The sequence below is a fragment of the Neoarius graeffei genome, chromosome 2, assembly GCF_027579695.1.
Source record: "Neoarius graeffei isolate fNeoGra1 chromosome 2, fNeoGra1.pri, whole genome shotgun sequence".
NCBI lineage: Eukaryota > Metazoa > Chordata > Actinopteri > Siluriformes > Ariidae > Neoarius > Neoarius graeffei.
In genome coordinates, this window is record NC_083570.1 from 7,808,365 (window position 1) to 7,880,453 (window position 72,089).

Below are 72,089 nucleotides of genomic sequence, written 5' to 3' on the forward strand. Positions count from 1 at the left end.
ACTACTTTCATCACTCCCTTTGGGAGGTACGCCTTCCGCCGCCTCCCTTTCGGAATTACAAGCGCTCCTGAAATTTTCCAGAGAAAAATGGCGGAGACTTTGGCAGGCTTGGAGGGAGTGGAGATATTCATGGATGATGTCCTGATCCATGGAGAGACAGAGGAGATCCATGACCAACGCCTAGCAGAGGTGCTGAGGGTCATAGAGGCAGCAGGTCTCAAGCTGAATAAGGCAAAGTGCAAGTTCAAGCAGCGACAGGTCCGTTTCCTGGGCCATGTGATCGACGAGGCAGGCGTCAGGGCTGACCCGGCCAAAGTGACCGGGATTGAGAACTTTCCACAACCACAAAATGTGACTGAACTAAAAAGGTTCTTAGGAATGGTTAATTACTTAGCCAAGTTTGTTCCAGAGCTGTCAACAGTGGCACATCCACTGTATGAGCTGCTGAAGGGAGACATGGAGTGGGCGTGGGGACCTGCCCAGTGTGAGGCGTTCAGGAGCGTAAAGACTGCGCTAGCCACAGCTCCAGTTCTCACCTTCTACGACGCCAGCAAGCCCACCATGGTGTCAGCAGATGCCAGCAGCTACGGGTTGGGGGGTGTGCTGTTGCAGCAACACCAGGACCAATGGAAGCCCGTGGCCTACTGTTCCAGGCGACTGAGCGACGCAGAAAAAAGGTACGCACAAATCGAGAAGGAATGTCTGGCCAGTGTGTGGGCGTGCGAGCGCTTTGACAAATACCTATACGGACTTGATAGCTTTAGGCTAGTGACTGATCATAAACCCCTGGTACCTCTGATGAACAATAAGGACTTGGACTGTGTGCCAATCAGGTGCCAGAGGTTACTGATGAGGTTCATGCGTTTCAACGCAATAGCAGAGCATGCACCAGGCAAGACTTTAGTAGTAGCTGATGCACTCTCAAGGAGCCCTGAGCAGTGTTACGGGGATGGGGTCTGTCATGAGGAAGTGGCAGCGCACATTGACACCGTCATGAGCCAGGTTCCAGCTACACCACATAGGATGACTGAGTTAAAGCAATACACTAACAATGACAGACAGCTCCAGATGGTCATAAGCTTCATCAGGAATGGGTGGCCTGAGTATTTGGAGAGGGTACCTGAGGCAGTCAGGGACTTCTATCAAGTTAGAGGAGAGCTGTCAGAGATAGATGGGTTGGTCGTTAGGGGCAGCCGCATCGTAGTTCCCATAGAGATGCGAAAAATCATCTTAGAGAGAATACATGAGGGACACCAGGGTCTAGTTAAGTGTAGAGAAAGAGCAAACCAGTCTGTATGGTGGCCTAGAATGTCAGACGAAATAGGAACAATAGTACAGCAGTGTATGTTCTGTAGGGAACACAAAAACACACAGAGAAAGGAGCCATTAAAGCCCAGCGAGCTCCCATCTAGGCCTTGGCAGAAAATTGCTATAGATCTATGCGAGTTCAAGAAACAGAACTACTTAGTAGTATCAGACTACTACTCTAGATACCTGGAGATTTTGAATCTACCCACAACTACCAGTAAGCAGGTGGTAGATAGGCTGAAGGCCACATTCGCACGTTATGGTATTCCAGAAGTGCTGGTTAGTGATAATGGGCCCCAGCTAGCTTCGGCAGAGATGAGGGAGTTTAGTAGGGAATATGACTTCACTCACGTCACATCTAGTCCACATTACCCTCAGAGTAATGGACAGGCAGAGAGGGCAGTCCAGATAGCTAAGTCCATACTAGAACAGGACGACCCACTTTTAGCACTGATGACATACAGAGCCACACCCACCTCTTGCACAGGAGTTAGTCCAGCAGAATTGTTAATGGGCAGGAAGATTAGGACCACGTTACCCACCCTGCAGGACAATCTGAGACCAAACTGGCCTGATGAGGACGAGGTCAGACGGGCTGATGCTGCAGCCAAGCAGAAACAAGCCTTCTACTATAACCGCAGGAATGGAGTGAGGATGCTACCAACGCTGAACCCGGGGGACACCGTTCTCACAAAGTTGGATGGACAGAAACAGTGGACAATGCCTGCTGTTGTTCAGAGCTCCTGCTCTACTCCGAGGTCCTACATAGTGGAGACAGCCCAAGGTGTGCGCTATAGAAGAAACAGGCGCCATCTGCAATCCACGCCTGAGTTGCTCACACCTGGTGGTGAAAGCCATGACCAGGGCGTTCCTGAGACTGGGAACACTCAGAGTGCACAAGTGATAGAGACACAACACACTCACACACACACACCCGACACGGTGACTATCACTCGCTCTGGAAGGGTGAGCCGAGCCCCAGACAAACTGGATTGGTGATTAAGGGTTAATCAGGGGTGGCAGAGAGGAAAAAAAAAAAAAAAAAAGGGGGAAGGGTGAAGGAAACAGCAGGGATATGGAAAAAAAAGAAAAGAAAAAATGTTGAAACCAATGTTACTTGAGACATGTTGAATGTTGATTTATTGTTTTGTTAAGAAAAGTACACAGGGCAATGAAAAGTAAAGAAATGTTTAAGTTGTGTTAAAGAAGGAACAGAAAAGAAAAAGAATGTATTCTGAGTTAAGAAAATTGAGGTCTGAAGACAAGTAAGACAATTGTTATAAAAAGAAATAAGTTAATGTGTGTGAAGTTTACACTGAAGTTTAGGTTAACAGTGAAGTGCAACATCTTTGTGGGGGAGATGTAATGACGGGTGATAACCTGTCAGGGTCATTATTGGTTTTACCTATAGGGGGTACTATAGATAAGCCTGGTAGGTAGAACACCAGAAGAAGAAGAAGTCAGAGTTACGAAAATGTCATGTATGTTGGAGCTGCTGTCGTTAATAAACCGAGCACAGTGAACTCACGTGGAATTGTCAATACTTAATGTCTGTAAGAGACAGTAACAGACATTACAGTTACATCTTTTTTAAAAGTATTTGGTCTCTTAATATTATTCTGGTCGTTCTAGTGACTCCATAGTTAATGTGATGCTCCACCATGTGGGTACTCTGCTCGAGACACCTGTATGAACCTGAAGGGAATCGACTACATACACATCCGCTTTAAATGAATAAAGAAGGCCACTCTTTAGTCATAACATGGCTGCAGAAAGAAGCCGCTCCAGTCACCTGATCAGCAAAACTTGATAAAAGAAGAAGGATTTGTGAATGAAAACGGACAACGTACAGGCAGCCCCAGAAATACCACCAGCTGATTTGGGCAGCAAAATTGTGATTAAAATCAAGAAAAGCAGCCGAGAAACAGCAGCAAGTCTTGATCTCAATGAGGATTAGCAGATACAACTAGATGAGATACAATTAAAATCAGGACCATGGAGCATGGGGACAGAGGAAGACTAACGCAGCAGAAACCATTCAGCAGCCTCAAGAAGAAGAAAATAAAGGTGACATCTGCAAAAGAAACACAGCAGCTTCTGGAGAAACATCTTATTTTCAGATGAATCCAAACTGAACTTGGATGGATGTAGTGGTCGAGTGTTTGTGTGGAGAAAGCCAGGAGAAGAATTCCAATCAAACTGCACTAAGGTACTATAAAGCACGGAGGAGGCTGGGGCTGTTTCTCCTACAGCGCTGTTGGTGAGCTTGTGTTCAATAACGGCGTCATGAACTTTCAGAAATCTGCAGAGAAATGATTCAACCAACAGAAGTGGATTTTTCAGAAGGATAATGAACCAAAGCAGATGGCTGACAGCGATAAACATGTCTCTGCCAACTGTACTGAACACAGTTGTATACAATTATACACAAAATATACAGATAAAAAAGGAAAACAAGTTTCCTGTAACTTGTTTAAATGATCAATAAAACATCATCTTTTTATCATGTAAACCTTTATCTTTCTGGCTGCTGAGTCATTAATATTGCGATGTTCTCTTCTGCATTTCCTGGACAGAAAGTTTCTTCCTGAATTCGACAAGAAAGAGGAGGGAATGTGTGAATTAGTGAAGGTCGGAAGTGTGTTGTGATGGAGAAAACAAAAGAGATGGATTGTGTTTGTGTTCAAACCCTTTAGATGAAGAGAGTTGGACTTCCAGATTTTTCTGAATCAGGGGCGATTTCTCAGAGACAACAAGGGAAGCCAAGCTTCCCCTAAAATTCTCTCCGCAAACTGCGGCATCTATGACGTTGAATTCTCATTAAAACAATAACTTGCATAACATAATGTATGCCCAAGATTGTATTTACGTTCATAACTATCCTGTAACTTATTTGAGTGATGTCTGACGAACTTGCAGTTCGCTACGAGAATCACCTTTACTGCCAGGCTGTAACCAGGGTTGCCAGATACTGCTGATGTTTTCCAGCCAAAATATGTTCAAAACCCTCCAAAATGCACTTAAAACCGCCCAATCTGGCAACACTGTCTGTAACCTTTCTTATTTCAATGGGCTCTATGGCTGGCAGCCGGGTATCCGTTGCAGTCTACGAGACGGCTCTGAACAGCCAATTTCGGTTAGTTGTTATTGGTTAAAATCGACAAAATCGTCACTTCCAGGGAAGCCGGGCTTCTCTGGGACTAACGAGACAGTGGGAGGGGCAAGAAGCCAGGCTGATGAAGGATTATTGGAGGTAGTGTTTGAAAGACATGAGGAGGGTGGGCTCTGTACTTCGGCGTCGGCGAGGAACACGGAAGCATGATCAGTCCCTAGCGGATGTCGAGAAAGTGTAGTCGTGTGCCAAAGTGCTGTCCGAATTTCTTTTCATATAAACGTTTCTTCTCATTGATGTCTCTGTACATTACTCTGTAAATAAATGTAAATATTACTCATTGTGCTCTGTTAACTTTCATCCATTCTATCAGTTTGATCATTCGTGAATTCACTCGTTTATTTCATTTGTAGTTCAATCTGGTTGTAGGCTCGCTTGAGCCTTATTGGGATCTGCAGTGCTAGCTGCTAACAGAAATTGAAGTCTCTGGAAAGCACAACCAGCTGGTATGACAGGGTCACAGACCATTTTCTGGAAAAGGAGCGGAGGGCAGAATTTGTGTATCAATAGTGTGCATCATATAATGTTCATGAATCTGAAGTGTGTTTATTCAGTAATGTTAAGAGAATGGTGGGCTCTGTGTTATAGGTTATACCTGGGTATAATATTCAAGGTTCTGTGTGTTGCATAGCCTACCTGGTTATGAACTTCCAGACTGTGTTGCAGAAGATGTTCAAGGATGTGTTGCACAGCTGGGTGTTGTGTTAAAGACTCTGTGTTGCATATCAGGGTATGATGTTCAAGGCTCTTTGTTGAATAGCCAGTGATTTTTGGATGTTTGATATTTTTGATTAAGGATATGAGGCACTAGCCTGGCAAGCCAGACTATAACATGAAATGTACAAGCAAAAATACTTTCTGCCACTGGGTAGGGTTGTCTAGTTCACTGTGCTAATGAGGCACACGTTTCTAGGCTTTGACATCCAGCCTACAGGTTTTACGATGAATGCGTAAAATGGGCTTCCCCTGTTTTAAAAACCAGCAGCCGCCACTGTTCTGAATGTGTGTTGTTTTTTTTTTTTGTTTGTTTTTTTAAATGGTTTTTTTTGGACATTTTAGTGGAGTCCACTGAATCAACTTTCATAAAATGTCATGAAATTAATCCTAATCAGTGCGGCTACATGGGTTATATTTCTGCACTGAAAGGAGATGAAATGGTTAATAGAGGAGCGTTCATGACCTCTCTGTGCTCCCCCTCTTCCGAGCTCTCTCTCTTTCTCACACAGGACCAGGAAGTGACTCGTCATTTCAGAGAAAACAAAACTGATCTCTCTCTCTCTCTTTTGGTGTGAGTTCAGGAAAATGGCCGAGGCCAGTATTTCAGTAGATCAGCTTTCTGTGGACCAGTTCATGTGTCCAGTGTGTCTGGATCTCCTGAAGGATCCGGTGGCTATCTCCTGTGGTCACAGTTTCTGTAAGGCGTGTATTAATGGCTGCTGGGATCAGGAGGATCAGAAGGGCGTCTACAGCTGTCCTCAGTGCAGAGACACTTTCACTACAAGGCCTGTTCTACGCAGAAACAACATGCTGGCTGAAGTGGTGGAGAAACTGAAGAAGACTGAAGATCTGAAAAAGAGACTCGAGGAATTCTGTGAGGAGGAATTCAACAAAATCCCTCCACATGGTAAGAGGAGCTGTTCCTGCTGGAGAAACACAGTGATGTGTTATTTCTTAGCGATGCTCCTGCTTTCTTTTCTGCAGACACTTTATTCACCCGACACTTTGAACTAAAACACTGATTTAAAATGAATAAACTGACTGGATCACTTTAAACTCTTTCCATCTTTTACACAAACTCATGTTTCTGTTTTTCTCTCCACAGCTGCAGCAGTTCAGATCATTTCAGAACCAGAACCACAGAGCAGAGAAGAGTTTCTGAAATGTACAGCTAACACACACACACTTCTAGTCCTGTTACGATGATAAATTTTATTGGATGATATATTGTCTCAGAAATTATTGTGATAAACGATATTATTGTTGATTGTCTTTTCAAGACCATTTTATGCCACTAGTAAAATAATAATGATCATGCAAATACACCCTTTCATAGAACAGTAAACTTTTTAATTAAGTCAACTTATTCAATTCAACAGTGGAACGTAAACAATAAATATAAATAAATAAGCTAAAGAAATAAAACAATCAAACAAAACCACTCACAACAAAAACAATAAATAAAATACAATTTATGGCTCTTAAAAATTGCACTGAAGTGAATATTAACTTGGCACAGGGTAATAAAAAGACATTCTTTTCTTCACAGGCAACATTCTGCCAATCCAGTTTCTCAAAGATTAGTACCCAGATCAACAAAAAGTGCAAAGTAACAACGTATTGCCACTGCGTTCCATGAGGCTGGCAGGGGGAGTCGCTCTCTTTTGTGGGATATTTAACTAGTTTTAGAATGCTAGTTTAAGCTGATATGTGATTGATCTAATGGTAAAACAGCACGAGGGCTCGAGAACTTTGACAGGTTACAATTTTACTTGGAAACAGGATGTATCTGAATTCTGATTGGTTGTTATATTATTGCCCTTTTGTTGTGTTCTTGAGCCCAGAGTGGGGGGAGGGGGGAGTGACAGGGTTCTACAGAGAAAAGTTTTCACTGCAACCGAACTGCTGTTTTCGTGACCACGCCCCCAGCGCGGATATTCATGTTCACATTGTTCAGTTTGTTTTTCTCTTTTATTTTAGATTTCTGTTATCTGACTCTGGATCCCAACACGGCACATCGTCTCCTCATTCTGTCTAAGAAGAACAGAGCGGTGAGATGGAGTGAGAGAGAGCAGCGTTACTCTGATCATCCAGAGAGATTTGATTCCTGGTGGCAGGTGTTGTGTAAGGAGAGTGTGTGTGGACGCTGTTACTGGGAGGTGGAGTGGAGCGGTAATGGTGGTGTGTCCATATCAGTCTCATATAAAGACATCAGCAGGAAAGGACGGGGTAATGAGTGTCGTTTTGGATTCAACAATCAGTCCTGGAGACTGGGTTGTTTTTCTTCTTCTCTCTCTTTCTGTCACAACAGCATTGAGACTGATCTCAGAGTTCCATCAGCCTCCAGAATAGGAGTGTATGTGGATTACAGTGCAGGAACTCTGTCCTTCTACAGCGTCTCTGACACGATGAAGCTCCTCCACAGAGTCCACACCACATTCACTCAGCCTCTATACGCTGGGTTTGGGGTCTACTGGAGTTCTACAGTGAGATTGTGTGATCCAGAATAAAAGTGTGTGTAGTGTTTTCTGTAAAATTCCTGCACGTTGCCACGCTGTTGCTCAGTCGTCTGTTTCACTAGAACACAATCCAGCTGCACAAAAACACTCATTTTAATATTTAAATTAAAACAGATGAATAATTTAAAATAATTAAAAAGGAAATGTTAAAAATTAACTGGCAGACAAGAAACTTGTCAAGTTTAAAAAGAAAATGATCTCATGACCTTCGCATTATAAAGTTCTGTTTGTTTCATATTAAGCAGTGTCTCATTAAATAACTAATAAACAGTAATAAAGCCAGAACAGAACAACATTTTAAACCTGTTCAGGTCACACTATATAAAAATAAAACATCACTTTTGGAATGAATTTGATTTTTCTGCTTGTGTTCTAAGATGTAAAATCCACATTCACTTTTTCCAAGTCTGAAGTTGTTTCTAAACCCTGAGATTTGATTGTAAAACATTGAACAATATTTAAACTCCATTAGAACATACAGTACATGATCGGTTCACGCTGCCGATGTCGTGTTCATCCCATATTCAGCCTGGATGATGATTGGCCCGCAGATAGAACCTTATAAATCCAGGTTTATCTGTGAGTTTGGGATTTTTATTCAAATATTACAATCAAAGCTTTGCAGAATAAAAGATAAGAGCACAAGAGAATAATGTTTCCCCCAGTGATGGAGTTTCTGTGCTGAACTCATTTTCAGACAGAAGCAAATTCAACCTTTTCCTGAGAGTTTCAGCAGCTGGATAAATATTGTTCAGTATTTTAAACTGAATTTCTTTCACTGTCGGTGAAATTGGCCATCTAAGATAACTAGTGTGTATTTGTTAGCGTTCCTCCATTCAATTATTCTTTTATTTTTTTAAATCAAGGAATAGCTTCCATTTTAAAACATTTCTAATTCCTTTGTTATAAGATTTTTCACCAATTTCCACTTCACCTATTTTCAGTTCAGGTAGTTTGACCGACACCTTTGAATATTCAAGGGTATTTTTTATCATGAATCTTAAGGGAGCTGGAATAGCTCTACAAATTTGATTAAATTCTCTATAGACACATTTTAAATGAAACTCTTCTACAAATGAAGTAAATTGCATTAAATGTCCATTTTCATCCATTAGATCAGTAATATCTAAAACTTTATCATTCCATTCTTGTTTAAATAAAGTCTTCCTATTAATAGTAATGGTTCTGTTATTCCACAAGGTTAAGTATGCTCGAATTTGTGTACATTAAATAAAGAATTTTGGTGAAATTGGGCAGCCTTGTCTGATTCCATGTAAAATCTTAAATTGAATAATTGATTGGTAATCAATCATATCTAGAATCAGTCGGACGTGGTTTTGAATATATCTTCCCTTCATGAAGGCTGATTGATATTCGTCTACAAGTTTTACAAGTCCATGCTTTAGACGATTAGCAGATACTAAGACAATTAATTTATAATCATTGCACAGTAAGGTTATAGGTCTCCAATTGTCTAGCAACATGTCATCTCATCTCATTATCTCTAGCTGCTTTATCCTGTTCTACAGGGTCGCAGGCAAGCTGGAGCCTATCCCAGCTGACTATGGGCGAAAGGCGGGGTACACCCTGGACAAGTCGCCAGGTCATCACAGGGCTGACACATAGACACAGACAACCATTCACACTCACATTCACACCTACGGTCAATTTAGAGTCACCAGTTAACCTAACCTGCATGTCTTTGGACTGTGGGGGAAACCGGAGCACCCAGAGGAAACCCACGCGGACACGGGGAGAACATGCAAACTCCACACAGAAAGGCCCCCACCGGCCACGGGGCTTGAACCCGGACCTTCTTGCTGTGAGGTGACAGCGCTAACCACTACACCACCATGGTGCCCTGTCTCGCAACAAGAAGTCTTTTTTGGGTTTTGGTAGCAAGGTTATTAAGCCTGTCTTCATCGTCAGGGATAAACATCCTTTGTGAATGCATTCTAAAAATGCTGCATATAATAATTTTTTTAATATCCACCCAAAAGTATTTTAAAAATTCAGATGTTAAGCCATCGATTCCTGGTCTCGTCTCGTCTCGTCTTCTTCCGCTTATCCAGGACCGGGTCGCGGAGGCAGCAGTCTAAGCATGGAAGCCCCAACTTCCCTTTCCCCAGACACCTCGGCCAGCTCCTCGGGAAGAACACCGAGGCGTTCCCAGGCCAGCCGAGAGACATAGTCCCTCCAGCGTGTCCTGGGTCTTCCCCGGGGCCTCCTCCCGGGGGGACATGCCTGGAACACCTCCCCAGGGAGGCGTCCAGGAGGCATCCGAAAAAGATGCCCGAGCCACCTCAGCTGGTTCCTCTTGATGTGGAGGAGCAGCGGCTCTACTCCGAGCTCCTCCCGAGTGACTGTGCTTCTCACCCTATCTCTAAGGGAGCGCCCAGCCACCCTGCGAAGGAAACTCATTTCAGCCGCTTGTATCCGCGATCTTGTTCTTTCTGTCATTACCCAAAGCTCATGACCCTAGGTGAGAGTCGGAACGTAGATCGACCGGTAAATTGAGAGCTTCGCCTTTTGGCTCAGCTCCTTCTTCACCACGACGGACCGGTAAAGCGACCGCATCACTGCGGAGGCTGCACCGATCCGCCTGTCGATCTCACGCTCCATCCTTCCCTCACTCGTGAACAATATCCCGAGATACTTAAACTCCTCCACTTGAGGCAGGACTTCTCCACCAACCTGGAGAGGGCAAGCCACCCTTTTCCGGTCGAGAACCATGGCCTCGGACTTGGAGGTGCTGATTCTCATCCCAGCCGCTTCACACTCGACTGCAAACCGCCCCAGTGCATGCTGAAGGTCCTGGTTTGAAGAAGCCAACAGGACAACATCATCCGCAAAAAGCAGAGATGAAATCCTGTGGTTCCCAAACAGGATTCCTTCCGGCCCCTGGCTGCGCCTAGAAATTCTGTCCATAAAAATTATGAACAGAACCGGTGACAAAGGGCAGCCCTGCCGGAGTCCAACATGCACTGGGAACAGGTCTGACTTACTGCCGGCAATGCGAACCAGACTCCTGCTCCGTTTGTACAGGGACCGGACAGCCCTTAACAAAGAGCCCCGAACCCCATACTCCCGAAGCACCCCCCACAGAATACCACAGGGGACACGGTCGAATGCCTTCTCCAGATCCACAAAGCACATGTGGACTGGTTGGGCAAACTCCCATGAACCCTCGAGCACCCTATGAAGGGTATAGAGCTGGTCCAGTGTTCCGCGACCAGGACAAAAACCGCATTGTTCCTCCTGGATCCGAGGTTCGACTATTGGTCGAATTCTCCTCTCCAGTACCCTGGAGTAAACTTTCCCTGGGAGGCTGAGAAGTGTGATTCCCCTATAATTGGAGCACACTCTCCGGTCCCCTTTCTTAAAAAGAGGGACCACCACCCCAGTCTGCCACTCCAGAGGCACTGTCCCCGACCGCCACGCGATGTTGCAGAGGCGTGTCAACCAAGACAGCCCCACAACATCCAGAGACTTGAGATACTCATGGCGGATCTCATCCACCCCCGGTGCCTTGCCACCGAGGAGCTTGCAAACCACCTCAGTGACTTCAGCTTGGGTAATGGACGAGTCCACCTCTGAGTCATCAGCCTCAGTCTCCTCAGTGGAAGACATGACGGTGGGATTGAGGAGATCCTCAAAGTATTCCTTCCACCACCCGACAATGTCCCCAGTCGAGGTCAACAGCTCCCCACCCACACTGTAAACAGTGTTGGCAGAGTACTGCTTCCCCCTCCTGAGGCGCCGGACGGTTTGCCAGAATTTCTTCGAGGCCGACCGATAGTCCTTCTCCATGGCCTCCCCGAACTCCTCCCAGTTCCGAGTTTTTGCCTCTGCAACTGCCCGAGCTGCAGCACGCCTGGCCTGCCGATACCCGTCGGCTGCCTCAGGAGTCCCGGAGGTCCCTCCTAGAACTGCCACCTTATTGTGGTGGAGGGGTTTGTGTGCTTGAATGATCCTAGGAGCTATGTTGTCGGGGGCATTATGCCCCTGTTAGGGTTTCCCAAGGCAGACAGGTCCTAGGTGACAGTCCAGACCAAGAGCAGTTCACCAAAAAAACCCCTATGGAGAAAAAATCCAGGACCGTGACGTCGCCTGGTAGGATGCAGCCGGGGCCCCACCCTGGAGCCAGGCCCGGGGTTGGGGCTCGTATGCGAGCACTTGGTGGCCGGGCCTTTGCCCATGGGGCCCGGTCGGGCTCAACCCGAAGAGGTGACGTGGGCCCGACCTCCTGTGGGTTCACCACCCACAGAGGTAGCGGTAGGGGTTTGGTGCAGTGTGGATTGCGTGGCAGTCGAAGGCAGGGGCCTCGACGACCTGATCCCCGGACACAGTGGCTAGCTGTTGGGACATGGAATGTCGATTCCTGGTGATTTACCATTTTTCGTTTGGTTTAATGCAATTTCAATTTCTGTTATAGTTCATTCCTCATCAAGTGTATGTTTGTCTTCATCCATTTCTTTGATGTCATCATTGATGGGATAAAATAAGACCTCACATTCTGATTTATTAAATTCAAGTTACAATAAAAGAGCCAAATTTCATCCTGTACTCATTTCTGATCCCCTCCTAGAACTGCCACCTTATTGTGGTGGAGGGGTTTGTGTGCTTGAATGATCCTTTGAGCTATGTTGTCGGGGGCATTATGCCCCTGTCAGGGTTTCCCAAGGCAGACAGGTCCTAGGTGACAGGCCAGACCAAGAGCAGTTCACCAAAACCCCTAATGGAGCAACAACCAAGGACCAAGACGTCGCCCGGTATGGCGCAGCCAGGGCCCCACCCTGGAGCCAAGCCCGGGGTTGGGGCTCGCATGCGAGTGCTTGGTGGCCGGGCCTTTGCCCATGGGGCCCGGCCGGGCTCAGCCTGAAGAGTTGATGTGGGCCCGACCTCCTGTGGGTTCACCACCCACAGAGGTAGCGGTAAGGGGCTGGTGCAGTGTGGATTGGGTGGCAGTCGAAGGCAGGGGCCTCGACGACCTGATCCCTGGACACAGCGGCTAGCTGTTGGGACATGGAATGTCACTTCGCTGGGGGGGAAAGAGCCTGAGCTTGTGCGCGAGGTTGAGAGGTACTGGCTAGAGATAGTCAGGCTCACCTCCACGCACAGCTTGGGCTCTGGAACCCAGCTCCTTGAGAGGGGCTGGACTCTCCACTTCTCTGGAGTCACCCATGCTGAGCAGCGGAGGGCTGGTGTGGGCTTGCTTATAGCTCCCCTGCTCAGCCGCCATGTGTTGGAGTTTACCCCAGTGAACGAGAGGGTCGCCTCTCTGCGCCTTCGGATTGGGGAGAGGGCTCTTGCTGTTGTTTGTGCCTACGGGCCGAATAGCAGTGTAGAGTATCTGGCCTTCTTGGAGTCCCTGGGAGAGGTACTGAGGGGTGCTCAGACTGGGGACTCCATTGTGCTACTGGGGGACTTCAATGCTCACGTGGGTGACGACAGTGACACCTGGAAGGGCATGGTTGGGAGGAACGGCCTCCCCGATCTGAACCCGAGTGGTGTTTTGTTATTGGACTTCTGTGCTAGTCACAGTTTGTCCGTAACAAACACCATGTTCAAGCATAGGGGTGTCCATAAGTGCACGTGGCACCAGGACACCTTAGGTTGGAGGTCGATGATAGACTTCGTTGTCGTTTCATCTGATCTCCGGCCCTATGTCTTGGACACTCGGGTGAAGAGAGGGGCTGAGGTGTCAACTGATCACCACCTGGTGGTGAGTTGGATCCGCTGGCGGTGGAGGAAGCTGGACAGACCTGGCAGGCCCAAATGTATGGTGAGGGTCTGCTGGGAACGTCTGGCCGAGCACTCTTTTGGGGAGGTCTTTAACTCCCACCTCCGGGAGAGCTTTTCCCAGCTTCCGGGGGAGAGGGGGGGACATTGAGTCTGAGTGGACCATGTTCTTTACCTCCATTGTGGACGTGGCTGTTCAGAGCTGTGGCCGCAAGGTCTCCGGTGCCTGTCGTGGCGGCAATCCCCGAACCCGGTGGTGGACACCGGAAGTAAGGGATGCCGTCAAGCTGAAGAAGGAGTCCTATCGGGCCATGTTGACCTCCAGGACTCCTGAGGCAGCTGATGGGTATCGGCAGGCCAGGCGTGCTGCAGCTCGGGCAGTTGCGGAGGCAAAAACTCGGAACTGGGAGGAGTTCGGGGAGGCCATGGAGAAGGACTATCGGTCGGCCTCGAAGAATTTCTGGCAAACCGTCTGGCACCTCAGGAGGGGGAAGCAGTACTCTACCAACACTGTTTACAGTGCGGGAGGGGGAGCTGTTGACCTCGACTGGGGACATTGTCGGGCGGTGGAAGGAATACTTTGAGGATCTCCTCAATCCCACCGTCATGTCTTCCACTGAGGAGACTGAGGCTGATGACTCAGAGGTGGACTCATCCATTACCCAAGCCGAAGTCACTGAGGTGGTTTGCAAGCTCCTCGGTGGCAAGGCACCGGGGGTGGATGAGATCCGCCCTGAGTATCTCAAGTTTCTGGATGTTGTGGGGCTGTCTTGGTTGACACGCCTCTGCAACATCGCGTGGCGGTCGGGGACAGTGCCTATGGAGTGGCAGACTGGGGTGGTGGTCCCTCTTTTTAAGAAAGGGGACCGGAGAGTGTGCTCCAATTACAGGGGAATCACACTTCTCAGCCTCCCAGGGAAGGTTTACTCCAGGATACTGGAGAGGAGAATTCGACTCATAGTTGAACCTCGGATCCAGGAGGAACAATGCGGTTTTTGTCCTGGTCGCCGAACACTGGACCAGCTCTATACCCTTCATAGGGTGCTCAAGGGTTCATGGGAGTTTGCCCAACCAGTCCACATGTGCTTTGTGGATCTGGAGAAGGCATTCGACTGTGTCCCCCATGGTATTCTGTGGGGGGTGCTTCGGGAGTATGGGGTTCGGGGCCCTTTGCTAAGGGCTGTCCGGTCCCTGTACGAACGGAGCAAGAGTCTGGTTTGCATTGCCGGCAGTAAGTCAGACCTCCAACATGCACTGGGGCGGTTTTCAGTCGAGTGTGAAGCGGCTGGGATGAGAATCAGCACCTCCAAGTCCGAGGCCATTGTTCTTGACCGGAAAAGGGTGGCTTGCCCTCTCCAGGTTGGTGGAGAAGTTCTGCCTCAAGTGGAGGAGTTTAAGTATCTCGGGATCTTGTTTACGAGTGAGGGAAGGATGGAGCGTGAGATCGACAGGCAGATTGGTGCAGCCTCCGCAGTGATGCGGTCGCTTTACCGGTCCGTCATGGTGAAGAAGGAGCTGAGCCAAAAGGCGAAGCTCTCAATTTACCGGTCGATCTACGTTCCGACTCTCACCTATGGTCATGAGCTTTGGGTAACGACCGAAAGAACAAGATCGCGGATACAAGCGGCCGAAATGACTTTTCTTCGCAGGGTGGCTGGGCGCTCCTTTAGAGATAGGGTGAGATGCACAGTCACTCAGGAGGAGCTCGGAGTAGAGCTGCTGCTCCTCCACATCAAGAGGAATCAGCTGAGGTGGCTCGGGCATCTTTTTTGGATGCCTCCTGGACGCCTCCCTGGGGAGGTGTTCCAGGCATGTCCCCCTGGGAGGAGGCCCCAGGGAAGACCCAGGACACGCTGGAGGGACTATGTCTCTCGGCTGGCCTGGGAACGCCTTGGTGTTCTTCCCGAGGAGCTGGCCGAGGTGTCTGGGGAAAGGGAAGTTTGGGCTTCCACGCTTAGAGTGCTGCCTCCGCGACCCGGTCCCAGATAAAGTGGAAGAAGACGAGACAAGAAGAGACTCATTTCTGATCTTCTATGATATTATCATTGGTCATAAGCTTACTCATTTTTTTCTTAGTTTGTCTTTGTTTTTCAAGTCCGAAGAAATACGATTAATTTTTTTCACCCTGTTCGTTCCATCCAGCTCTTGATTGAGTGGAAACTCCATTTGCCTTTATTGTGTACCTTTCGTCTAGTTGAGACTGCAGCGACTGTAATTCTGAAATGTTTTCGAAGGATAGTCAAGTTTATTTGTATAGCGCTTTTAACAATAAACATTGTCGCAAAGCAGCTTTACAGAATTTGAACGACTTAAAACATGAGCTAATTTGATCCCTAATCTATCCCCAGTGAGCAAGCCTGTGGCGACGGTGGCAAGGAAAAACTCCCTCAGACGACATGAGGAAGAAACCTCGAGAGGAACCAGACTCAAAAGGGAACCCATCCTCACTTGGGCAACAACAGACAGCCTGACTATAATATTAACAGTTTTAACATGAGGACAGTTTCGTTGATGTTATAACTCTTCATTGATGGAAACTTCAGTGAAAAACTGTTCATGATAACTGCAGTCCTAAAGTTAGCAAGACAACTGTAGTCCTCAGCCATAAAAGCATTACTGTAAGAGTCCAGAGCATCCTCCAGGTATAACCCTCAATTATCCTCATGGGGCCGTCCTTCACAGGAGGATAAATCTCCGACCAGACACAGGGCACCAGGATGGATCAAGCAGGTCCGAGGGGCAGAAGAGGTCAGCATCTCAATCCCAGGACCAACATGTAACTCAGAGGGACAGATGGGGGGGGAGAGAAAGAAAACACATGTTGTTAGGTATGCCCTAAAAATGACAAGTATTAAATCTGTGTGGTAGGCTCGGATAGTTGTGTGTTATTTACTAATGTATTAATTTTATCAATCAGATCCTTTTGTTCTTGTCTCCTTATACGTGAAAGTTTTTTACCCATGCCAATTGCTATTTGTTTGACATTAAACTTAAATCATTCCCATTTACTCCTATCAGACATGTCTAACTCTTCAACCTCCAAAGTAAGAGACTTCACCTGATCACAAAATTCACCGTTCTAATAAGTCGTGATTAAATGTCCAGATATTAGGAAGGATCTTATGTTGCTTAGACGTGAATAGGTTTAGACTAATCGTACAATGGTCTGTGAGCGGAGAGGCTGAAATTTCACAATCTAAAATATCATTATACAGCTCACAAGAGATAAGCCAGTAATCTAGTCTCGAACACTGACCGTTTCCTGCAGCATTAAACCTTGTATATTGAATACAAGTTGGGTTTGATGACCTCCAAAAATCAATTACATTCGTTGTTGTTCATAAATTCAGTATAATGTGGCTGTAAATAGGTTGTGGATTCTTGTGAGGTATTCGATCTCACCATGAATCAGGGGCTATGTTAAAGTCTCTGCCCATTATCACTTTTTCTGAAGTACATGATGTTTTCCATTCGTTAACAAGTTTACTTCATTCCTCTGTTATGATTTTGGGTACAAATAAGGCCCTGTCCACACGGCAACGGATTCAGGTGACTCCGATACAATTGCTTATCGTTTAGGCCTGGCGTCCACACGGCACCGGCGTTTTGGGTGCCCAAAACGCAATCTTTTTGAGAACGGGTTCCAGAGTGGAAACATCTGGCAACGTTGCCGTTGTGAAGTCGTCTGGATGAGTAGAACGGATTTGTTTACGATGATGTCACAACCACATGACTGTGAGTGCTTCACGCCGGGTAGAAGTGTAACGAATATCACCAGGAAAAAGCCTTACAGAGCACTAGTGAGAGTGAAACACGAGCTTGGATATTATTATTATTATTATTATGTTCAGTGTTAGTTCACAGTAGTAATGCAAGAAGCAGAATAGTGACAGTAATAGTGAAGCAAAAACATGTAATTGTACAAACACTGCAGCTCTACAGCAAAATATTCATTTATGAAATGGTCTGATTCTTAACACCAGTAGTGCAAATGGTCTTCTCATTGCGATGCGATGCGAGTTGTCAACAAATCCTATAACTTGGTTCATGAAACGCGCTTACAAAATATTTTCACTGTGAATATTTATTGTGTAATGGTGCAATCCCACCAGCAAAAATAGGGAAAAAAAAGGAGCGATCTCACCTCTTCAGATGTTGATTTAAGTCCGACAATACATTCCTCAAAAAGGGCGTAGAGGAGCAAATTAATCCAATTTATTCCGGACCATTAAAGACGCCGCCTTCCACGTAGAATCATACGTCATCCTTGCCGCCATATTGGATAGGTCAAAGCGGAGAATAAAGATTCATGTGCTGCCTTTAACTGTACCAACAGGTTTACCGTCCAAACGCGATCACATGGGATTACCTTTCACAGGTGAGAAACAAATTAATCCATCAACGTGTAGTATTCAATTTATTCCGGACCATTAAAGACGCCGCCTTCCGCGTAGAATCATACGTCATCCTCGCCGCCATATTGGATAGGTCAAAGCGGAGAATAAAGATTAGCTGAGTTTAACTGTACCAACAGGTTTGCCGTCCAAACGAGATCACATGGGATTACCTTTCACAGGTGAGACTGGAAAAATACTTTTCATTGTATCTGATCATTATAATGTAATTTTACAAACAGATTTTCCTGACTTTGTGGCTAATATGAAGTGTCGCACATTATGCGCATGCGTCCTTACTTCTTCTATTGTTATGGTGTCTCCGAAGGGACCGTCTTACAGCGCCCCTAGAGGTGTGGCATGTGTATTGCATCGTTTTCAGCAAGCGTTGCATTGCCATATGGACCTGATATTTTACTGACTGTTGCCCATTTGGACGCGATATATTTTTAAATAACATCTCGTTGCCGTTGTCGTGTGGATGTAGCCTAAGGTTCATTTGGTTGTGCTAAGAACTGTCATATTGGTGAATTGCTCCTAGAGGGAACAAAAGAGTTAACCTGTTGTAATAATAGGATTAAATAGGTGCAGTTCAATAACCACTTAACGTTAAAGATAATCGTTTACAGACCGGTCTAAAACATAGAAATCAGATTAAAATTCAAAAGGAGAGAGAGAAAGAACTTTATAAATTCATCCATCTTAGATAGATTATCTAACTGAATTATACTTCATTTCAGTGAGACAACACAGGAAATTTGCCTGAGTAAAATTTACTCAAATTGAAGAAAATTTTACTCTGCGTCAGATAACATTTGGTCCCTCTCTAAAAAGAGTAAAAGTTACTCTTTTGGTAGAGCTGTTTTTCTAGAGTCAATTCTGCTCAATTTAGTGTTAATATTTTACTCTTTGTGGTGCTATTTGACTCAGAGTGTCTTAAAATTAACTCTTGTGCCATTTTACTCAGTTCAGAGTTATAATCAACTCTATTGTGAGAAACAGTAAATTTACTCTGCCAAAATTTTCCTCACCCTTGGAGAGGTTTCTGATCAGTTAAGAGTCAAAACTAACTAACCAGAGTAACTCTTCAGAATTGCTGTTACATTGAATTTACTGACATTTTGCCACCTAATAAAATAATGTATAATAACTAACAGACTTTACTAAATAAAAATCAACAAACTGTATACCCATGACTCAGTTTATTTCCCAGGCACTTGTTTTCTTTTTTACAAATCATCCATGATGACATGGAGAAAAAAAAAAACATTAAAATAGTAAAAGTATTATAAAACACCACAATACAACAAAATTGAATACAAGGAAAAGAGTTTAAGAAAATTGGAGAAAAGCAAGAGAGTTACAAAAAGATGAAGAGAAGTGCACAGAAGGACTGAAAGAAATTCACCGCTTGCTGGCGTGGGGTGAATTTGTGCAACCTACGGCCTTTGTGTCGGGCCCCCCCGGACGGTTACTACCGTGGATCCGCCGATTTCTGCCAAGTTTGGGCTCGTCAATGCTAGGTTGCTAGTGAACAAAACTTTCATCCTGAAGGATTTCCTTACTTCCCGGGGACTGGATTTTCTCTGTGTGACTGAGACGTGGCTAGCTGTTGGTGAGTCCAGCGCCCTCACAGAACTTTTATCTGGGGATTGCTGCTATTTTAACTCCCCACGGACCTTGGGCCGAGGAGGAGGAATAGCGACCATTTATAAAAGTCATTATAAATGTAAGCAACTGTCTCTGTCATCTTCTTTTACCAGCTTTGAGATGAGTTTATTTGAACTGGCTCGCCCTCACACAGTGTTGTGTGCAGTGGTCTACAGACCTCCCAAATACAATAAGGACTTTATAAGTGACTTTTCTGATTTCCTGGCTGAAAATATTCCCAAGTATGACCGTGTCCTTATTGTTGGGGATTTTAATGTTCATGTGTGTTGTCCTGATAAGCCAATGGTGAAGGACTTTCTTAACCTTATTGACTCTTTTAATCTAGTACAGTCTGTTTCTGGTCCCACACAAGAATGTGGACACACACTCGATCTTGTTTTATCATATGGTTTGCCTGTTTTTAACTTGGAGATCTGTGACGCAGTGTTTTCGGACCATATGCAACGACACGGACGAGCTTAGTTCATGGTTTCACTTCTCCTACCAAATTGTTTTAGACACTGTGGCTCCATTAAAAATTAGGCAGCCTAAAACTAAATGTGAACCCTGGCTAAATGACACTACTCGTGCTGTCAGACGCCAGTGCCGTTGTTAGGTTTATATAAGTATTATTCTTGACCAAGAAGGCATTATTAAAATGGTGACAAAATTAAGCATTAACTTAAGGTTCAGTTAAAAATGACCTTCTGTCTCGGCTGGACATTGTTTGGGAACATTTGGTTTATTTTTTGATATGAATGTGTATTTTCATTCAGAGAAGTGTCTGAAGGATTCACCAAGGTCTGTTTTGGTGTTAGATCGACCCACACACACTCTGAAATGGTAGAATTAAGGTTCATGTTTATGTTAATTCATTTAGTTGAAACTTAGGTTTATAGCTTCTTAAAAGCTTGAAATATACTATGGTAGTGATTTGGATCCCGTAATTAATGAATGCATTCCGTGATTAATGTTAGTTTTATAGTTTTAGATTAGTTTCATAATGACATTATAATTATAGTTAAGATCTTATGATTCTAAGGGTTTTTAGTTTAAAAGCATTAACCTAATATTAGTTATGAGTTTAATCATGTTAGTTGTTTAATTGTTCTCTCTCTTTCAGACATATTCTCATTGTTCTTATGTTTAAGTTGTTCTTATTTTTTTATGTTTATTTTCTTATAACATTCTTTGTTTTAGCATTGTTTTAGACATATTGTTATTTGTTATTTTGCTTATGTTGATGAAATCAAGATGTAATTTACTGACTTAACACACATTCATGTGTTAAGAAATTATTAGATCCTTTCTGTGCAAACTAGTGTCTTTGACCTTCTCTGAATAGACTCCGTAGACTAGACATTCTGTGTTTAGACATTCCATGCTCTAACCATAATATTGATCATAAGCCGAAACTCTGATATCTATCTGTACCTTACTGTCATCAGAAATATGTTTTTATATTATGATTGATTCAAGATCATTACACACTTCCACACACACCCATCACACACACACACACACACACACACACACACACACACACACACATGAAGACAAAACATAAACACAGAGACACTATAAGACGTTTTTAAGAATGTTTTCATTTCGACGAAGTGACTGTGCGAATAAACTGGCATGTGAAGCCTCTCGGTTTTCCCCTGTCTGTTTGTATCGTTCTATCATTCGTCCCGGATCCGAGGGTGGCCCACGAAGGAATCGGGGTCTCTGACTGGGGTGAACCCCAACAATTTGGTGTCAGAAGTGGGATACTGCCAACCAGGTGAGTAAATTATTTTAATTTTAATTTATAATTGATTGGTTAGACTTCCGCCTGGTTGGTAGTAATTTCAAAAAAAGAAAAGAGACCCAGTTGTTTATAATTCAGGTTGGTAAACCTCGTGTAGAGGCACGGGACGTTTTGGGGAACCTCTTAGACTTTTTAGACTCTTGTTTATGGGACGTAACGGGGCTTGGTAGAGCCACGGGAAGACTGGTAAACCTCATAATTTGTTTACGGGACGGTGACCCTCGTGAAGTGACGGAAGAGGAAAGCATTCCTGCTGTCACGGGAAGAGCGCACTTTTAATCTTTGATTCCTTCGTGCAGCCACCATGGGGGGGGGGGGGGGGAATTGTATTATATTAATTGTATTATATTAATTGTATTATTGTATTAAGGTACCCGGACCCCGAGAAAAAACCCACGGGATTGGATGTGGTTTAGCATTCTACACAAATTCTAGACAATTTGGCCGGCTCAGTTTTGATTTATCCTCATTCAGGTATTTGCAATCTCTGGGAGCTGTGTAATGCATCTTTAATTGTTTTAGCATTTATATAAGGCATTACTGGATATGCACAAAATAATGAAACAACAAATCAGTAGGGGAGAGCGGGGTAAGATGAGCCAGGGGGTAAGATGAGCCACCCCCTGTTTCTAAGAAACAGTAAACAAATGTGACCATGTGACCACATTCAAAGGGGGCCAGGACCATTTACTTACACTTGTGGAGAGGAGCACCACATGTCAAACTAGGTGAGGGACATATTTATAAAAATGTGTTTTTGTGCTTTCTAAGTCAATTCCATGTTTGTCCACAGTGAAGATGATTTAGAGAAGACAAAAGTAGAATAATATTTAGACACATTAGGGTTAAGTTAGTGGCTTTCTAAGCTATGATATGAATGCTAATAAAAATAATTTTGATTAGCCTAATCCCCTTTATTAGCATTTTTCTACAAAATGGTGGCCATGGGGTAAGATGAGCCATTAGATGTGGGGCAAGTTGAGCCACTGGCTCAACTTACCCCATTGGTGACTGAGCTTACCCAATATGGATGACACTTAAGTTTTCACATTTACTGGTCATATATGACAACAACATATATATATGACATCAGATGAGGAAGACCAGTTGTTAGATGTGGGGGATGATGTTGTGGCAAAATACACGGGGAAGAAGAAAGTGCATTTCTTCATTGGCCAGATAACCAAATTGGATGTCTTCGAAATAGAGGCAAGATTTCTCAAAAGAAGCCGGTCATGCCATGGCTCTGCAAGAAAGCCAACCTTTGTCTTCAAAGAGAAAGATGAGGCTGTCCTGTCAAGACAGGATATTGTGAAAAAATTGCCCCGCCCCTTTACTGTTGGGGGGACAGCACGGAGGGAGAGGCAAATGGTGTTCCCTTGCCATTTGAACGCTTGGAACATTGAATAATGATGAAATGATTGAATGATTGATGGAATGATTGCTGCATGTTTTAGCAATGTTTTAACCTACTGAAAGAAATAAGATTCTTTTGGCACTGTTCTACTGTTTTAGTAATTTCTATAATATAGTATATCTCTCATTCCCTCTCTAACCATCCCTCTTTCTATCTATCTACGCATATCTCTCTCTCTATCCATCTATCTATCCCTCCCTATCCCATCTCGTTCTATCACCTCTCTCTTCATCTCCCCTTCTCTATGCAACGGCCCTATCCCCCACTTGATTGACTTGACTTGATTCATTGATTGCATTTCTAATAATAAAAGTTGTTTACTTTGTTAACCTAACATGTTTTGTGTTGGCTCAATTTACCCCACACAGTGGCTCATCTTACCCCGTGCATGGGGTAAGTTGAGCCACTTGACATTTTTTTTTCAAGAGGTAATATCACTCTAACCATAAGAGCTTATCAATTATGTTTTGCTCAGATAGTAACAGTACACTTTGAAATTTGGTATGGTGTGTAGACTGGAAGCAAAAATGGCTTTAACATGTAGTTATGATGAAAAATGTAAAAAGTGGCTCATCTTACCCCACTCTCCCCTACTCTGGACATAAACAGTTAGAACTGTGTTCCTGGTGTGCATAAATGTCAAACCTTTGGTGAATCAAACCTGTATAACCAACTTCCAAATCCGTATTTCCCTTATAAAATCCTTATAAGATGCAAATTAAAATGATTTACCTAAAATTTGAATGATTATTAACAATGACATATCCCAGGTACTTTTTATTCAATAAACTTTAAGAATGAATACAAGCTTCAATGTTTGACAAAAAAACACAAGGTGTAAATGTTATGTGCTCTTTTATCATTGTGGGAATTGATTAGCTATAGCTCTAAATAAATATTGAAGGTTTTTTTTGTTGTTGTTAAAAAGAATCCGTATAACTTTATTTGTACGCCCGTATACTATGTTTATTGAATCAAATCCGTATAAAATACGGGCATTTTGTATATTGTGCATTTTAATCTCAACGAAAGCTTCACTGAATCGATTCTTTAGAACAAACTCGCATGCGTGTGAATCAATTTACTTGATTCACTCTTGATTCTTGACTCAGAAACTACGGAAACCTTATTTGTATTCCTGTTTTCAAATTGTAAACAACAATAATCACACTTTCATGCTGCATGAAATTAAAGTATGAACTTTCCTCAACCCATTACGTGTGCATGAACTCAACAAATGCTGTTGATGCGTCTGTATCGATTCGCTCGATCGAGTCATTTATGTTTCGCCCCGAAGAAGATCCGAATCGTTTGTGAATCTCATCACTGTTAGAAACCCAAGAGAAGAGATCCTCTTCCCTTAACATCATCAGAGGAAAAATCTGCTTCTTAATCAATTAGTTTCAGCGTTTGGTGAGTAGATCATCTGCATTTTATTTGGTGTGTTGATAGTCCGAAACTTATAACTGGAAGGTTATCAGGAAAGTCACGAGTGGTCCGCGAGCACTCTACAAGACTATTAATGTGTTTTAATAATTAATAGTGCAGCTATTAATAAAGTTTCATGTCTAGATCTTATAAATGATGAATACGAAGTATGTGACGGCAAAATAACATGAGAACTCCAGTTCCCATGATGCTTGTGAACTGGGCATGCGCACTGGATAAAAGAAAAAGCAGCTCTTTAGGGCAAAACTCTCGTCTCATCAGATTTGGGCCGTAATTCTATGCGTTCAGACCTTAAATAATGAAATAACTGTACAAGCAAATACAACACAAAAACCATTTTAAAACATTCACTTAAATTAAACAGACATGGTAAAAACAGAAGAAATATATTTAAGGCTTAGAGTTTGATTAATTCAGCCAAATCAAATATCACTTTCAGATTTGAAGATATTTATCAGGAATCACTTTTAAAATATTGAGTACTATACCACTTCCTGTTTAAAGGCATAATAAAAGGCATCAAATATATTTACCCTACGTGTGAATGGAAATGCCGAAAAGTTTAATGTTTAACCTAATGTTTAATGTTGATCTAAAACATTTTAAAACTGATCGTGTAGTGGTCTAGTGGTTAGGATTCGGCGCTCTCACCGCCGCTGGTGTAGTGGTATTTTTATTAATCATATGTAATTCTAACCTTTAAATATCCTATATACTCCTGTTTCTGACGCGTTTTAGTGAAATGTGGACTTGTCTTGTCTGGGAAGCATGAAATTAGTTCAACAGCGAGCTAACCCGCTTTTTTACTTCATTTTTGACATTTTTTGAATAATTGTCGTTCTATTATAATATATAATATTTTGAATAATTGTTCCGTAGCAATATGCTCTGTCTCTTTCTCAGTCAGCATTGAGATAAGACTCCCAGACTGTTACAGATAGCTATAATATAAACAACTCATGCAAGAACAGCAGGCAAGGACAGCCACAGAGATCTGCAATGAGCAGAGAAAATCATTATTTTTGGCACTCTCTCACAATAATAAATTTAATAAGTAATCTCTTTATATTATTAGGTAAATTCCATATACATAAAGTTAAAATGTCCAAGATAACCAATTCTCATTCCCATAATACTGTTAATTGAATTAAAAATGTATTTTCAGTCTCTGTCACATATCGAATCCAACAAAAAGTGCTTATCAGCTATTCAATATTATTCAAATTACATTCAGTGAAATTGTTTGTCATTTCAATTTGCCCTGTTTTTTATCTCCTTATCTTTCTTTAAACTTATTGCTACTTATGAGGCTAAGCTTAACCATGTTCCTCCTAATTTCGAAGTATTGATATGAAATGCTCTGATTAACTGTTTGCTGAGTTTTAAACCTCCATACTTTTGCCTTTAAAAACCACAGAGGATATGGAATGGATAGGCTTTTAATGTATTTAGTTAACCCTAATTTTTTTTCAGCAAGAAACAGTTAACAAATGTTTACTTGAATAACTTTTTGTTTATAAATCGGAGACTTGGGTTTATCTTTGTTTAACCATTAAAAAAAAAAAAAAAACGTCAGAAATTATCATGATTATGATACATTGGCTTGTATAAGTATTCATGTGCATTCTGTTTATGATTTAATAAGCAATACCTCTCTCTCTCTGGATGTCATCCTACAGTCTCTTCTCGAGCAAGGCGTGGCGAGACACTTTACACAAGATTTACGTAAGATTAATGAATTGATTGTTTCTTCTGTAATATCACAGGTTCTTGCCATTAATGATCTCTGCCTTTTTTTTTTCATGCACATGAGGAGATAGCGTTTGGACTCAAGGTTCCATTGACTCTGCTGCTGTTTTTTTCAGCTGTAATTCATAACGTGCTCTGTGACCTTCTCCCTCCCTCAGGACTCGGTGGTCTGTGTGTTCTGGTATCTGCTGAGTAACCAGAAATCTGCCAAGACACTGACACTTACGCCTGCTTCAACATCTGGCGCATAAGGGCTTTAAGGTTTCCAGAACCAAGCTGCAATATTGTATGGACACTTAAGTATTTGAACTTTTGAAGTTTTGAACTTTCTCAAGGCTGTCATTCTAGACACAAAACGCCCTGCTGGGTCAGAAAATGGATCCCTGACTGCTCTTTCTCCGTTCCGCAATCTCTCATCACGATCCACTGCAACATCCTTTGACCTGGACTGACGCTATGGTGGTCGCTTATCACTCCCTCAGAAGCACCCTTTGTTCCGCCCCGGGTTACCTGCTCACTTCAAGCCCTTCCACCTCTATGCCTGTGGACACCAAGGCACAGCCTCTGGGGAGCATGGGGGGGGGAATGCATCATTGTGCGTTTTTATCCAAAGCATTAGACATTGTTGCTCAAGGCTTACCTGCATGTCTGGGGGCTGTCTCCGCATGTGCTTTGATGGTTTTAGATGCGAAAAAATTGGTTTTGTCTCACCCATTGATCTTGCACTCATCACATCAAGTTAAACAGGTCTTGCAAAATTTACAGACCCATTAAATTAATTTAATCAGTAATTTAATAGATAATTAAATTAATATATGACTATTTATTCTCTGTTCTACTAACAATCTCGAAATTCGTGTCACATCCTCTTTTGATAATGTAGGTCGCGCTCTCGCACGCCTCCTTAATTCTCGGGATGACACTTGGGATGACATTGATATTGTCTGTCTAAAAATCGTACATACTACTAGTATCAGGTCTGATCTCTTTCCCTCTAGGGATGGGGGAAGTACTCTTTGTTTTGATGGTTCTTGTTCTAAACCCTCAGATGGTTCTTGTTTTATAATTTATAATAATAATATCAACACCTCTGTGGTTATTCTGTGTGTTCAGTCAATATCAGCCTGATATTCTGCATGAGACATACGCTCTTTCTTTCTCATTTGATTTTTGTCATCTTGATTGTGGACAAATTCTCTAAATGGGTAGAAGTTTTTCCCTGTTCTCGAGAGAACACGAAGGTAGTTACTCGTTTTAATACCTAGTTATAATAATAATAATGATACCTAAGGACACTGGACAGTAAAAAAAGAAAAACAAACAATAAAAGCAGAACAATAAAATAACAACAATAAAATAATAAGAAATCAATAATAATTATTGTTATAGTTATGGGGTTTCAAATGCCATAGACTCAGACAAGGGTACCCGTTTTACCTCAAAAGTCACACAAAACCTTTGTAAGTATCTCTAAACTAAACTGGTGTTTTCACATTCCTCAATCCTCTGGTATCGTAGAACGTACTAATCGAACATTGAAAGACAAATTAATTAAGGTCATGCAGGACACAGGTTTGGTTCTGTAATCCATAATTCATTCTGGCTGAAATTCGTGTGACACCAAGAAATTATTTTTGGAATAATATTCTTCCCCTGGAAGAAGGGAACTCTGGCTCCGGGTACCTCTGATTTGAAAATGCATATGGATGAGTATTCTGCAGCCCTTATAGATAAGTTGCATAAAATTTGTACCAAGGTCAATAATACAATATTATCTCCACCACACACCCCTTTCACGTGGGAGACAGGTGCTGGTGTGACTTTTTTAAAGTAATGATTTGGACAATTGGGAAACCAATATAATGGGCCTGCAGACATAGTCGCCATTACTTTTACTGCTGTTTTAACTGATCTTTTTCCACAGTGGATCCATGCCACTCGATTGAAGAAGGCTCCATAACAAAGTTGTGTTACAATAACAAGTTTGCTGCTATTAACGCTTTGTGTCCCTATCTAGTCTCCCTCTGGCCAGTTTTCTCTCTCTCTCTCTCTCTCTATTTCTGAGCTCTACACAGATTCGACTGAGAATCCTCAAGACGTTGTGAACAAAGAGGGGAAGAGATCTTGCGCCCCGTTTGGAACCAATCATCCTCACTACAACCATGACAGTCCTCATCACGGGTTTCGTGGCTTCATTGTTGCTCGGGGCAGGGTTACCCGCCCGAGCCTTCTGGACCACTTCATTGCTCGGGGCAGGGTTACCCGCTCGAGCTGGACTTCGAGACAACATCTTCTGGACTAACTTCGCTAACTGGACTGCACAAGCGCACACCACACGAATGTGTTATGTCTTTCATCTGATGCCATTTTCTACTATTATTACACATCTCTATGCTCTGAAACTCTGTATTCTTACAGGACTCTGTTCTCACTTTAGGTCGATATGCCTTCTAATTTCATTTTTTCCTCACTGTTTTAGAACAAATTACTCTGAAGGAAGTAGCGTGTATCTGGGAATTAAGAGGTTTTGAGTTTCTCTAAGCTCCAGTGAGGTGGGACGAGGGCTGATTGGGCATGCCCGCCCTCTGAGCACCAATATACGTCAAGAAGGGCAAAGACTAACTCAGGATTAATTCTCGATGTAATCACATATATGATCATGAGGATGCTAGGATTTGATAATAGTGATACTATTATCAAAGGGGGGGATTGTTAGGTCAAATTTTATTATCAGTAGGTTAAATCAAGATATATGTAGATATATGTAAGTTTAGTTAAGTATTAATTCTTGGCTTATTCTGTGTCAAAATTATATTAGTTGAAACGACCTTAGTCCAGGAACATTCTGTTTATTCTTTGATATGAATGTGTATTTTGAACAGAGAAGTGTCTGAAGGTCTGTTTTAGTGTCAGATCGACTCACACACACACTCTGAAATGGTAGAATTAAAGTTCATGTTAATTCATTCAGTTGAAACCTAGGTCATAGCTTCATAAAAGCTATGAAATATACTGAAATATATTGAAATATACTATGGTAGTGATTTGGATCCCGTAATTATTGAATGCATTCCGTGATTAATATTAGTTTTATAGTTCTAGATTAGTTTCATAATGACATTATAATTATAATTAAGATCTTATGATTCTAAAGGTTTTTAGTTTAAAAGCATTAACCTAATTTAGTTAATTAACCTGTTAGTTGTTTAATTGTTCTCTCTCTTTCAGACATTCTCATTGTTCTTGTGGTTAAGTTGTTCTTATTTTTTATGTTTATTTTCTTATAACATTCCTTGTTTTAGCATTATTAAAGACATATTGTTATTTGTTATTTTGCTTATGTTGATGAAATCAGGATGTAATTTACTGACTTAACACACATTCATGTGTTAAGAAATTATGTTAAATTATTAGATCCTTTCTGTGCAAACTAATGTCTTTGACCTTCTCTGAATAGACTCCGTAGACTATACATTATCTGTGTTTAGACATTCCATGCTCTAACTATAATATTTATCTATCTGTACCTTACTGTCATCAGAAATATGTTTTTATATTATGATTGATTCAAGATCATTACCCACTTCTACACACACACACACACACACACACACACCCCTCTCTGAGGTCACATACAAACACACACATTTGACAGACACAATAGCCATTTGGAGAGATTATGATTTGTTATAAAAGGTGTTTGTAATCTTTCATCTTTGACGAAGTGACTGTGCGAATAAAGTGACGTGAATCTCTTATTCCTTGTCTGTTTTCTCTCGACCTGATCATTCTCGTCCTCGGCCGAGGGTGGCCCACGAAGGAATCGGGGTCTCTGACTGGGGTGAACCCCAACAGAGACCTATAACCTTACTATGCAATGATTATAAATTACTTGCCTTAGTATCTGGTAATCGTCTAAAGTGTGGACTTGTAAAACTTGTAGACAAATATCAATCATCCTTCATGAAGGGAAAAATGTTCAAAACCACGTCTGACTGATTCTGGATATGACTGATTACCAATCGATTATTCAATCAGATAGTCTTGTTTTATTTCTAGACTTTTTCAAAGCATTCGACACTATGGAGCACGATTTTATGTTTATAAAACTCAAAAATCTTGGATTTGGAAAAGGGTTCTGCAAGGTTATTAAAATATTTCACAATGATATTTATAGTTATATCTCTCTTAACCCTTTAATGACACCAAAATTTAAGATGTTACGTGGAATCAGACAAGGCTGCCCAATTTGACCAAAATTATTTATTTTATGTCCACAAATGCGAGCATACTTAACCTTGTGGAATAATATGAAACAAACAGAACTTTATAATGCGAAGGTCATGAGATCATTTTCTTTTTAAATTTGACGAGTTTCTTGCCTGACAGTTAATTAACATTTCCTTTTTTTAAATTATTCATCTGTTTTAATTTAAATATTAAAATGAGTGTTTTTGTGCAGCTGGATTGTGTTCTAGTGAAACAGACGACTGAGAAACAACGTGGCAACGTGCAGGAATTTTACAGAAAACACTCCACACTTTTATTCTGGATCACACAATCTCACTGTAGAACCAGAAAGCCAGAACCCAAACCCAGCGTATAGAGTCTGAGTGAATGTGGTGTGGACTCTGTGGAGGAGCTTCATCGTGTCAGAGACGCTGTAGAAGGACAGAGTTCCTGCACTGTGATCCACATACACTCCTATTCTGGAGGCTGATGGAACTCTGAGATCAGTCTTAATGCTGTTTTGACAGAAAGAGAGAGAAGAAGAAGAACACCACAGTCTCCAGGACTGATTGTTGAATCCAAACAGACACTCTTTACCCCGTCCTTTCCTGCTGATGTCTTTATATGAGACTGATATGGACACACCATCAGCACCGCTCCACTCCACCTCCCAGTAACAGCGTCCACACACACTCTCCTTACACAACACCTGCTCCCAGGAATCAAATCTCTCTGGATGATCAGAGTAACGCTGCTCTCTCTCACTGACTCTCACCGCTCTGTTCTTCTCAGACAGAATGAGGCGACGATGTGCCGTGTTGGGATCCAGAGTCAGATAACAGAAATCTAAAATAAAAGAGAAAAACAAACTGAACAATGTGAACATGAATATCCGTGCTGGGGGCGTGGTCACGAAAACAGCAGTTCGGTTGCAGTGAAAACTTTTCTCTGTACAACAACCAATCAGAATTCAGATACAACAACCAATCAGAATTCAGATACATCCTGTTGCCAAGTAAAACAGTGTTACCAGATTGGGCGGTTTGATGTTATTTCGGGTTTTTTTTATCAGTTGTTTATAAACATTTCGCATGAATGTTCTGAGTGAGAATGCAGCCAGAGACACTTCTACAGCCTTAGGCAGCTGGGCCATAGAAGGTTCACGCTGCACGCTGCATGTTGCACGCTGCACGCTACACGTTCACGTGAAGAACCGGACCGTGGGCCATTAAACTTCATGCTTGGATGTTCACGTGTTGCGTCTGTTCTACTTTGACCGAGTAACCAACAATATGGACTCTTCGGATGACGACGATTGCCTCATTCTGCTTTTACTGAGACAGAGGAAGAGAAAAAGGAACAGAATTTGGAGCCGAGAACACTTCCTTCTGAGAGAAACCCGTGGTGAATTTCACCGAACATTCTATAATCTGCTTGACAATCCCGATGAAGAACTATTTTTCAATTATACCATTCAATTATATTTTTTCTGAAGTTTTCCCCTGAAAGCATAGCGTTATCTCCCTAGACCCGTTCTGATTGGCTGGCGCGGCGGTGACCGCATGCATTGACTGGAATTTCCGTCTTCACGCCTAGAAAAAAGTGTGCATGTTCATTTCATGCTTCACGCGTGAAGTGTGCAGCGTGCAACGTGAACGCCGTTCTATGGCCCAGAGCAAGTCATGCTACGTTTGTCCACTTTTCTTTACACGCGTGTAGCGTGCAGCGTGCAGCATGCAGCGTGCAGCGTGAACCTTCTATGGCCCAGCAGCCTTAGACCCCATCCACACGTAGCCCAGTATCTGCTAAATCAGGGCTTTTCAAAGTGTGGGGCGTGCCCCCCTGGGGGGCGCCAAAGTTCTTCGGGGGGGGGGCAACGTGAGAGACAAAATGGATCAGTTTTTAGTACCTAAAGCTACAGTGAGTGAGGAGACAAAGTCTGGGCCAAGCAAAAAAACAGAGCCTCCAGGATGTTGCGATTTGCAACTTCAGCGCAAATTCAACCAATCCCCACGAATTCAGGGCGGTGTTGCAATTATATCCAATCACCGCAACTTTCCCGCAAATTTGAACAATCGTTGGCGTCGTCTTGAGGTGACGTCGACAAACTACATTCCGCCTTACTTCCGTGTGTTCAAGAGAAGCAGCATGCGCGTCGTGTTGCCAGATTGGGCGATTTCAAGTGCATTTTGGTGGGTTTTGAACATATTTTGGACTGGAAAACGACAGCAGTATCTGGCAACACTGAAAGTGTTTTATGTTTACAGTGAAGGACTGTGTGCACTTTATTTTTTTTTAAACTTAATACAAGAAGTTAATGGATGCCAACATTTTTGGCAAAGTGGTATTTTATTTTCCATTGTTTAGGTAGCTTCAGCATCATACTGTGAGATTCTGTTCAAATTGTTTTCTTCTATGAAGCCTGAGCCATTTATTTTATTAGTTTATAATTATTGTTTAATTTAGTCTTCAGGAGAGACTGACTGTACACAGTACTAGTATTAATAGTTTTTTTTTTCTTACATGAAAGCTGAGGCATTTATATTATATTTTAAGGTAATTTCATGTTGTGCTGTGAGGTTCTATGCACTTTAACTTTTGAACCAACAGGTGCATTTGGATAAGTAAAGCCTATTTTTCTGCATTTTTGTAGTCCTGGTAATCTTTTATATTGGTAAAGTTGTTTATAGGACCATTTCTCTTTGTTTTTTTAATCAATAGTTTTTCAGTAATAACTTAATATTTAACATATCACTCAATTTTAATCACAAAAAGAGAAAATCGCAACAATTTCTCGTAACTTTCACTTCCTCCCGCAATGTAATCGCAACAAAACCTAAAAAACACCGCAACTTTCATCGCAATTTTTTTGGAAAAACCCCCGCAACATCAGACATTTTAGCCCACAACAATCACAAAAAAGGCCCGCGGAATCCTGGGGGACTGGAAAAAGAAGGAAGTATGACCACGATTATTTAAAGTTTGGATTTTCATGGACTGGATCTGAAGATGCTCCACTGCCACAGTGTGTTGTCTGCCAAGAGATGCTAGTTAACAATGCTATGGGATGTTTAAAATGTGTAAAACAAGATGTTTTAAAAAGCACAGATGTTTAAAATGTGAAAAAGAAAAAAATAACGTGTACAACAACCATTTTTTTAAAATACGAATGGAACATTAAGTATAGCAACAACAAAAATTGTAAGGGGGGGGCGCTGTTGTTTATTTGCTGTCCGAGGGGGGGCTGACTCTCCCACACTTTGAAAACCCCTGTGCTAAATCGAAGATATTTTTCTACGTTTTGGCCTGTCATCCACATGAAAACACATCAAAAACAAATATTTTAAAAAAACTCCGGGCAACGTGAAGATTTTTGAAAACTCCGTTTATGCCTTTTCGTGTAGACAGAGATAACCGGAGGTTTGCGTTTTAGAACGTCACAATCTGCGCCAAAAAAATGACAAATCTGCCCTGACGTCAAACGTGCGACCTTTGTTTACTGCAGAAGCCAGATTAAGCATGGACAAAGAGTAATGGATCGGAGTAGTGCCTTGAAAGCGTTAATTATTGTGCAGGTGCTATTTACATGTTTAATTTTAGAAGCCCAACTACTGATAAGATTCTCAATCAACGTTTTCTTGCGTCTTTTGAAGTTTATACTCCAAAACTGTGTTTAGAAGCAATTCTGTCTCCGAGTCTGTCCAGACGAACGAGCTTGGCGTCATGTTTTATGTTTAGGCGGAAGTGACGCCAACAGAGGGCTATTCTGATGTGATTAGGGGGTAGGATTTGGGGAAATAATGCCATCTACAGGTTTGGAATGCTTATGAATGTGATTGAAAACGCAGATGTTTGGTTAAGTGTGGAAGGGATTTTTTTCGAAGACGAGGTGGTGTGGATAAAACATTTTTATAAACCGGGGGGGGGGGGGGGGGGGGGGGGGGGGATGTTCGGTTTTAAAAATACCCGGCTACGTGTGTACATGGCCTTAGAAGGACTTTGATGCAGCACATTCTATGTACTATCTCCGTCCACTAGTCTACATCCAATCCAGTGGCGGCTGGTGGGCTTTGAAATAGGGGAAGCTCAGTTTTAGGTCTACGTAATACAATTTTTCAATTATTTGTTATTTGTCATGAGTCAATTTGTTGTTATGTGGGTCTGTCTCAGAAACTGGTCTCTCATTTGGGACATTATGGTCAAAAAAATAAATTTTCTAATTTTACTATTTTTATTTTTTTTTTGCATTTACCCAACACTCAATGTTTCTTTTATCATGTTTAATAAGAATAAAGATAGCGTCTTGCTTTATCTGGCCTCTGCTGTGGAATTTGTTTTATTACAATTCAAATGTTTTTGTAAAATTTTTTTGAAAATATTGAAAAAAATTTCCTCTTTTTGATTGATTGGATTAAAAATGCCAAGTTATGATGACAATTGATTATTCACTTAAATATGAATAATACGATACCATTTTGGGTATTTGATATGGCAAAATAGGACACAATGTAAAAATCAAGAACGCACCGGAAAGATGAGAATAACGGAGGTGGTAAAAGAACAGCGACTGTACCGGCTGAAGGTCGCGCGGGTCTCTGCTGTGGCGCGCGAGCAACGGGACATCACTACCGCACTGGACGGAGCGCGAGGCGGGGGTGGGGCAAAATGACTGGCCGTACTTTGCCATTATAGCAGATAGATACCAGCTGTTAGCAGCTAGCACTGCAGATCCCAATAAGGCTCAAGCTAGCCTACAACCACGTTGATTGAACTACAAATGAAATAAACGAGTGAATTCACAAATGATCAAACTGATAGAATGGATGAAAGTTAATGGAGCACAATGAGTAATATTTACATTTATTTACAGAGTAATGTACAGAGACATCAATGAGAAGAAACGTTTATATGAAAAGAAATTCGGACAGCACTTTGGCACACAAGTACACTTTCTCGACATCCGCTAGGGACTGACTGATCATGCTTCCGTGTTCCTTGCCGAAGAACAGCGACTGCCCTCCTCATGTCTTTCAAACACCACCTCCAATAATCCTTTATCAGCCCGGCTTCTTGGCCCGCAAAGATACCCTTTGGCAGCAAAGGTGATTCTCGTAGCGAACTGCAAGTTCGTCAGACATCACTCAAATAAGTTACAGGATGACATAGGGATAGTTATGAACGTAAATACAATCTTGGGCATATATTATGTTATGCAAGTTATTGTTTTAATGAGAATTCAACGTCGTAGACGCTGCAGTTTGGGGAGAGAATTTTAGGGGAAGTTCAGCTTCCCTTGTTGTCTCTGAGAAATCGCCCCTGATCCAATCCAATCCATATTAAACACTTCTGTGACCCAATCAGAGATCACGGGCATCACACGACACAGAAACCTAGTTTACCCAGCACCCCTTAGGTATTTTAAACAACCAAAATCGAGCATTGGCTTAAATTGATCATTAACAAACATTTATCTCATTAAGTATTATTTAAACAAACCAATGTTGATGTAACTGTAAGACTAATATGAATGTGTGTAATGTAGTGCAGAAACTGAACTCATAAACTAGTAAATAAGAATAACGCAATCCATTCTCCATTTTCTCTTCTCATGTTACATTCAGCCATGCATCGGAGCCGAACTTTTTTTTTTTAATTGAAGTATATAAAACAGGTATAATCTAACAAATCCACAAAAATCAGGATAACAGATGAAGAAAATACATGGATGTAGACAAAAATAAATTAAGCAGAATAACTAGGCCTATGGGGCGGCACGGTGGTGTAGTGGTTAGCGCTGTCGCCTCACAGCAAGAAGGTCCGGGTTCGAGCCCCGTGGCCGGTGAGGGCCTTTCTGTGTGGAGTTTGCATGTTCTCCCCGTGTCCGCGTGGGTTTCCTCCGGGTGCTCCGGTTTCCCCCACAGTCCAAAGACATGCAGGTTAGGTTAACTGGTGACTCTAAATTGACCGTAGGTGTGAATGTGAGTGTGAATGGTTGTCTGTGTCTATGTGTCAGCCCTGTGATGACCTGGCGACTTGTCCAGGGTGTACCCCGACTTTCGCCCGTAGTCAGCTGGGATAGGCTCCAGCTTGCTTGTGACCCTGTAGAACAGGATAAAGCGGCTAGAGATAATGAGATGAGATGAGAAGTAGGCCTATAAAATTAATAAAACAAACAGGATAAAAAGATAAATAAATAAAAAATAAATAACCTCAGCAATGCAGATGTTAGATATGCATCATAGCCTAACATAGCCTACATAATATTCTGTGTGTGCGCCACCTACTGGTGCATGTAGGATTCAGAACACAGCAGATGATTGCAGAGTTATAATCTGATTGAACCACACGGAGCCGAGTACCAGACAGCAGATTCTTCACCTCCAGCACTGACGGCCTCATGTTGCTATTTGTTCGATTTACAAATAGTATACTGGACTTTAGCTGCATATTTTTGCTTTACAAGATAGGCATCAAGTCCATTTTACATTTTGGGCGGTTTTAAGTGCATGTTGGCGGGTTTTGAACATATTTTGGGCTGGAAAACGTCAGCAGTATCTGGCAACCCTGAAGTAAAATTGTAACCTGTCGAAGTTCTCGAGCCCTCGTGCTGTTTTACCGTTAGATCAATCACATATCAGCTTAAACTAGCATTCTAAAACTAGTTAAAGATCCCACAGAAGAGAGCGACTCCCCCTGCCAGCCTCATGGAACGCAGTGTTTAAGGCTCCGGATGGGTTTTATTTCCATTTATGAGGGAAAGGAACATACACCCTCCCGACAGTCAGTGCAGTATTCGCTTGGAAAACACATTTGCAAATTGGTAGAATGAGTTCATCATCACATGCAAGATTTGCAGTTAATTAAATGGATTTCATATTATTATTATTATTATTATTATTCATGAATTACTACAGTTCTGAACTTCAAATGTTAAAAGTCTGGCCTTTGGAGAGATGATGGAGACTCTTTTGGTGGAACACAACAGAGCAAAATATTGTGACCCTCTAATGTTGACCTGAAGTTGGCACCACTGGGGGTTGGCATTGGGTTTTTGTCCCCACCAATGTTAATACCAAACCTACGCCCTTGCCTACATGTTATATCGTTCTAATTGTTGTGACTTTTATCCAAATGACAGCTGGCAATACGTTGTTACTTTGCACTTTTTGTTGATCTGGGTACTAATCTTTGAGAAACTGGATTGGCAGAATGTTGCCTGTGAAGAAATAAATGTCTTTTTATAAAAAATGTCTTTTTACTACCCTGTGCCAAGTTAATATTCACTTCAGTGCAATTTTTAAGAGCCATAAATTGTATTTTATTTATCGTTTTTGTTGTGAGTGGTTTTGTTTGATTGTTGTTTTATTTCTTTCGCTTATTTATTTAGATTTATTTTTTACGTTCCACTGTTGAATTGAATAAGTTGACTGAATTAAAAAGTTTACTGTTCTATGAAAGGGTGTATTTGCATGATCATTATTATTTTACTAGTGGCATAAAATTGTCTTGAAAAGACGTCAACAATAATATCGTTTATCGCAATAATTTGAGACAATATATCATCCAACAAAATTTGTTATCATGACAGGCCCAGAAGAGTGTGTGTGTGTGTGTGTGTGTGTGTGTGTGTGTGTGTGTGTGTGTGTGTGTGTGTGTGTGTTAGATGTACATTTCAGAAACTCTTCTCTGCTCTGTGGTTCTGGTCCTGAAATGATCTGAACTGCTGCAGCTGTGGAGAGAAAAATGGAAACATGAATTTGTGTAAAAGATGGAAAGAGTTGAAAGTGATCCAGTCAGTTTATTCATTTTAAATCAGTGTTTTAGTTCAAAGTGTCGGGTGAATAAAGTGTCTGCAGAAAAGAAAGCAGGAGCATCGCTAAGAAATAACACATCACTGTGTTTCTCCAGCAGGAACAGCTCCTCTTACCATGTGGAGGGATTTTGTTGAATTCGTCCTCACAGAATTCCTCGAGTCTCTTTTTCAGATCTGAGAGAGAATTCCTCACTCCATCAAATGAGAGATGTTGATGGACAGTGACGCTGGCTGTGTGAAATGATGGTCTGTGTAATTGAGGAGAGTGTCGTCCAGAAGCTAAAACCTACAGAAAGCAAATGAAATGTAAAACCCACTTGTGATGTCAGACAGGGACATTTATTGTTCCCTTAATGAGAGGTGTTTTAGAGAGTGTGTGAGGAACAGCTGGCTCTGTAGATCAGACAGTGAGTGTTACCTGGAGGAAATGGATGTGATCGTGTGTGTGTGAAAGCTGCTCCAGCTCAGTGACTCTCCTCTGAAGATCAGCAATCTCCTGCTCCAGTTGCTCCAGGAGTCGTTCAGCTCGACTCAGTTCAGCCTTCTCCTGATCTCTGATCAGCTCCGTCACCTCCCAGCGCTTTTTCTCCATGGAGCTGATCAGCTCAGTAAAGATCCTCTCACTGTCCTCCACTGCTGTCTGTGCACTGAGCTGTTAGGACACACACACACACACACACACACACACAAGATTTAAAGCTCATCTATCATTCCCTCTCTTACTGGGACTGTAAATGACTCGTTGTCCATGTTGTGTGTGTTTCTAGGAGCAGCTCTGTCTCTGCTCACTGCTCACCTTTATAGTGTTCACAGCCTGTTTCAGCTCCTGCACCTTCTTCTGCTTCTCCTGGATTCTCTGCTGGGATTTCATCTGCTCCTCCTTTAACTCACTCTGAGGACAAATAAAATACATTCAGCTTTTTATACAGTACGAGCAAACTGGTTCCATATTAATGTCAGTTCAAAGTACATTCATGTTTCACTCCGAAGGTTATGTACTCTGTGTGTGTGTGTGTGAGAGAGAGAGAGAGAGAGAGAGAGAGAGAGAGAAATGTTCACTAACTGATCTGGGCTGGGTTTCCCGAAAGCCTCTTAAGGCCAAGAGAGTTTTAAATGACCTCTTAAGATCCATCATCAAGCTAACGTGGTTTTCCCGAACAACATTGTAGCACAAGTCGTCCTTTAGTTTGCTCGGAATTTACGAGAGACCCGGAGCACTCGTTCAAAACAAAGAGCGACTCGCTCGCTGCCGAATCCACAGAATGCGCATGCGGCTCTGAGGGACTCTCACAGTCAGCGGGGGAACCTGGGGTTGAATCTGCTGGTGATGTTCAATTAGTTTTCTTCTACATTGCAAATACATCGAGTTAATTATCAGAGGCAAACAGTAACGAAGTACATTTACTTGAGTTCTGTACTGAAGTACACTTTTTGAGTATCTGTACTTTACTTGAGTATTTTTTTTTGGAAACTTATTTTTCATTTTTGGAAACATTTGAAAGACAAATGTCGTACTTTTTACTCCACTACATTTCTATCAAGGTCCTCGTTACTCGTTACTATGAAGCAGATTTGAAAGTGGATGTTTTTTTCTTTTCTTTTCTAAAACGTGATTGGTTTTTCCGCAGGTGACACTGAGACAGTCTATCAGTAATCACTAGGGTCACGTCACGTCCATAGACTGGATAAAATCAAGATCAATGATTTCTCCGCAGCATTATTTAACACGATCAGTTGATGGCAGAATGGAAGGAGGCGGTTCTTCTGGGGAATGCACACACCCACGGTTCTATAGCTAGAACCCATGGTTCAGTTTTCTGAAAGGAAAAAAAAAAAGTCATTTCATTTTAAATGTTTGCTTTTTTTGCCTAAAACGGAGCACAGCACAGCTTACAAAACCTCGCCATCCAACCTGCGGAAGCATATTGAGGGATATAAACGTTTTATTCCAAGAGAAAGCTTGCAGTGAAGTTGTCTGTGCTTTAGAGCTCGCGATAACGTTGCAATCGCTACACAGTCTGATTAGTCAAATGACTTTCTGTGGATTTGCCAAGTTGCCATCGCCTTGTCCACGGCTAATGTTTACACATAGCTAGTTAACTTGGACACTGTTAGTTAGCATGTAAAAACGGAGTTACACTAACATGAATAACGTTCACTTTTCTGAAGTCCTTTCAGAAATGTTTTATTATAATCTTGCCAATTAAACAAAAAAGTAGAAATCTTTCTTTTCTCGTAATATTAGCTGCCCAATATGATTTCGAGTTTGAAAAGAGTTTGTTAGCATGTCAGGTGGAGCTTCACTGACATGATTCCACAGGCAGATTCATATGTGCATGAATACATACACTTAACAAACTGCTGGAATTTTTTGTTTTGATGTCAGATGATGGTCTTGCACCTTTTTTTTGTTGTCTTGCTTAAAGCAGAGTTGCTGTTGGGCCGTTATTAAGCTCGAGGTGCGGATCTGGGTTTTAATCAGGTTGGATTGTCCTTTTTATTTTCTGAGCAAGCTGCATTTACAGCTGTTCCACTGTCTTCCTGATTAACACACACATACATGTGTGCACACACTGCCAGAGCTGGGTCAGAACACTACCATGCTGCTTTGTGGCGGTGGGGAGGAGGGTTACAATAAAAAAATGACAATGACAATGGGTCTTTTTCAGTTCAGTTGTGTTTCATTGTGTAACATTCTACCAGGCGTTTATTCTACAGGTTCTACAAGTTAGTCAGTTAATCCAGTCAGGTGTTTCAGAGGCATTAGGTTTTGTAAGCGTTGTGGCTATAATACAACAATGCATTGACAGAAAATGTACTTTTAATACTTAAGGATTTTTAAAAGCAAATACTGCAGTACTTTAACTGAAGTAAAAATTTGACTGTCCAACTTTCACTTGTATCGGAGTAACATTTGCCCAGTGGGATCTGTACTTTGACTTAAGTAATGAAGTTGGGTTCTTTGTCCAGCTCTGTTAATTATTAAATAAATATACACAAAACACGATGAATATATTTCAGTATGTTATGGAATTACGTATGGATATCAGAATGTCACATTTATATCACTATATTTTAATCAAATTTAGCTCCATTAGGCGAGTGATTAACTAATTTAGTGTTATAAATGACACACATTTCTGCACCTCTAATGGTGTGTGTGTGTGTGTGTGTGTGTGTGAGAGAGAGAGAGGTTTTGATGTGTGTGTAGTGTGTACCTAAGAAGGTTGAATTGACCTCCTTATATATAAGGTTGACTATATATATTAAACCTCCTTTGGTACACACTACACACAGATCAAAACCTCTCTCTCTCTCTCTCTCTCTCTGTGCACTTATAAGGGAGAACATGGCCCACTCTGCACTGTGGAAAACAGCTGAAATAATCCTGACTGCATGATCGGGGGGTAACAGTGAAATGAGCGAGCACGGGGAACACATTTACCTCATTATTTAGCTTATTATTTGTTCATTCTTTCATGTGAACGTTTGTTCATTTCATTAAAAACACGCTTGGAATAAAAAAAAATTGCCAAAAACAAAATAGTTTCATTAATTAATTACCACATTATATATGTAATGCTTCCAGATGATACTATATATTATCTTATTTTAAACACTTTATATTTCATTAGATTTTGGTTAAAAACCAGCACCATGTGACGTTATCGACTGGATTTAGCAACTACTAATGCCTTCAGCAACGACAGTACGATTGCCTTTAGCAGCTACTAATGCCTATATCGGGGACGCGACCTGCAACGACGCTCTTCATCCTGTTGCTCTTTAGACTCCTTCTTACGAGCGAGTTCCGGAAAACCACACACAGAGACAACGTTCATTCCTTAAGAGAGTCTCTCAACTCTCTCTTTAGGTCTAAAGGGCACCGTTATCAGGAAACCCACCCCTAACCAGATTACGACCATCACTGAAGATAAATTTAACACTCTGTTCACCAGAACACAGACAATTTTAATCAGCTTTTACAGAATCCTTCTGATTGAGACACACATTGAAATTAAAGTTCAAATCATATCACTGACTAAAGCACCTGTTTCTAGATGGGAAACTATAATTAAGATGATTTAATTCTGGAAAGATTTCTAGTTCTCACCTGTTTCTCAGCTCTTTCTTTTGCAACTGAACCAGCGTCATGGTCTTTATGTTTCTCCAACATGCACAAATAACAGATGCAGGTTTGATCAGTACGACAGTAGATCTCAATCAGCTTGTTATGTTCAGAGCAGATCTTCTCTTGGAGTTTTGCTGAGGCTTCAATTAATGTGTGTTTTCTCAAAGCAGGAACTTCAAGATGAGGTTTCAGATGAGTTTCACAATAAGAAGCCAAACAAATGAGACAGGATTTGATGGCTTTGTGTTTTCTCCCGGTGCAGAAATCACACTCCACATCTCCAGGTCCAGCGTAACAGTGAGCAGGAGAAGCAGCTTGGATTTCAGTCTTCTTCAGTTTCTCCACCACTTCATCCAGCATGTTGTTTCTGCGTAGAACAGGCCTTGTCGTGAAAGTGTCTCTGCACTGAGGACAGCTGTAGACGCCCTTCTGATCCTCCTGATCCCAGCAGCCATTAATACACGCCTTACAGAAACTGTGACCACAGGAGATAGTCACCGGATCCTTCAGGACATCCAGACACACTGGACACCTGAACTGGTCCTGAGCTACTGAAATACTGGCCTCGGCCATTTTCCTGAACTCACACACTGAGTGAGAGAGAGAGAGAGAGAGAGAGAGAGGGGTTAGTTTTGTTTTCTCTGAAATGAGGCGTGACCTCCTGGTCCTGTGTCTGTGAAAGAGAGATAATGTGAGAGGAGGAGCACAAACACAGAGGGATCATGAACACTCCTCTATTAACCATTTCATCTCCCTTCAGTGCAGAAATATAACCCATGTAGCCGCACTGATTAGGATTAATTTCATGAAATACTCACAGAATGGATCTTAATTTTCTGGACTTTTCCACCTACTGACACCTCAAGCACAACTTACAGCCTTGTTGATAAATTACAATTGTTTCACTTGAACAGCTTTTTCCTCGTGACATCTTTAAACTGATCTTCATCCCTAAAGAATGTTGGAGCCATTTTAAAAGTGAGGAGGACGCAGCTGTCAGGAAGGAAAACTGTATTTTATTGATTTTGCATTGTTTATTGCTAATAAAAATCACAAAAGTGGATCTTTATTAAACATAATCTCCATTTCACTCAGTATGAGCGCTCCAGCCTTCACGAGTGCCTGAACCCTTCATGACGTGCTGTTAATGGAAACTAATCCACTTTGTGTTGGGTCACATCCCACCACCTCATCGCAGATTAGTTTCCTGGAGCAGCATGCCTCATCCTGTTTTATTCCTGACATCATGTTTTATCAAGAACATTATTCTGGGTTGATGAAGAATTCTTTCTCATGAACAGATTGTTGAGATGGAAATGAAGTTGGTAGATGAATATGTTTGAGATCAGAGATCCTGAGTCGCCTCAATCAGTCATTAGATGTGTCTTTGAGAAGTTGGAGAACACTGGAGAACCAGGAGGAAACCCACACTGACACTGGTCATTTTAACATTGTTAACAGACTGAAATGAATCTCCTGAAAGGCAGAAGAAAGAAATCTGCTAGTTGTGTTAACACAAGACTTTATCTAATCCCAGTCAGTGCAGGGTTCAAACCCCATCCACCAGAAATATCATTAAAATCAAAGGGAAAGGCAGAGATGAGGCGAGATCATCAACAGGAGATCTATCCAGAATAAACACGGCTCACAGCTGAGGAGATTTACTAACTTGAGCTTCTTTTAGGGACGCTCCCATTCGAAGCGATTTGGTGTCCTTTCAGGATTGGAACTACTAGTTCACATATTGTGACCAAGCACACACACATTAAATACAAGTTTCTTTTTTTTTTCAAAATTAATTTTATTTCTTTTTCAATAATAAACTTATGTCATCATAAAATTCTTTATGTAAAAGTAAGTTTTTAATTTTAATATCTAATTGTTTATTTCTCATTTTTTGAATAATTTTATCATGCAAGTTTGGATATTTGATACAATCTAGAAGCAGGTGTTTGACATTCTTTTACACCACAAGTTGGACACTGATTGGAGTTTTTTTTTTAAAGAAATTGTGTATCATTTGGCGCGCAGGTGGCCAAGTGGTTAGAACGCTTGACCGCTAAGCGAATGGTCCCTGGTTCGAGCCTCGGCTCGGCAGGGATCTGGGGCTCGCTCCCTGTCCACCCAGCAGTGAATGGGGACCTGGTGAAAACACTGGGGAAGTTAAAGGCGGCGAGGAAAGGAACTGGCCACCCTACCTCACTATGCCGATGGCCCAGGACAAGTGCGCTCTCTAACAGGCACTCCCCCAAGGTACGAAAATGTATATGGGACTCCCCTTTGCTTTTGTGTATCATTCAGTAGATATTTTCCAAATCTCAGTCTTGTAATTCTCCTGTGTTTGTTTCTGTCAGAATATGTATTATGTGTTGCAATATTTGGTTCAAGTTGGTTGAAGAATCTACCAGTTTGGCAATTTTCCCATCCGTCTTGCCATATTGGAAAAATAGCATCTTTGATATGTTTTGTAATATCAGAAGTGGTAAAAGGGTAATGAATGCCATAATAGGTTTGATTTACTGATCTTTTGGCCAATTTATCAGCCATTTCATTTCCTTTAATACCCACAGGAGCTGGAATCCAACAAAAAACAACCTTACCACCCATAAGATAAAACTTGCACATCAGCTATCGGAAAGCTAATAATTCTATGTCATTATCTTCCTTTTGAATTTTTTGTAAGGCAGACAAGGAATATCAGAAAATATCACACTTTGAAAGCGAGGTTTATCAATAAGAAGTTCCAAAGCCTTTGTTATTGCTAGTAACTCAGCTCTAAAAATAGTACCATTTGAGATTTTATAATCTTTTTGAATATGTAGACTTGGAACTACAACGCCAGATGCACAATCAAAATCTTTTTTTGAACAATCAGTAAATATATCTAAGTGTTGAATGTATTTGAGTTGAATGTGTTCTAATGCCAATTGTAACATGTAGCAACTACTATCCTCTTGTTTAGAGATTTTAGCGACAAAATCCAAGTCAACTTTTGGAGATTGGGATTCCCAGAATGGAAAAGGATCAACCAAAGGATTACAAGCTGGAACCGGAAGACTATTAACGAAACGAACAACTTTAGAAAATATAGGACAAAAGTGAAGATTAAGGTCACAATGTTGTTCTGCTAAAAAACATTTTTTGTTGGATTATCTTCAAAAGATCTATATTTAATTGCACTTTGAGTTTGTTTGAATTATCTTCTTAGGTCCAAAGGTATAATAGAGCAGTCTATCTCCAAAACAGAGATAGGAGTACATTGAAGAGCACCAGTGCAGATTCTAAGGCATTGATTTTGAATAACATCTAATTGTCTTTTCCTAGAAATACATGCAGTATCATAAACTTCCCAACCATAATCAAGACATGATAAAATTAAAGATTTCTAGAGAATGATCATTGTTTCTTTGTCAATACCCCACTTGAGATTTACTAACACACCTGAAGGGTTCACACTTCCTGTCTGCTTTTTCTTCTTCCTTGTGTTGAAAGGCAGCCAGCATCCTTATTATTGCATTGCTGCCACTTTCTGAATCAATTCCTTGCACCATTCTAAAGTGTCTTGCAAAAGTATTCATCCCCCTTGGTGGTTGTCCTGTTTTGTTGCATTACAAGCTGGAATTAAAATGGATTTGGGGGGTTAGAACCATTTGATTTACACAACATGCCAACCACTTTAAAGGTGAAAATTGTTGTTTTATTGTTCCACAAACAATAATTAAGGTGAAAAAACAGAAATCTGGAGTGTGAATAGGTATTCACTCCCCAAAGTCAATACTTTGTAGAGCCACCTTTTGCTGCAATTACAGCTGCAAGTCTCTTGGGGTATGTCCCTGTTAGCTTAGCACATCTAGCCACTGGGATTTTTGCCCATTCATCAAGGCAAATCTGCTCACACTCCTTCGTTAGATGGGTTGTTTTGATGTACAGCGATCTTCAAGTTATGCCACAGATTCTCAATTGGTTTGAGGTCTGGGCTTTGTTCAAGCCATTCCAAGACATTTAAATGTTTCCCTTTAAACCACTCCAGTGTAGCTTTCACAGAATGTTTAGGATCATTGTCCTGCTGGAACATGAAACTTCATCTCAGTCTCAAACCTCTGACTGACTCAAACAGGTTTTCCTCCAGAATTGCCCTGTATTTTGTGCAATCCATCTTTCCTTCAGTCCTGACCAGCTTTCCTGTCCCTGTAGATGAAAAATATCCCCACAGCATGATGCTGCTGCCACCATGCGTCACTGTAGGAATGGTGTTCTCAGGATGTTGGGTTTACACCACACTTGGCATTTCCCATGATGGCCATAAAGACCAATTTTAGTCTCATCTGACCAGAGAATCTTCTTTCATTTGTTTGAGGAGTATGCCACATATTGTTGGGCAAACTGAAAACATGTTTTCTTCTTATTTTTGTTCCTGTAAGCAATGGCTTTTTTCTGGCCATTCTTTCATAAAGTCCCACTCTGTGGAGTGTACAGCTTAAAGTGGTCTTATGGACAGATACTCCCATCTCCGCTGTGGATCTTTGCAGCTCCTTTATTTATGGCTCATAAAAATTGCACTGAAGTGAATATTAACTTGGCACAGGGTAATAAAAAGACATTCTTTTCTTCACAGGCAACATTCTGCCAATCCAGTTTCTCAAAGATTAGTACCCAGATCAACAAAAAGTGCAAAGTAACAACGTATTGCCAGCTGTCATTTGGATAAAAGTCACAACAGTTAGAACGAGATAACATGTAGGCAAGGGCGTAGGTTTAGTATTAACATTGGTGGGGACAAAAACCCAATGCCAACCCCCAGTGGTGCCAACTTCAAGTCAACATTAGAGGGTCACAATATTTTGCTCTGTTGTGTTCCACCAAAAGAGTCTCCATCATCTCTCCAAAGGCCAGACTTTTAACATTTGAAGTTCAGAACTGTAGTAATTCATGAATAATAATAATAATAATAATAATATGAAATCCATTTGATTAACTGCAAATCTTGCATGTGATGATGAACTCATTCTACCAATTTGCAAATGTGTTTTCCAAGCGAATAGCGCACTGACTGTTGGGAGGGTGTATGTTCCTTTCCCTCATAAATGGAAATAAAACCCATCCGGAGCCTTAAACACTGCGTTCCATGAGGCTGGCAGGGGGAGTCGCTCTCTTCTGTGGGATCTTTAACTAGTTTTAGAATGCTAGTTTAAGCTGATATGTGATTGATCTAATGGTAAAACAGCACGAGGGCTCAAGAACTTTGACAGGTTCCAATTTTACTTCAGGGTTGCCAGATACTGCTGACGTTTTCCAGCCCAAAATATGTTCAAAACCCGCCAACATGCACTTAAAACTGCCCAAAATGTAAAATGTACTTGATGCCTATCTTGTAAAGTAAAAATATGCAGCTAAAGTCCAGTATACTATTTGTAAATCGAACAAATAGCAACATGAGGCCGTCAGTGCTGGAGGTGAAGAATCTGCTGTCTGGTACTCGGCTCCGTGTGGTTCAATCAGATTATAACTCTGCAATCGTCTGCTGTGTTCTGAATCCTACATGCACCAGTAGGTGGCGCACACGCAGAATATTATGTAGGCTATGTTAGGCTACGATGCATATCTAACATCTGCATTGCTGAGGTTGTTTATTTTTTATTTATTTATCTTTTTATCCTGTTTGTTTTATTAATTTTATAGGCCTAGTTATTCTGCTTAATTTATTTTTGTCTACATCCATGTATTTTCTTCATGTGTTATGCTGATTTTTGTGGATTTGTTAGATTGTACCTGTTTTATATACTTCCATTAAAAAAAAAAAGTTAGGCTCCGATGCATGGCTGAATGTAACATGAGAAGAGAAAATGGAGAATGGATTGCGTTATTCTTATTTACTAGTTTATGAGTTCAGTTTCTGCACTACATTACACACATTCATATTAGTCTTACAGTTACATCGACTTTTTTTGTTTAAATAATACTTAATGAGATTAATGTTTATTGTTAATGATTAATTTAGGCCAATGCTCGATTTTGGTTGTTTAAAATACCTAAGGGGTGCTGGGTAAACTAGGTCTTTGTGTCGTGTGCAGTCAGTCCTGGAGTCTGTGTTGTTTTTCTTCTTCTCTCTCTTTCTATCACAACAGCATTGAGACTGTTCTCAGAGTTCCATCACCCTCCAGAATAGGAGTGTATGTGTATCACAGTGCAGGAACTCTGTCCTTCTACAGCGTCTCTGACACGATGAAGCTCCTCCACAGAGTCCACACCACATTCACTCAGACTCTATATGCTGGGTTTGGACCCTACTGGTTTTCTGGTTCTACAGTGAGATTGTGTGATCCAGAATAAAAGTGTGTAGTGTTTTCTGTAAAATTCCTGCACGTTGCCACGTTGTTGCTCAGTCGTCTGTTTCACTAGAACACAATCCAGCTGCACAAAAACACTCATTTTAATATTTAAATTAAAACAGATGAATAATTTAAAATAATTAAAAAGGGAATGTTAAAAATTAACTGTCAAACAAGAAACTCGTCAAATTTAAAAAGAAAATGATCTCATGACCTTCGCATTATAAAGTTGTGTTTGTTTCATATTAAGCAGCGTCTCATTAAATAACTAATAAACAGTAATAAAGCCAGAACAGAACAACATTTTAAACCTGTTCAGGTCACACTATATAAAAATAAAACATCACTTTTGGAATGAATTTGATTTTTCTGCTTGTGTTCTAAGATGTAAAATCCACATTCACTTTTTCAAATCTGAAGTTGTTTCTAAACCCTGAGATTTGATTGTAAAACATTGAACAATATTTAAACTCCATTAGAACATCCAGTACATGATCGGTTCAGGCTGCCGATGTCGTGTTCATCCCATATTCAGCCTGGATGATGATTGGCCCGCAGATAGAACCTTATACATCCAGGTTTATCTGTGAGTTTGGGATTTTTATTCAAATATTACAATCAAAGCTTTGCAGAATAAAAGATAAGAGCACAGGAGAATAAAGTTTCCCCCAGTGATGGAGTTTCTGTGCTGAACTCATTTTCAGACAGCAGCAAATTCAACCTTTTCCTGAGAGTTTCAGCAGCTGGATAAATATTGTTCAGTATTTTAAACTGAATTTCTTTCACTGTGGGTGAAATTGGCCGTCTTAGATAATTACAGTGTGTATTTGTTAGTGTTCCTCCATCAGTTATTCTTACTTTTTTTTTATATCGGGGAATAGCTTCCATTTTAAAATATTCCTAATTCCTTTGTTATTAGATTTTCTTTCACTGATTTTCAATTCAGGCAGTTTGACCGACACCTTTGAATATTCAAGGGTATTTTTTATTGTGAACCTTAAGGGAGGTGGAATAGCTCTACAAATTTAATTAAATTCTCTATAGACACATTTTAAATGAAACTTTTCTACAAATGAATTAAATTGCATTAAATGTCCATTTTCATCCATTAGATCAGTAAAATCTAAAACTTTATAATTCCATTCTTGTTGAAATAAAGTCTTCCTATTAATAGTAATGGTTCTATTATTCTACAAGGTTAAGTACACTAGCATTTTTGTACATTAAATAAATAATTTTGGTGAAATTGGGCAGCCTTGTCTGATTCCACGTAAAATCTTGAATAATTGATTGATTATCAGTCATATCCAGAATCAGTCGGATGTGGTTTTGAATATATCTTCCCTTCATGAAGGCTGATTGATATTCGTCTACAAGTTTTACAAGTACACACTTTAGACGATTAGCAGATACTAAGGCAAGTAATTTATAATCATTGCATAGTAAGGTTATAGGTCTCCAATTGTCTAGTAACAAGAAGTCTTTTTTGGGTTTTGGTAGCAAGGTTATTAAGCCTGTCTTCATCGTCGGGGATAAACATCCTTTGTAAATGCATTCTAAAAATGCTCTATATAATATATATTTTTTTTAATATCCGCCCAAAAGTATTTTAAAATTTCAGATGTTAAGCCATCGATTCCTGGTGATTTGCCATTTTTCATTTGTTTTAATGCAATTTCAATTTCTGTTATAGTTCATTCCTCATCAAGTGTATGTTTGTCTTCATTTTTTTTTTATGTCATCATTGATGGGATACAATAAGATGTCACATTCTGATTTATTAAATTTAAGTTGCAATAAAAGAGCCAAATTCCATCCTGTACTCATTTCTGATCATCTATTATATTATCATTGGTCATAAGCTTACTCATTTTTTTCTTAGTTTGTCTTTGTTTTTGAAGTCCAAAGAAATACGATGAACTTTTTTCACCCTGTTCGATCCATCCAGCTCTTGATCGAGTGGAAGCTCCATTTGCCTTTATTGTGTACATTTCGTCTAGTTGAGACTGCATTGACTGTAATTCTGACATGTTTTCGAAGGATAGTTGTGTTATTTACTAATGTATTAATTTTATCAATCAGATCCTTTTGTTCTTGTCTCCTTATATGTGAAAGTTTTTTACCCATGCCAATTGCTATTTGTTTGAGCTTAAACTTAAATCATTCCCATTTACTCCTATCAGACATGTCTAACTCTTCAACCTCCAAAATAAGAGACTTCACCTGATCACAAAATTCACCGTTCTGTAATAAGTCGTGATTAAATGTCCAGATATTAGGAAGGATCTTATGTTGCTTAGACATGAATAGGTTTAGACTAATCGTACAATGGTCTGTGAGCGGAGAGGCTGAAATTTCACAATCTAAAATATCATTATACAGCTCACAAGAGATAAGCCAGTAATCTAGTCTCGAACACTGACCGTTTCCTGCAGCATTAAACCATGTATATTGAATACAAGTTGGGTTTGATGACCTCCAAAAATCAATTACATTCGTTGTTGTTCATAAATTCAGTATAATGTGGCTGTAAACAGGTTGTGGATTCCTGTGAGGTATTCGATCTCACCATGAATCAGGGGCTATGTTAAAGTCTCCGCCCATTATCACTTTTTCTGAAGTATATGATGTTTTTCATTCGTTAACAAGTTTACTTCATTCCTCTGTTATGATTTTGGGTACAAATAAGGTTCATTTGGTTGTGCTTAGAACTGTGATATTGGTGAATTGCTCCTCGAGGGAACAAAAGAGTTAACCTGTTGTAATAATAGGATTAAATAGGTGCAGTTCAATAACCACTTAACATTAAAGATAATCGTTTACAGACCGGTCTAAAACATAGAAATCAGATTAAAATTCAAAAGGAGAGAGAGAAAGAACTTTATAAATTCATCCATCTTAGGTAGATTATCTAACTGAATTATACTGCATTACAGTGAGATAACACAGGAAATTTGCCTGAGTAAAATTTACTCAAATTGAAGAAAATTTTACTCTGCGTCAGATAACATTTGGTCCCTCTCTAAAAAGAGTAAAAGTTACTCTTTTGGTGGAGCTGTTTTTCTAGAGTCAATTCTGCTCAATTGAGTGTTAATATTTTACTCTTTGTGGTGCTATTTGACTCAGAGTGTCTTAAAATTAACTCTTGTGCCATTTTACTCAGTTCAGAGTTATAATCAACTCAATTGTGAGAAACAGTAAATTTACTCTGCCAAAATTTTCCTCACCCTTGGAGAGTTTTCTGATCAGTTAAGAGTCAAAACTAACTAACCAGAGTAACTCTTCAGAATTGCTGTTACATTGAATTTACTGACATTTTGCCACCTAATAAAATAATGGATAATAACTAACAGACTTTACTAAATAAAAATCAACAAACTGTATACCCATGACTCAGTTTATTTCCCAGGCACTTGTTTTCTTTTTCTTTTTTACAAATCATCCATGATGACACAGAGAAAAAAAAAAACATTACAATAGTAAAAGTATTATAAAACACCACAATACAACAAGATTGAATACAAGGAAAAGAGTTTAAGAAAATTGGAGAAAAGCAAGACAGTTACAAAAAGATGAAGAGAAGTGCACAGAAGGACTGAAAGAAAGTCACCGCTCGCTGGCGTGGGGTGAATTTGTGCAACCTACGGCCTTTGCGTCGGGCCCCCCGGACGGTTACTACCGTGGATCCGCCGATTTCTGCCAAGTTTGGGCTCGTCAATGCTAGGTCGCTAGCGAACAAAACTTTCATCCTGAAGGATTTGCTTACTTCCCGGGGACTGGATTTTCTCTGTGTGACTGAGATGTGGCTCGCTGTTGGTGAGTCCAGCGCCCTCACAGAACTTTTATCTGGGGATTGCTGCTATTTTAATTCCCCACGGACCTCGGGCCGAGGAGGAGGAATAGTAACCATTTATAAAAGTCATTATAAATGTAAGCAACTGTCTCTGTCATCCTCTTTTACCAGCTTTGAGATGAGTTTATTTGAACTGGCTCGCCCTCACACAGTGTTGTGTGCAGTGGTCTACAGACCTCCCAAATACAATAAGGACTTTATAAGTGACTTTTCTGATTTCCTGGCTGAAAATATTCCCAAGTATGACCGTGTCCTTATTGTTGGGGATTTTAATGTTCATGTGTGTTGTCCTGATAAGCCAATGGTGAAGGACTTTCTTAACCTTATTGACTCTTTTAATCTAGTACAGTCTGTTTCTGGTCCCACACAAGAATGTGGACACACACTCGATCTTGCTTTATCATATGGTTTGCCTGTTTTTAACTTGGAGATCTGTGACGCAGTGTTTTCGGACCATATGCAACGACACGGACGAGCTTAGTTCATGGTTTCACTCCTCCTGCCAAATTGTTTTAGACACTGTGGCTCCATTAAAAATTAGGCAGCCTAAAACTAAATGTGAACCCTGGCTAAATGACACTACTCGTGCTGTCAGACGCCAGTGCCGTAGAGCTGAGCGCAAGTGGAAGAGAGACAAACTGCAAGTGTCTTTTCAAATGTTAAGAGAGCGCTGGCGTAACTATCAGACAACTGTGAAAGCTGCTAAAACTAAACATTTCTCTGATATTATTTTGCCAAACTGTCATAAGCCTCGTGTTCTGTTTAAGACTGTCGACTCTGTTCTTAATGCTCCGCAGACCGTCGGTATTGAGGCTTCGCCTGCTGTTTGTGAAGACTTTCTTCACTTTTTTATTGACAAGGTTGCTGGCACTCGGGCTCTAATCTCACCTTCTGCATATGACCCTTCAGTCTTTGTCCCCTGCTCAGCTGTCCTTGATAGGTTTGAGTCTGTGACTCTGTCAGATTTACAGGACATTGTTGGTCATTTAAAGCCCTCAGGCTCTCCTAATGATGCTGTCCCCTCTCGATTATTTAAAGAGGTTTTTCCTACTGTGGGTCCATCCGTGCTTGCAGTTATTAACAGCAGTTTGTCCTCAGGTGTAGTCCCTAAAAACTTTAAACATGCAGTAGTGCAACCTTTAATTAAAAAAACAGCTTTAGATTCTGCAGTTTTGGCTAATTATAGGCCTATTTCTAAACTGCCCTTCCTTTCAAAACTCCTCGAAAAGACAGTCTACAGTCAATTAATGTCCTTTCTGGAGGAGCACAATATTCTTGAGGTTTTCCAATCTGGTTTTAAATCACTGCACAGCACAGAATCGGCTCTTTTAAGAGTTTATAATGATATTCTTTTAACTTGTGATTCCGGTGAATGTGCTGTTCTTGTACTTTTAGACCTAACTGCTGCATTTGACACTGTAGATCATGTTTGATGTTGCCGTAGAGAACGCAGAAGATGCAATGAATCTGATGATGGATAGAATAACTAATGACTTAATGAATGGGAATAGTGAGAACACCGAGCCACTTTTGTGTGCTGACAATGCAATGGAGACTGAGCAAGCAACGTTTAAGAAACCTAAGAGGAAAACGACTAGGAGATCCGCTAAAAATGCAAAGAGATTTGCGAATGAAAACTTGCTTGTTGATACTGATAGTGACGATTCCCCTTTGTGCTCCACTTCTCCTATTGTATATACTCTAAAGATGATCAAAAGTTTCCTGGGGTCTACTAAAAATACCTGAGGGGTCAAAGTGGAAGAGCATTTTCCAGACACAAAACAATTTAGCATGGCAGTTCAGCATTTTACTGTAAGCATGTGAAAGGTAACTTTACTGAACAAGAGGGTTATAGACTTAATAAATTACTGACAAAGCTCAATCAACAAGCAGATGAAAATGGTGGTAATGAGACAGGGTAAATTTATTGTTTTGTGTTTACTATTTTTGTTTGTTTCCTTAATTTCATGCTCTTTCATTTATGGGTGATTTTAAAATAGCGACCCTAAACATCAATGGTGTGAGAGATTTTAGGAAGAGAACAAAATTCAGTTGATGAAATAAAAGCATGTGGATGTCATATTTATCCAAGAAACACATAGCAATGATAAAAACGCTGTTGACTGGGTCAGAGAGTGGGAAGGGAAAACCTTTCTTAGTCATAAAACCTTCACGTTTCCTCCACAGCCCAAAGACATGCGGGTTAGGATAACGTAATATGTATTACTATGTAATTACATTATGTAGGGGAAACTGAAGCACCCGGAGGAGAACATGCAAACTCTGTACAGAAAGGCCCCGTCAGCTACTGGGCTCGAACCCAGAACCTTCTTGCTGTGAGCCGACAGTGCTAACCAATACACCACCGTGCTGCCTGTAATATGTATTACTATGTAATTACATTATCAGGGTCCCTGGAGGTTTTCAGGTTTCCTCGAACCTTACAAACACAGCTGGATACGCAACACTCTCCGGCCCCTGGGCATGAACTGTGATGGAGTGGGGTCCCGGGGTGTGTCCCCACCTCATGCCCAGTGTTCCTGGGACACACTCTGTATGACACTTGTTAGGTTCAACCCAGTTAGAAGGTCAACTTATGTCTCGAGACCACCGCCCTCGTACCACCCAGAGCTCTGGAGGTCAGTTGCAAAGAAAGACAGGAACCCCAATGTAGTTCACATCTTTATTCGCAAGTTCCCCAATTGGACAGGAATACAGAGGGTTATTATATGTGAGTGTTATCTGTTATAAATGACATCACTGTAGAGGGTGTGTGTGTGTGTCTATGGGGGGGGGGGGGGTGAGTGAGTGACATCATTTTGATATCTGTGTCTTTTGTGTGTGTGTGTGTGTGTGTGTGTGTGTGTGTGTGTGTGTGTGTGTGTTGACTTGCGTGCAAGTGAGCATCTTGATCTTGGGGCAGGTCATTGCTTACGTACACCCCTTCAGGTCAGATATACTTAAGATGGTGATAGAATTTTTAAACACAGATATGTTATAAGAAAGTAAACAAAAAATAAGAACAACTTATACAAAGAATATTTCTGGCAAAACAAAGAAATGCTACTTCTAACTTAAAACTATAAAACTATAAAATCACTAAATGCATCCTAGATCTAACAATTAAATCCAACATTCAATCATTTCAGATTCAACATTAAAGAGACTGGTTAACTCTAACCATCTTAAATTACAATCCTAGCTATAAGCTAACTTAAATCATGGCATTAAAATCTAACACATAGTATATGCAGCTCTGAGTGTGTGTTGGTGTGTCTGACATCATATGTAGACCTTCAGGCGCCGTTTAGACACATCTCAATAATACACATTTCTTATCAAAAATAAACAAAATGTTCTTCAACAATGTGGCTGAGGTCATTTTGACTGAACAGACTGAACAGAATAAATCATTCAATCATCATTTTAACTGAAAAATAAATCCTTTAAGTCTTACGATCAAAAATACTTACAATTAATTATAAACCTACATAATAATAAACCTAACAGCACTGGAGTATGACAGTCTGCGGCTGCGCGTGTGTAAAGGTGCATTCATGTAGAGCCTGGCCCTGACTCCGCCCACTCCCACACCTCTGTGCCGTTTCCAGAAAGAGCTGCAGGTGAGTCGGACTTTGTCCTTTACTCCTGTCCTCCCAGAAATAAGGCTGGTTCCAGAGCTCACCTCGGTCCCGGAGCTTCAGGCTCGTCCCCGGGGCTCCCACACGCAGCCGGACAGAACGCCTCGCTGCTGCTGCTGTAGCCGGTCAGAACCACTCCCGCCGCCTCCTGCTTCCGGTTCATGCTGCGCCCCGCATTATTCACGCTCACAATAATAATAATAATAATAATAATAATAAAATAAAGGCAACAAAGGGCGAGAAGACACTGTTCCCTAACAACTAGACTCTTCCCTAACAACCGAGCAGAGAAGCTCCGCCCCCCAGAGCAGGAGGAACAAAGTCTGCGATCCCTCCGTCAGCATGGGCGGTCCGATTCACTTCACTGAGCCGACTCCTCTGAACAGCCCGTTTCAGTGAATCGATTCACAGCTGCTTAGTTTAGTTTAGTTTAGTGTAATTTGTCACAAAAAATATATACACAAAATAACATATAATAAAAAACAAAAAAACGTGACCGGAGAGACGAACAGGGCAGAGCCCCAATTGCAACGTATCCCCTAAGCTAAAAAAAAAAAAAAAAAAAAAAAAAATTTTTTATATATATATATATATATATATATATATATATATGTTAAGATTGCGCTGCGTGCTGTTCAGATGCGTTACCAGGAGATCTCCGAGGACAAGAAGAGAGCGAACCACATGAGTTAAATCAATCTGGTTTATTCTCAGCGTGCCCTAACGCACAGCTGCGTCGGGCGTTTATATACACTTCTGCATAGGGAGTATCAGCAGTGGAAAGTTATGGAATGTGCTTTGCACACTCAGTATCAAGGTCACACAGGAGTTATGCACAGTTCAACAAGATGTTTCACACAAAAACATAGACAAAATCAGAATATGAAACGGGAACAGAACATGTGAAAAGTACAAAATGTACAGAGCAGCGCGTATTATCTCTGGCCTAAAGTTAACCCTAAACTGCTACACTACACGACAGTCACCCTTGGGCCGCGCATTTACAAGAGTAGGTTTAGGAGTATTCAGGATTATATTCTTACAATCCCCTCTTTAATACTCTGACGCAAGCCCAGAGTATTATTCACACCCCAGTCTTGGCCGACAACCTTACCTCTGGGTCTGTATTGTCTGTCAGGAAAACCTTAGTTTGAGTATACGAGGGCCACAGGCTGAGCCATGTCATATTAACCTTAGAGTAGTTAGATGGGGCTATTCGGACCGGAAAAGGATCGCTGCTGTCATGGGGTAACAAAGAACACACATAAAAAGGTATACTCATATTCATTGATGTTTTTACAGTGAAGTTTATATATTTCCAAAACTCGTTATCCCTTGGGTCCCGGTGTATTGCTTGTGCGGGTAACCCTGCCCCAAGCGTTGAGATCAGCACGATGATGAAGAAAGTCATACTGGTCACTGACTTTGTTCTCTAATGCTCACAGGGTGCAGACGGCGAAAAATATCACAGGCTCCCGTGCTTTTCAGACTCTTCAGCCCAGAACTTTGCAAGACTCACCAACCATCCCCTCTTTGTAGATCAGCCGAAACTGGATTGCTCCAGATGCTGGAAGGGGATCCCTGAAAAGGCCGTCAGCTATTGTCACAGCAACTTTCTGAAACACAAAAGTCTGTTAAGCATCAACAATATAGATTTCTATTACATTGGAGCCTTCTTTATTCTGCTGGCATGGATCCACTGTGGAAAAAGGTCCGTTAGCACAGCCGTGCGAGTTACAGCGAGTACATCGGTGGGCCCACTGTAGGGTGACTCCTCCATGGGAGCGTTTAGTTTAGCGAATCTCTTTACTAAAACTCTGTCCCCTACCTCAAAGGGGTGAGTGTGTGCCTCTGGAATGGGAGGCTTTTTGGAATTTACTCTCGCCCAATACTCATCCAGCACCCGCATGAGACCCACCGCGTACTCGCTGAGATGTACTTCAAGATCACCCGTTCCTATAACCTGCATGCCTCTACGCCAAGGGACAGGAAAGGGGCGTCCCATGACGAGCTCGTACGGAGATAAATTGTCGAGAGCGACCTGAGCAGTCATGCGCATATCAGCGAGGACCAACGGTAAAACTTGGACCCAATTTTTCGTGCCTGCGTCTTGCATAGCCTTACGCAACTTACCCTTAATTGTTCTATTCGCGCGCTCCACAATGCCAGAGGACTGTGGATGGTATGGGATATGAAAACGCCAATTGATCTTGAGGTCTTTACATAGCTCCTGCGTTACCTTAGAGGTGAACGGCGTTCCCTTATCAGAGTCAATTCCTACCGGAAGACCGTAACGTGGGATAATTTCCTGTGTAAGTTTGTTCACTGCTGTTCGGGCGTTCTCTTTGCTGCACGGGAAAGCCTCAATCCACCGTGAAAATTTGTCAATCATGACCAAAAGGTATTTGAACGGGCCCTGCTTTGGCATGTGAGTGAAGTCGATCTGCCATTCTTGGAAAGGCGTGTCGGGTATGGGAAGGTGCTGATGTACCGCGCCTGGTTTAGATAGATTATTCTGGGCGCACGTTAAACACTTGTCCAGAATGTTGTGTGCGTCTGTGTGCAAATTATTGATGCAGAATGTTCTGTTCATATCCTCCACTACCCCTCTTCGGCCGCGATGAGTGGGACCATGGAACTCGCGGACGAGAAAGGGAGTACAGTGACGAGGTAAACAAAGACGGCCCTGTGCGTCAAGCAAAACGCCACTCTTCTCTGTCGCGCCCTGGGCGTCCCAGAACTGTGTATCTGCCACAGAGGCCGAGGCCTGGATAGAAATGAGATCTATGTCAGGTAAGACAGCGCTAACCATGCGATCAGTAGAAACTAAAGCGCAATTAAAGCCTGGAGGCAGGACACCGGATGCGGCTGCAGCTTTAGCGACTCGATCAGCGAATGAATTGCCCTTTACTTCAAATGAGTCCCCTCTTGTGTGCGCGCGTGTCTTAACAATGGCCAACGTGCACGGAAGGAGACAGGCGGTGATTAAATCAGTAACAAGTGAAGAATGAGAAATGGGCTTACCGTCGGCTGTCGTAAACCCCCGAGACGCCCAAATGCGGCCGAAGTCGTGCGCCACGCCGAAAGCGTAGCGTGAGTCGGTGTAAATAGTAACGTCTGTGTCTTGAGCCAAAATACATGCGCGAGTCAAAGCATAGAGCTCCGCAGCCTGAGCAGAAGAAAAAGGCAAAGAATGAGCTTCAACAATTTCATCAGGGAGGCGACAAACAGAGTAACCACACAGGAACACACCATCCGCAGGGCGGGAACAGGAACCATCTACAAAAAGAGAATCGCCTGTGGAAAGAGGGGTGGAGTGTAAGTCTGGGCGGATGCTAGTCTCAAAAACGATATTAGAAAGACAGTCATGTGAGTCAAACGCAACATCGTCATCCTGTGAGTTAAGAAGACGCTGAAGAGCGTGGGCGACAGAATCAAACGACGAGGAGGGCTTAACAGTGAGATGCTCTGTGGCCAAAAGAATAAACTCATAGCCAGAGCGACGCTGAGCAGACAAATGCTGAGTGCTAAAATTCCGCAGAATGTACACGACGTCATGTGAAGTGTGTAAAATGAGCGGATGCGACAAAACAAGTTTTTCAGCGTCCGTGACCATGAGAGCACACGCAGCAACAGCCCTAAGACAGCCAGGAAGCCCTTGTGCCACAGCGTCAAGAGTTTTAGACAGAAACGCGCAAGGTCGCATGCCCCCCCCGTGCTCCTGAGCCAGCACCCCAGAGGCGGTCCCCTTCTGATTGCACACATACAGGTGAAACGGCAAACGATAGTTCGGCAGCCCGAGAGCAGGGGCGGAGCACAAAGCTTGCTTCAGAGCCTTGAAGGCCGTTAGCATGTCCTCAGTCCAGACCAGGGGCTGAGTCAAAGGATCTGAGTGACTTATAGCTGAACGCAAACACTTGTCATAGATTGAACAGTCAGGGATCCATTGACGACAGTAATTGATGAGGCCCAGAAATGCCATGAGAGCGTGCTTGGTTGCAGGTACCTGAGTGTCCATAATGACTTGAACGCGTTCCGGGCTAAGCCTCCTGGAACCCTGGGAGAGGTCATGTCCCAAGTAGCGAACAGTTGTGAGGCAAAACTGCAACTTCGTGCGGGAGACCTTGAAACCCTTCTGCGCCAGGAGTGTGAGGAGAGACAATGTGGCGGCAGCACAAGCGTCTTGATCCTCCGCCGTTACCAGAAGATCATCCGCGTACTGGAGCACCGTGGAGCCCTGGGGAAGACAGAGATCAGCCAGCGCGTCCCGCAATACGGCAGTGAAGACCGCCGGTGAGTCAATGAAACCCTGTGGCAACCGCGTCCACGTGTATTGTCTTCCCCTGTGTGTGAAAGCAAACAGGGGCTGAGTCTCATGGCCCACAGGAACACTGAAAAAGGCAGAGCACAAATCAATCACAGAGAAATAAGCATGGTCACACGGAATAGAAGACATAAGAGAAGGAACGTCAGGGACCACTGGAGCCACGGGAACGATGAGTTCATTTATTTTACGTAGATCTTGAGTGAGGCGCCATGTGCCATCCGGTTTTGGGACCGGGTTCACTGGGGTGTTATACGGGCTGACACAAGGAACCACGACACCTTGCTGCAAAAGAGATTGTAGAATATTGTCAATACCATTGAGCTTACTAGGAGACAGAGGGTATTGTTTAACATAAACAGGTGTAGAGTGTTTAATAACAGCTTCATACGGAGAGCAGCTCACAGAGCCCACATCGTCCTTATGATCCGCCCACAGGGTGTTAGGAAGAGCAGAAAGAACAGGGGAAAGAGCTTGGGACGTACAAGCAGCGTTCAGAATGTTATGTGGCAGCACAGAACTGGATAGAGCAAAAACATCAGGCGGAGCACCGTCCGGAGTATCAACAATCATGTGTGAGCCGCTAAAGGAGATCGAGAGTCCGAGAAGACTCATGAGGTCGCGACCTAAAAGATTAAAAGGGCACTCTGGCATAAAAATGAAAGAGTGTGAAAAACGCAATGAAGGGTCCAGAGTGCAGATGACAGGTAAGGGTGGTGTACAACTAGAGTCAAAAGGAACCCCTTCTATCCCCACAGAGCTAACAAACCGTGTAGATAAAGGACCCTCATAATCCCTCCCTACTGAGGACATAGTGGCCCCAGTATCAAGTATAAACGGATACTCCCTTCCTGCCAAACACAGAGGCACAAGAGGGAGCTCCGCGTTACGAGGAGAGCTAAAAGAGAGATTTAACATGGCAACGGCTGTGGATTCCGTACCCTGGGGGCAGCCCTATAGCGGGGCGTGATAGCGCTGGTCCTGTCCGTTATTCTGCCGATAGCCCTTAGGTCCGGGATTCTGGCCTTGCAACACATCCCCTAATTCTCCCGTCCTACTCTGCTCATCCCTCCGCCGCGCATGGCATTCCCTCATCCAGTGGCCCTCCTTTCCACAATAGTGGCACCTGCCTGTTTTCTTCCGGTTCCCACCCGACCATGTGCGAGGCCCGGTGCGTGTTTTGTCATTATTATGACGATACGACCCGGGGCCCTGTGGGGCCACAGATAAACATGCTTTATTAGTCTTACAATCTAACAACCCATCACTTTCCATTGTCCTCAACCGTTCACCCGCTTGGCGAAGGACCAAATGAGTCCTATCGCTCAAGTGATGTTTCAAAACGTTCTGAACCTCAGGGCGGCAGTTAGATAAAAAGGTGGACAGGAACATTGGATTGGGTTGAGTCATGTCCAATTCTAACCCACCCAGGTGCTGCCAAACTTCACCAAAACGTTTCCAAAAGGCCGACGTCACTTCTGACTTTTCCTGTTTACAGTTAGTAACCTGCGACAGATCACGGTTCGCTTGTTTCATAGCCAGTAAATACCTAGTTAACTGCTCACGCAGGAGCTGCAAAGCATTCGGTGTGTCCCTCCAAAAAAATGTCGACACGGTGCGTTGACGCGGACGGCCACCTTCCTGAGCCGGAGCTATTTCTTCCTTTATATTCATAGCGACGTCATTTCTAGGTTGCAACACATCGACTATTTCGAGCAAACGCTCCTCATCATATAATCTGTGTCAACTGATGAGGTGTTCAAATGTGCGAGCTGATCTGAACAGAGCTGCCAGACATACACATACAGAGGGCTTCCAAACCCATACTGCACACCGCACATTTCACTTACTTCAATAGTTAGTCCATCTGGAGTGGATGTGAGATTTACTTCTAATTTGCACATTAAATCATGTGCTAACAAATTTACTGGACATGTATATGAGATGAGGAATGAGTGGGACGTAACTATTCCTCCCTCGCTTTACATGGGAGGTTAACTGAGAAAGTTTTGGTTTTGGAATAGCCTTTAAAACAGGTCTCGGGGTGTAAACACCCTTTGATTTATCCCATACCTTCTTCATGTCAAACCATTTATCATACCCTGCGCGCATATAAGGGCGGTCCCAATCCGGATCGCCTAAGCTTTCATAAATCATACGGTGCGCTGAAGCAAGAAAGCCTGGATTAAACGTCCCATCACGGGGATACGATGGAATCTGAGGATTTGCCTCCGTCCACCCAGCCAAATTGTCCAGCCACGGCGTAACGTAATAGCCTAAACCACACTTATTCATCCATTCCGCCGGGGTGTCTGTGACCTCAGGTTTAGGATACGAGCCCCCCATCGTACATTAAAGCAAACGGATCTGAACAGAAACAAACAGCAGATATTTATCTAAATTTCTATAGCACGCTCTTCCTGGACTCGAACCAGGGAAAACAAAGCCCTCCTTAGGGCACTACACAAATTTCTATAGCGCGCTCTTCCTGGACTCGAACCAGGGAAAACAAAGCCCTCCTTAGGGCACTACGGAACTACTTCCAACCAGGTAGTCAATCAAACATGTCTTACCTGATTGAGAGTATCACGTCGGGGTCACCAAATTGTTAAGATTGCGCTGCGTGCTGTTCAGATGCGTTACCAGGAGATCTCCGAGGACAAGAAGAGAGCGAACCACATGAGTTAAATCAATCTGGTTTATTCTCAGCGTGCCCTAACGCACAGCTGCGTCGGGCGTTTATATACACTTCTGCATAGGGAGTATCAGCAGTGGAAAGTTATGGAATGTGCTTTGCACACTCAGTATCAAGGTCACACAGGAGTTATGCACAGTTCAACAAGATGTTTCACACAAAAACATAGACAAAATCAGAATATGAAACGGGAACAGAACATGTGAAAAGTACAAAATGTACAGAGCAGCGCGTATTATCTCTGGCCTAAAGTTAACCCTAAACTGCTACACTACACGACAGTCACCCTTGGGCCGCGCATTTACAAGAGTAGGTTTAGGAGTATTCAGGATTATATTCTTACAATATATATATAAGAAAAAAGGGGGGAATTCATACAAGAATTAGAATTTGATTTACATAATAAATTAAGAAAAAAAGTATACATAATAATTGACAAATCATGGCGGGCTATAGGTTTGTAATAATCCTCTAAAGTGGTCGTTTAGATGGATTCTAAACCACAAGAGATCCTGGCTAGACTTAAGTATATTAGGTAAGCTGTTCCACAACTTAACAATCCTAGGAAAATAGCTGTTACAATAATATTCCTGATTGTGCCTAGAAATTAGGTCAAAGTTGGCTTGATGAAAATTACGGGTATTATAATGCAGAGTGGCAGTTTGAATGAAACGTCCAAAATTACTAGTAACAGTTCCAGTTTTATACTTAAACAAGAGAACTAAATCATGCATTTTTCTACGAAAATCAAGAGGTAGTAAATTAAGCTGGACTAGTCTGATAACATAACTGACTTCTCTTGGAGGATAGTTCAATATGAATTTAGTGGCACGCCTCTGAATGTTCTCTATCAGTCTGCGATGCTTTACTAAATAGGGTGACCACACACTTGATGAATATTCCAGTAACAGCCTGACAAGCGCCGTATATAACAACTTTCTCGTCTGGATGTCACAAATATCCCTGCCACACAGCCTCTTCACTAGCCCAAGTACCCTATTTGCCTTCGCACACATCTGCTCGATATGACTATTCCACGTGCAGTTGCCAGAGACAAATATACCCAAATCGGAGGTTTCAGAAGAGTGCAATAATACTTCCTCGCCAAGATTATATATGTTGAGGGGCCTTCTACAAGATCTTCGCTTGGACATACGCAAAACTTTACACTTAATGGTGTTAAAAGTCATCCTATGATCACTGCTCCATAAATGCAAACCATCAAGGTCAGACTGCAACAAAGCCGGAGAACTTACAGAGTCTATAGGCCGGTAAAGTTTGCTGTCATCCACAAAGAGGGCGAGACTTGATCCATACTGTATGTAGGATGGCATTTCGTTTGCAGAAACCAAGAACAACAGAGGCCCCAATATGGAGCCCTGAGGTACCCCAGATGTAACAGGGTGCCAGTCCAAAAAGGCACCCTCAAGAACAACCCACTGTTGTCTATTTGACAGATAGCTCGCAAACCATTGGAGGACAGTACCTGAAATACCATGGCGGTGAAGTTTAGTCAATAGGAGGTCATGAGGCACCTTGTCAAATGCCTTAGAGAGATCAATGTGTATAACGTCTACCTCTTGACCTCCAGCAACCATGTCCAGGATATCATGATATACCTCCAACAATTGCATAACTGTTGATTTCCCTCGTAAAAATCCATGTTGCAGATTGTACAGTAGAGGTGCAAGGTCTGGATAGCAGTGATTGAAGACACACCTTTCCAACACTTTTGAGACTATACAGAGCAGGGAAATCGGTCGATAATTCTCTGCCAAAGTCAGGTCATCCTTTTTAAAAATGGAAAAGACATTTGGACGTTTCCACAGTGCAGGTACCACCCCATGTGATAAAGATAAGTTAAAAATTTTGCACAGGGAAGGTGCTATCTTAGCTGCTATATTTTTCAGAAGGGATCCTGGGATATTACCAGGCCCACATGCTTTATTAGGATCAAGACTAAGAAGAACCTCCCTCACTTCAGAGACTGTAAGTTCAATAGAGTCCAGTTCTTCTCCGACACCACTAGGGAGCTGAGCACTAGAGGGTAGCGAGGCCGTACTTGCCAGATTAAACACAGAACTAAAAAAACTTATTCAGGATGTTAGCTCTGTCCCAACTGTCAGTTACAAGTTTATGTCCATCCCTAAGAAAGTTAGGGGAGGGTCTATTAGAAGTAGATGACTTGATATAGGACCAAAAGCGCTTAGGATTTTCTGAGATGGATGCCTTGAGTTTTTCTGCATGCTCTTTCTGGATAACTAAACTCCATGACTGAACATTTACAGTGTCTGTCTTTTAATTGAATAATACTGTCAAGTTTATTTGTATAGCGCTTTTAACAATAAACATTGTCGCAAAGCAGCTTTACAGAATTTGAACGACTTAAAACATGCGCTAATTTTATCCCTAATCTATCCCCAGTGATGAAGCCTGTGGCGACGGTGGCAAGGAAAAACTCCCTCAGACGAGGTCACGGTATTTCACCATACGGACCGACCTTAAGCTAGTAAATAATATATTTATTTTTTTCTTTACCAAATTCTAACAGAAAACGAGAGCGCTGGAAAGGGAAAACTGAGCCGAGCTGCCATTTTGAATCCTCATTCACGGCTGTAATGCAAATAGCTTCCTCCTCAGTATACAAGTGCACTTCCATGGCAGGAAAAAAACTACATTTTGCCGCCTATGTAGTCAACTATTTGTACAAAATTGAGTCATTCAGGATTCAGCCATGTTTTTGCTCAGCGTTAACAACAGTTACAGGTTTTTAGCTTTCTCCTGAAATGTTTTCTTTTATTTCTTCTTCCTCAGGGTAGTAAAACTCGCTTTCGCTGTGAAGACTGTCATTATCGCTATCCATGCTGTAAAATTAATGCTATTCTCCTGAGAAATGCTGGCAAAAATTTATAAGATTTTTGATAATTTTATAAATAAATCTTATTAAAAAAAAAGATAAATGTTGACAAAAAATGCTACTAAAATTTGTTGTTGTTGTGAACAAGCGAGTCGCCAGAGGTCCATAACCGGGGTCTGTAACTGGCGTCCGTATCGTAGGATATGGACCCACTCGCCAGCCAATCAGAGCGCAGGATTTGATGGAAACCAGACTGTGAAAAAAATTAATATGTTTGTTTCTGGAATATCTCACAAAATATCAGGCCATTCTGTGGCTGGGAAGTTATTTAATTTGAATGGATTAAAGCAAAAAATGTGCATGAAATCACTCAGTCAAGCAGACAGAGGAAGTCCTTGTGTGTGTGTGTGTGTGTGTGTGTGTGTGTGTGTGTGTGTGTGTGTGTGTGTGTGTGTGTGTGTGCGCATCTACAGGTTTCCCTTTGAGCGTGCACTGACAGTTCCATTATTCTGTTGCTAAACGAACAGCTGATCACACCGAGGTGCTCGCTGAGCGCCGATATTTATTAGTTTGGTCCTGCGTTTCCTTTCGTTTGTATATAACATAACATCTTTTCTTCTTCTCGCTTTCTTTCCGTTACTGTAGTCGGTCTTTCACTTTTCATTCGCACACTCACGTCCTCCATTTTTCTTTCCTTGTTCAAATTTGTATCCCACAATGCCTTGCACGAATGGGGAAAGCCCACCACGTGATGTGATGCATGATGTAGTATCTTGTATTGGGTCATGGTGAAGCAGGCAAAAATAGCAGAGAATTTAGAGCCACATGGAGATAAATTCATTAATTGTTCTATTTAAAAAAAAAACACTAATAAAATTGTAAGTCTCTGATTCGAACTGAGTAGCTTTTGGTCACTAAACAAAAATAACTGGGTGTCGGGGAAATTCTTTGTATGACCTACACTTGAAAAATCTGAAAGGCAGGCTCGCTTTAAGGTGATGATACATGGGGCAACTTTTTGGGCAATGTTGCCAGGCAACGGGCAGCCAGGTGAGATCCAGGGCAACTAATTAGAGCAACAGACAACTGGCAACAACCAATCAGATAAGAGCAAATCTGTTGCCAGGGAGACAGACACCACAAAGATGGACACTGAAACATTTGCAGGTGTCACTTTTGTCTTAGCTTCAGCCTTTATTTATTTCGTTCAAGTAAGTATCACTTCTGGAACGAAACTGAATAGATCCTCTGGGCAAAAGATAATTCACCATTATTTGAACATTTATAAGTCAAAATAACTGCATTATTCTGTTAATAATAATAAACACTTATTAAATCTCTTTAAAAATGCTACTAGCCTCAATCACATATGCTGTAACTAATAACTGAGACAAACATCACAAAAACATCATCGTTTAATTCTCATCTCAGCAAAAAAGACAAAAGGACATGGAGCAGGAGATGCTGCTGAGGATGAAAAGGGCGTGGCAGAGCTCCTGAAAGTTTTTTTTTTCTTTTTTAGATCCCGAAGTTTGTACTGTTTTGCCCTCAGGTTCCACAAGTAGTCGTGCTCTGTGTGTGAATTAAATCAGACGATAAAAAAATCACGAGCTGCTCATCACTTTTAACTTGACGCAAGAAAGTTAATGTTATCCCTACATAGCTAGCGATAACTTTTAGCTAACCATGTTAGCCAAAACCATCACTAGTTCATGAAATCTCATTCAATCTCCATGGAGTGGTGGTTAGCTCAAGGCAGTTACGCTTAGTTGAAAAAAAATCAATGTCTTAATTACAACGTGAGCATAAAAATAGATGTCTGTTGGGTTTCTAAGCATTTGATCAGGTATGTTCACCACTTTGGGTTTATATGTAACATAATTTACCAAGGAATGAGGAGTGGTATTCTGTTGGTTGCACTCTGGAACCTCACCATGAGATGCCACTAAATCCAACATTTTTAACACAAAATGCACCGCTTTTAACATTGACAAAATGACCATCTTTATAAACGGCAGCATTTTATGGGTTGAAAATGGTTTAAAACGCCACCTACTGGTTTAAATCATCCTAAAACTCACAAGGCTGATGCTGATGTAGAGTCGACCATATGGTACTTCTCTACATCATGAAACTTTTATTTAAAAAAAAAAAAGAATGTTAACCCCCTCTAACCAGAGGCGAGCAGCCCACTTCCCCCAGGCCTCGCCCTTGATTGCAAGTTTGTGAAACCATGCTCATTTTCAATTATATGTTGATTGAGACTCACTGAGGAGATTCCACCACGTACGCCACCCCCACCCCCCTCTCCAAACTGATAAACTCAAACAGAAGTCATTTGCTGTTTATTAAGTTATTTAAGAAGGTTTTGTTGTTAAAAATGGTTCTAGTATAAGTTACTGAATCATAGTGTGCATATTATTCCTGCCCGGTTTCTGAATGTTGGTTTACTTTTTTGGGGGAAAAATGAACTACATATTGAGATATTTGGGTGGTGGTGGTGTGGGGGGAGGGGTGTTGTTACTTGAGGTTATTTGGTTGTTGACAGAACTTGGTAAGGACCACACAATTGTTATTTTGGCCCTGATAAATAATAAATTAAACCATAGAATTGGTTCTACCTAGAAAAGAAGGGTATACTTTCTTTTTCCCATGACTTTAGACCAGGAACCAGAAAATGGGATCTTAACCCTCTGGTTTGGACACAGATGCAAACACAGAGCATGTTCTTCACAGTGGGTAAGTGGAGTAAGTGAAGGTACTGAAACTACTACTAATGAACTAAACACAGCTCCCTGCTAATATTGGCAAGCGAAATATAATGAACACTCTTCTGCTTCAGCGCTAGTAAATGTAGCTTGCTAAAAATAGATGAATTGATTTCATGTGGAAATAAAACCAGTAGCTATGTTTTGTTTTGTATTTAAAGGAAAACATTCAGTAAAAACACTGAAATGTGTGTTTGTGCATCCATGAGTTAGAAAGTGCTGAAATGTTGTCAAGGTCAAAGTTCATCATCAATTGTTGTAACTCTTTACTTGCCCTAAATTGCCCCGTTCCAGTTTTTTTGGAATGTGTTGCAGGTCTGAAACTCAGGAATGGATGTGTATTCACAAATGAAATGACCAACAAAACATGAAATATCTTGGGTTCATTCTCTCTGCGATGAAATACAAGTCAAAGTACATTTTAGAAATCACTGCTTTCTTTTTTCTTGCCCCAACTTTTTCAGATTTCTCATCCCATCTCATTATCTCTAGCCACTTTATCCTGTTCTACAGGGTCGCAGGCAAGCTGGAGCCTATCCCAGCTGACTACGGGCGAAAGGCGGGGTACACCCTGGACAAGTCGCCAGGTCATCACAGGGCTCTTTTTCTGATTTGGGGTTGTAAAATCTTTTGCTCCCTCTTCTGGTGATTGTGTGGAACAGCAGCAGTTACTGAGATAAACCAGGAGGAAGTCTCATCTCATCTCATTATCTCTAGCCGCTTTATCCTTTTACAGGGTCGCAGGCAAGCTGGAGCCTATCCCAGCTGACTACAGGCGAAAGGCGGGGTACACCCTGGACAAGTCGCCAGGTCATCACAGGGCTGACACATAGACACAGACAACCATTCACACTCACATTCACACCTACGGTCAATTTAGAGTCACCAGTTAACCTAACCTGCATGTCTTTGGACTGTGGGGGAAACCGGAGCACCCGGAGGAAACCCACGCGGACACGGGGAGAACATGCAAACTCCACACAGAAAGGCCCTCGCCGGCCACGGGGCTCGAACCCAGACCTTCTTGCTGTGAGGCGACAGCGCTAACCACTACACCACCGTGCTGCCCCATGAGGAAGTGATGATTAGATTAGATTAGATTAGATTAGATTAGATATAACTTTATTGATCCCTTTTAGAGGTTCCCTCAGGGAAATTAAAATTCCAGTAGCATCATTACAGGATAAACAGAGAATAGAAAATAGAGAAAACTTCTAGATAAATTAAGTATTTACATATACAAAAAAAAAGATATGAAAAGTCCAGCAGAAGAGGTATTGCACATTATATTGCACATTGTCCAGTATTGCTTTTTGTCAGGCTAGGCTACTGCTCCTTCCCATCCTCTGTCCTCCTGTTACCCCTCCTCCCCCCCAGAGAGGAGTTGTACAGTCTGATGGTGTGAGGGACAAAGGAGTTTTTGAGTCTGTTCATCCTGCATTTGGGAAGAAGCATTCTGTCACTGAACAGGCTCCTCTGGTTGCTTATGATGGTGTGCAGAGGGTGACTGGCATCATCCATGATGTTCAGTATTTTGTCCATAGTCCTCTTCTCTGCCACTGTCACCAGAGAGTCAAGCTTCATGCCGACCCGCCTGATAAGTTTGTCCAGCCTGGATGTGTCCTTCTTGGATGTGCTGCCCCCCAGCACACCACAGTGTAAAACAGGATACTGGCAACCACAGACTGATAGAACATCCACAGGAGTTTCCTGCAGATGTTAAAGGACTGCAGCCTTCTCAGGAAGTACAGCCTGCTCTGTCCCTTCCTGTACAGGTGGTTGGTGTTGCAAGTCCAGTCCAGCTTGCTGTCCAGCCACAGCCCGAGGTACTTGTAGGAATGACGGTGTCTAAAGCAGCAGTTCAAGATCTTCATTCCAGCTGCACTGGATTGAACCTGGTTTGCAAAAGCATACAGCAGTTGAAGTCTCAACAAAATTAAAGATTCTCTTTGGGCTTCACTCTTCCATGAGAATTTGCTCGTGTATTTCTCCTTGTGCATGTTGGATAAATGTATTTCAGTTGCAACAGAATGAGCTGAGAAACAGGTGGAAACTCGTCCTCATTATATTTCTCATCGAAATTTAACAAGTTTAGTCAGTCAGAAGATTAAAATTGTGATTCAAGACTGCAAGAGTGAAAGTGAACTTTATATTATGAGTCACATGTTGAGTAAACGTATTGTTAGGCTACTCAGTGTTCCTTGTAGTGACAGAGGGTGCTGTGTTCAGATGAGTGAACATTGGCTACTCAGTGTTCCTTGTAGTGACAGAGGGTGCTGTGTTCAGATGAGTGAACATTGACTCATCCAACGCCCATTTTACAACTTAGAATCCACACAACAGATAGAACCTGAGTGAACTTTAACACTTTAACTGCCATAAATATTATCAACTCAAAATTTATAATCTCGCTGTCAGTAAAGGCATTGAGAATGACAGCGCTAGCCAAACTACAAACATGGCCACTCAGAACTACAACTTCCAAAGAACACAGCACTCTCTGTCACCAGCTTATTGAAATCAGCTGTCGTTCATTCACAACTCATCAACCACACTACTTAAGCCTCTATCTCACACACCTTCTATGTGAAGTATCATTCTGTTTTCCAGTCCATAACAAGCCTTTCTATATCTGCCTGACTCTAGTATTTCTGACCCTCTCTATTTATGTTCCTTGTCTCTTCTACATTGCCCTGTTTGCCTATTGACTGACCCTTGCCTGCCTTTTGACCACACTTCCTGTTTTGCGATTTGGCTTCGTTACAAGTTTGCTCCTCACTCTTCCCTGCACATACATCTGTAAGTGCCTGCACTCTGACAGGATACTTCGCCTAGTATGGATGCAGCAGAGGAGGCGAAGCAAACTGCATTGAATGCTCAGGGGCGTCTTTTAGGAGAACATCAACAGAGGCTTCCAGACGTTAACACCCGGATGGTGCAGCTTGCAGTTGTGATGTTGCAGGCCCTCCTAACACGTCCTGAAGCTTCTCCTAGTCCAACATTACAATTGTCCATTCCGGAGAAATATGCCAGGAATGCTCTCACTAGTAAGGGATTCTTACTTCATTGCTCCATGTACTTCTCTAACATGCCTAACCTCTCTGATGAACAGAAGATCGCTAAATTTCTGTTATTTCTCACTGGCAAAGAGCTACAATGGGCAAGCGCTGTATGGAAAAATGGCGGTGAGCACAATACTTCTTGTGAACGTTTCCTCAAGTTGTTCAAAGTAGTGTCTGCCCATGAATCAGAGGGAATTGAAATTGGCAAAAGTCTGCTCACTATCTCACAGGGTTCCAGAGGAGTCACTGAATATGCCCTAGAGTTCAGAATGCTAGCAGCAGCCAGCAGATGGAATGATCTGGCTCTGAAAGCAATGTTTTGACAAGGTCTTCCTCCAGAAATTCTCAGTGAGCTGGCGTGTAGAGATGAGCAGCTCACGCTGGACTCCCTCATTGACCTAGCAATACGATTGGATCATTTGCTGGCCAACTGGCCCTCGCTCAAGGAGAACTCCAAA

The 72,089-nt window shown here is 41.9% G+C and overlaps 3 protein-coding genes across 3 annotated transcripts; 1 reads left to right on the forward strand and 2 right to left on the reverse strand.

The window, feature by feature from the left end:
- Nucleotides 1–5,731: 5,731 nt before the first annotated feature.
- On the forward strand, nucleotides 5,732–7,884 carry LOC132878088 (tripartite motif-containing protein 16-like). Its single transcript, XM_060913640.1, has 3 exons — nucleotides 5,732–6,104; nucleotides 6,303–6,362; nucleotides 7,178–7,884. Exons 1-3 carry the CDS (start codon nucleotides 5,783–5,785, stop codon nucleotides 7,705–7,707), a joined length of 912 nt encoding a protein of 303 aa, XP_060769623.1. The 5' UTR covers nucleotides 5,732–5,782; the 3' UTR covers nucleotides 7,708–7,884.
- A 22,562-nt stretch (nucleotides 7,885–30,446) lies between these two features.
- Nucleotides 30,447–31,184, reverse strand: LOC132878553 (stonustoxin subunit beta-like). Its single transcript, XM_060913675.1, has one exon. The coding sequence runs from the start codon at nucleotides 31,041–31,043 to the stop codon at nucleotides 30,471–30,473; it is 573 nt and encodes a 190-aa protein (XP_060769658.1). The 5' UTR covers nucleotides 31,044–31,184; the 3' UTR covers nucleotides 30,447–30,470.
- Nucleotides 31,185–37,423: 6,239 nt separating this feature from the next.
- Nucleotides 37,424–42,695, reverse strand: LOC132879534 (E3 ubiquitin/ISG15 ligase TRIM25-like). Its single transcript, XM_060913730.1, has 5 exons — nucleotides 42,085–42,695; nucleotides 38,767–38,862; nucleotides 38,389–38,622; nucleotides 38,085–38,256; nucleotides 37,424–37,886 (listed from the first exon to the last, which is right to left on the reverse strand). The coding sequence occupies exons 1-5, from the start codon at nucleotides 42,673–42,675 to the stop codon at nucleotides 37,717–37,719; spliced, it is 1,263 nt and encodes a 420-aa protein (XP_060769713.1). The 5' UTR covers nucleotides 42,676–42,695; the 3' UTR covers nucleotides 37,424–37,716.
- Between the last annotated feature and the right edge of the window lie 29,394 nt (nucleotides 42,696–72,089).

Coding starts and splice junctions, on each gene's coding strand:
- LOC132878553 (XM_060913675.1), bottom strand. CDS start 31,043: ATGTTCACATTGTTCAGTTTGTTTTTCTCTTTTATTTTAGATTTCTGT.
- LOC132878088 (XM_060913640.1), top strand. CDS start 5,783: ATGGCCGAGGCCAGTATTTCAGTAGATCAGCTTTCTGTGGACCAGTTC. Junction 6,105..6,302: donor CAACAAAATCCCTCCACATG/GTAAGAGGAGCT, acceptor TTCTCTCCACAG/CTGCAGCAGTTCAGATCATT. Junction 6,363..7,177: donor CAGAGAAGAGTTTCTGAAAT/GTACAGCTAACA, acceptor CTTTTATTTTAG/ATTTCTGTTATCTGACTCTG.
- LOC132879534 (XM_060913730.1), bottom strand. CDS start 42,675: ATGGCCGAGGCCAGTATTTCAGTAGCTCAGGACCAGTTCAGGTGTCCA. Junction 38,863..42,084: donor AAGAAAGAGCTGAGAAACAG/GTGAGAACTAGA, acceptor ATTTGTCCTCAG/AGTGAGTTAAAGGAGGAGCA. Junction 37,887..38,084: donor CAACAAAATCCCTCCACATG/GTAAGAGGAGCT, acceptor TTCTCTCCACAG/CTGCAGCAGTTCAGATCATT.